The sequence below is a fragment of the Tetrao urogallus genome, assembly GCF_951394365.1.
Source record: "Tetrao urogallus genome assembly, chromosome: 12".
Classification (NCBI taxonomy): domain Eukaryota; kingdom Metazoa; phylum Chordata; class Aves; order Galliformes; family Phasianidae; genus Tetrao; species Tetrao urogallus.
In genome coordinates, this window is record NC_136825.1 from 17603604 (window position 1) to 17664551 (window position 60948).

Sequence of the window (60948 nt, forward strand, 5' to 3'; positions counted from 1 at the left end):
CAGTGTGCATCAGAACTGTTGTGGTCACAGAGTCAGCAGCCTTGCTGTTGTCAGATATGGTTTTATGGAGGGGGAAGGCAGCAGCAGAGGGGCCACTGCCAGGATCCAGGCACGAGGCCGGGCCAGCACCTCACCAGGCCACAACGTTCCCTTCCCAGTCCAGGTAGGACCCGCTGTCCTTCTCGGAGAGCTTGGAGAGCACCTTCAGCATCCCTCCTACGCTCGCGTCCACCGTCACGGGGGCCTGCAGGGCAGAGGGAGAAACGCAGGCGTGTGTGCCCAAGGGCTGCCCAGGCTGTGCCCTGGAGCCCGGCTGCGGGAAGGCAGCGGCCGGGCTGAGGGGGAAGCAGAGCCCTGGGAGGAGGGTGAGAGCTGGGAAGGCGGGCGGCGGGGCTGCCAGGAGCCGGGGCTGGCGCTGCGCAGGGGTCCCAGGGCAGGGAGAGCTGCCATGGTGCTGACGGAGCAGCCCCCTGAGGGGGTCTTGGTGCAGGGCTCCGGGAGACAGCAGCCTCCGTGGGAGACCAGCACAGGCTGTGGATGGACCCAACGTGGGGAAGCTCCTACCATTTGTCCGCCTGCATTCCCCATGTCTGTCTGCACCCAGCCAGGATGGAAAGCGACGCAGAGGATGCCGTGTTCGCGGTACCCCATGGACTGGCACCTGGTGAGCATGTTGAGAGCAGCCTGTGGGAGACAGCACAGGGATCAGGTGGGGATGAGAAGGTGCAGCATGGGGACACGTGCAGATCCCATGGCCAGGGTTTGCAGATCCGTCCCAGCATGGTCCTCTGCAGTGCGGCTTGGGACCAGTAACAGGAATGTGAAGTGAGAGGAGGCCAGTGACTGACTGAAGCTCTGTCACAGTGGACAGAGGTGCAAGAGACTGACAGAGATGACACTGGAGGGATTATGCAGTCATTTGCTGAGAAGTTTGGGCTCATATCCAACACATACCTTGCTGCACCGGTAAGACACGCAGTGAGCAATGTCCCATAAATACATTTCTTCGATGGAACCCGCAATGCTGGAAATGTTGACGATGGCTGCCTTGCTGCAGCTCATCCCCGAGCCCGTGCTGCCCTGGGCTGCCTTCTTCAGCAGAGGCAGGAACGCCTGTGGGGAAGGGAAGGAGCAGCATGCACAGAGGAGGCTCACTGGAAGAGCATATTTCCTTCCATATGTGGTGCATCAGAACCAGAGAATCAGAGAGCAGTTGTTATTGGCAGATATCTCTGTAGATCCCCTGGTGCAGCCACCCGCACTCAAGCAGAGCCACCCAGAGCCTATTGCCCAAGACCTTGTTCAGGGGCTTCTGGGGATCTCCAGTGAGGGACACCGGACAACCTCTGTGATCAGCCCATGCAACGCCCAGCCACCCTCCAGCGCTGAACAAAGTCAGAGAGCAAATTCTTGTTCTTCAGGCTCAAATCATGATACTTTGCTCTCTGGCATGGGCTCGCAGGCCTGGGCTGTTATCATTTTGCACTAAGTGGCCCTAGGCTCCAAAGTGCCAAGGTCTTCTGCTTGCTGCCTGGTCTCAGTCAAGTCTGAAAAACGTGGAAGCTCTGAGCACAGCCCTCAGACAGCAAGAGACCAGACTGAGACCTAAAGAACACTGGTCTGGACACAAAGGCAAGGACTCTGAAGGTGGAAAATAGAGGAGGGTCCAATCCCAATGGCCCCTTCTTTCCTCCGTGAAAGATCTCAGGGATGCAGTACAGGGATGTTCCTGGAGCTGTGGGTGAAAACTCACCTGGCTCAGCAATAGAGGTGCAGTGGTGTTGGTCATGTACACCTCAGCCATGTCCTTCAGTGTTTCATTGTCAAGCGTGTTTGGCCTTACGATCCCAGCGTTGTTGATGAGGAGGTTCAGCCCCGAGCCCTTGAGGCGCTCCCCGACGCTGGCTGCGGCCGCCTTGATGCTGGCGGGATCGGTGACTTCTGCAGAGGCGAGGTGGGGAGGTGAGCGCCCGCTGCCCTCGGTGTCTGCCAGCAGGCACAGTGCTGGGACAGAGCCCTGCACCAGGGATGGGGGAGGACGCCGTGCTGGCAGAGCAGGGAGCCCAGGGAGGCAGCCTTGTGCTCCAGCTGTGTCACCTACCGAGCGGGACAGTGACCACGTTGGGGTGCTTGGAGGCCAACTTCTGCAGCTCCTGTAGAAGACAGCTGATGTGAGCCTTGTGTCGCACTCTGAGCTGCTCGGCCATCACCAGCCCTTTGCCTGCAGCCCTGGGGCACACGGTGCCAGGCAGTGGCACCAGCTCCCTTCTTGATCCCAATGAGCTGTGGGCACACCGTTGCTTGCATCCCGCCCCAGTTCTTCTGTGCCTGAGGTCCAGGGCTGCAGCTCCCTGGTGGAGACCCTCCCACATCCCCACTCCTGCAGCAGCCCTGCTGTCCCCCTCCTCAGCTCCAGCCTCACCTGCGCTCGCTGTCCCTTGGGGTCCCGGCAGCCTGCAAAGACCCACTCAGGTGGGTTTGGCAATGCCAGCAGGTGCTGGACAAAGCCCAGGCCGATTCCCCGGTTGGCCCCAGTCACCAGAGCGGAGCAGACACTCAGCTTTCCCATGTTGCTTCTCCTGCTTCTGCTCCAGCTCACGTTGTTTGCTCAGTGCCCAAATGCTTCTTATAGCTTCCTGAACTTCCACCCCATGCACACAGAGCTTGCGCAAACCCTCGGATCACTGTTTAATCTCTGCAGCTCTTTGAAATGACAGGGACACAGCTCCTGGCTGGGAGCTAGCCTTACAAAGGGCAAAAATGGCTTTGCTTTTTAAGGCAAAGTGCTGGTTAGGAGTTTGGAAGGTGAGTTTGTATGTGGTGAAATAGCGCCTGGTCCAGGCCCTTTTTCCTGTCCCACACAGGATATGGAGAGAGAGAGGCAGCCATAAAGAATGTGCAAGAAACACAAACGTAAAATGTGGCCTTGAAACGTGCAGGGATGTGTTCATGTGAACCCAACTTAATTATGCAGATGGATGAAGGCACGTGAGAAGGCACGTGCATCGAGTGTGCTTCATGGAGCACCTTGATAATTGGAAACTAAGGCAAATGGGGAAGCCAGGAACACAAATACGCCATGGCACAGAATGGAGAAAGCAACCATACAGACCATGACATGAGACATGCCTTGCTGTGGCACTGCTTGGTGGGCCAGTGAGAAAGCAGGGGTGCCATTTTCACCAGGCTCTATTGCAGGGTCTGCAGTGCAAGGATCCTCGTGGTTCTCAGCAGGTGTGGCAATGACACTGCCGAATGTTGAAAGAGACTTTACATCTCTTGGGAGGACCTTGAGGTAATCAAGAATGCAAGTAGTGTTCACCTCTCTGCTCCTATTTGGCAGCTGGGACCTGGAAAGAAGGAGCAGAATGGGTCAGGTAAGTGACTGGCTGCGTGCATGGTGTCTCCATCATGGCTTTGGATTGTGTGATCCTCGAGAGGGCTTTGAGTCGTGGTATGTGGGCAGCAGGTGGAACAGAACTGAGAATGTTGCAGACAACATGGGCCACCCCGCTTAGGATCCAAATTATGGGCACTTATCATCAGGTAGGACCCCAGATTGGTAACGAAAATAATATTCTGCTCCCTGCCCCTGAGAATTTAGATCCTGGCACCCATAGAGTAAAATGGCCTTGGAAGGTGCAGGTAGGACCCAAGTGGTGTGGCCTACTTGCACCTTGGGGGAGACTGTTGGAGGTGGGAGGCTCAGCAGTCCCTCCAGTAACAGGTACATGGCCTACTGATACTGTGGTCAACACTTCTATTTTCATTGCTAAAGGGACCCCCATTGTGTCCCTGTGGCAGATCAGGACACCTCCTTTGGTGCCTTATATCAATATGCACCGCAGACATCCGGCCAGAAGGTGTGGTACAGGCGGCCAGGACGTGCCCAAGCACAAATGAAGTGTTGACCCAGGATAGGAATACGGCCTGTATCTCGCCCTGGAGAGCAGACCTTCCCCTCCTGGTACCTCTGAAACATCTGTATGACTCCCCGTGAGTCTGTGAGCCTTCAGGACCACCGGAAGGAACAAAATGCCATCAAGTGTTCCAGTGTTGCTGTCAGATCACGTACGACACCCAGTGATGGTCTGCGTGGGACTGATGGAACATAGGACAGACCTGCACCTCACGGCCGCATGCCTCCAGTCACATCATCGAGCACTGGCCCATAAAAGAATATCAACATTCACCGATCGTCACACATCTTGAATTTTACCAACATGCGTCACGATGCAAATTGTATAGGCGTCGCAGTATATCGGATCTCTGTATTAGGAAAACCTCACCCTTTAGTCAACCTGATCATCGGTTCACGCCGTGAAGAGGTGGAGTGTATGGGAACTGCTGAATCGTGGCCTGAACTTCTGACTGATCACCTGGGTGAGCCATGAGCCAGCCAGAGGAGCACAGCTGAAGGCAATTCTCCAGTGCTGCAGGAAGAGATGGAGCCTGGTTGCAGCCCTCCTAGACCTATTTAAGAGCTGGCTACGAGAGGGGAAGGAACTCTTCTGGAGATCTGCTCCACGTGAGATTCTTATGTGAGCCCATGGTATGGTGAGTGTCCTTTTCTGCTCTAGTATAATAATTACATAGGCCAAGCTCTGGAATATATCATATTGTCTGTATGTTCATTGACTGTACACATAGTATGTGGGCAGCAGGTAGAACAGGACTGAGCTGGTGGAGCTGAGGTGTTCTGGGAAGCAAGCTGTCTGGATGGATTGCCCCGTATTTAAACTGCTTTTCATGGGAGTAGGGGAGGGAGCTGTATGCAATGGGGAAGGCCCGGGAAATGCTGTCATTATAGAAAAATAATGGGGAAAAATCCTCAGATTCTTCTTACAGGATCTTGCGAGCGCTCTTCCTAGAAGGTAATGTCGCTAATAGCCTGTCTGAAGTGCCTTTACACCCCTAAAGCATGCGGCCTTGCTGATAAGCAGGAGAAGCTGGAAGCCATGGTGCAATTAGAAAAGTGCAACCCAGCTGTGGTCACAGATGAGGTATAATTCACGTGGCTGGAGCGCAGCCACTGAGGGCTACAAGTTTTTCAGAAGAGATGGGCAGGGAGAGACGGGTGGGGGAATTGGCCTCTGTGTTAGTGGGTTGGAAGCGTGTGAGGAGCAGCCACCATCAGGTTGTGAGCTGATGGGTGACAAACAGGGACCAGACAATAAAGGACAGCTAGCGGACAGGGTCTGCTACAAATTGACTGAGTGGGGTGATGTGGTGGAGGATTTCAAGCACCCAGACCTCTGCTGGGAAAGCAACAGGGCAGGATGCAAAAAATCCCAAAGAGGCCTGGAGTGTGTAGAGGGTGCCTTCCTGGCCTGGGTGTTTGGCAAAGCAGTCCTAAAAGAAGCCTTTTGGGACGTGGTTGTCACCAACACAGAGGAGGTCATTCAGGAGCTGAAGGTGGGAGGTGCTCTGGGCTGTGGTGGCCATGCTTCCTGGGAGAGTCTGTGATGTAGAGGAGGACGGGCCTCGCAGAAAGCAAAGTCAGGACCCCGAGCGTCATGAGAGCGAAGTTTGGGCTACGTAAAGAATTACTGGGTGAGATCCCTGGGATTATGACCTTACTGGCAAAGGAGCGGAGGAAAACCGGCCAGTCTTCAGGACCAGTTTGCAGAGAGCACAAGAGCTCTGTGTCCCCCGTGCAGGAAAACAAGCAGAGGAGGCAGGAAGCCAGCAGGATGGGGCAAGGACCTGCTGATCAGACTGAGAGAAAAGAAGGACGTGTATGGATCCACTGCAACACCTTGGAGATGGGTGGTGGCCCCAGTCACTTTCCCTCCTGCAGGGAACATTTCCAGCTATGAGAGCTGACTCTTATTGAGATACTTGAAAGTGACAGTGCTTGGGAGCAGAGGATAGTGATGCAGAAAGATGAGGAGTGGAACACCCCTGGGAAGTGGCTGCCCTCCATGGGCTCCAAGCATGGAGCAGAGGCTGTTGTAGATAGAGATGGAGACAAGAGCATTGCTGTTGTCAGACATGGGTTTATTGAAGGGGAAGCAGAGATCAGTCAGCAGCAGAGGGGCCACTGCCAGGATCCAGGCACGAGGCCAGGCCAGCACCTCACCAGGCCACAACGTTCCCTTCCCAGTCCAGGTAGGACCCGCTGTCCTTCTCGGAGAGCTTGGAGAGCACCTTCAGCATCCCTCCTACGCTCGCGTCCACCGTCACGGGGGGCTGCAGGGCAGAGGGAGAAACGCAGGCGTGTGTGCCCAAGGGCTGCCCAGGCTGTGCCCTGGAGCCCGGCTGCGGGAAGGCAGCGGCCGGGCTGAGGGGGAAGCAGAGCCCTGGGAGGAGGGTGAGAGCTGGGAAGGCGGGCGGCGGGGCTGCCAGGAGCCGGGGCTGGCGCTGCGCAGGGGTCCCAGGGCAGGGAGAGCTGCCATGGTGCTGACGGAGCAGCCCCCTGAGGGGGTCTTGGTGCAGGGCTCCGGGAGACAGCAGCCTCCGTGGGAGACCAGCACAGGCTGTGGATGGACCCAACGTGGGGAAGCTCTTACCATGGGTCCAGCTGCATTCCCCATGTCTGTTTGCACCCATCCGGGATGGAAAGAGACGCAGAGGATGCCGTGTTCGCGGTACCCCATGGACTGGCACCTGGTGAGCATGTTGAGAGCAGCCTGTGGGAGACAGCACAGGGATCAGGTGAGAACTGGGGTAATGTGCTGTGAGAGAGGTGTAGGGACTGTCAGGAGCTCAGCCACAGCAGAGAGATGCAGACACTTTCAGAGATGATATACTCAAGGGGTCCTGAGGTCATTAACTGAGAGGAAAATGATCATAAATGAACATACCTTGCTGCAGTGATAACTGACAGATTGTACAACTTCCATTGAAATGACTTGGTTGATTGAACCGGCACTGCTGGAAATGTTGACAATGGCTGCCTTGCTGCAGCTCATCCCTGAGCCTGGGCTCCGCTGGGCTGCCTTCTTCAGCAGTGGCCGGAATGCCTGTGGGGAGGGGAAGGAGAAACACAGAGGAGGCTCAGTGGGTGAGCACTCTTCCTTCCTTAGCAGGTTATATCAGAGCAACAGGAACATAGAACAGTTGTTGTTTGCAGATATATCTGTGGATCATTTGGTGCAACCTCCCGTACACAAGCAGAGTCACCAAGAGCCCATTGCCCAAGACCACGTCCAGGGACTTTTGAGCATCTCCAAGGAGGGACACTGGACAGTACCAGCAATCAGCCGGTGTCAGCAATCAGCCACCCATCAGTGCTCAGAAGAAAGGCAGAGTGCAAGTTCTTCTTCTCCTGGCTCAGATCATGATACTCTGCTCTCTGGCATGCCCTGTACCTCTGCACTCTTCTCTTATCTTGTGGCCCCAGGCTCCAGAGTGCCAAATGCTTCAGCCTGCCTCCTGGTCCCAACCGGAATGGGCATCTTGTGCTCAGCCCATTTTGCACTGATTTGAACACCTACTCCTGAGAGCAAGGGACCTGAGTGGGACCTGAAATGTGCAGGACCTGACACCAGGGCAGGAACTCAGCAGGGAGAGAGTAGAGGAGGGCTCTGTCCCACGGGCCCCATCCTTCCTGCATTGAGGACCTCAGGGATGCAGTACAGGGACTTTCCTGGCGCTGTGGGTGAGCACATTACCTGGCTGAGCAGCAGAGGTGCGATGGTGTTGGTCATGTACACCTCAGCCATGTCCTTCAGTGTTTCATTGTCAAGCGTGTTTCCCTTTAAGATCCCAGCGTTGTTGATGAGGAGGTTCAGCCCCGAGCCCTTGAGGCGCTCCCCGACGCTGGCTGCGGCCGCCTTGATGCTGGCGGGATCGGTGACTTCTGCAGAGGCGAGGTGGGGAGGTGAGCGCCCGCTGCCCTCGGTGTCTGCCAGCAGGCACAGTGCTGGGACAGAGCCCTGCACCAGGGATGGGGGAGGACGCCGTGCTGGCAGAGCAGGGAGCCCAGGGAGGCAGCCTTGTGCTCCAGCTGTGTCACCTACCGAGCGGGACGATGACCAGGTTGGGGTGCTTGGAGGCCAACTTCTGCAGCTCCTGTAGAAGACAGCTGATGTGAGCCTTGTGTCGCACTCTGAGCTGCTCAGCCAACGCAGCCCTTTGCCTGCAGCCCTGGGGCACACGGTGCCAGGCAGTGGCAGCAGCTCCCTTCTTGATCCCAGGGCACCCCATGCACACCTCATCCCATGGCCATCACACTCTGCCTCTCGTGTCCCTGGGGCCGGGGCTGCAGCTCCCTGGTGGAGACCCTCCCACATCCCCCCTCCTGCAGCAGCCCTGCTGTCCCCCACCTCCGCTCCAGCCTCACCTGCGCTCGCTGTCCCTTGGGGTCGCGACAAGTTGCAAAGACCCACTCAGGTGGGTTTGGCAATGCCAGCAGGTGCTGGACAAAGCCCAGGCCGATTCCCCGGTTGGCCCCAGTCACCAGAGCGGAGCGGACACGCAGCTCTCCCATGTTGCTTCTCCTGCTTCTGCTCCTGCTCACATTTGTTCAGCACCCTGATGCTTCTTATAGCATTCTGAACTTCCACCCCACCCACACAGGGCTTGCGCAAACTGTTGGCTGTGGGACAACTTATCACGTTCTTTGTACAGTCATGGATGAAGTTGCCAGCTGGGAGCCAGCCTATCCAAGTGACAAATGGCTCTTTGCATTTTAATTATAGTCTGGCTGTCTGGTGATGCCTGACCCCCTAAATCAGAAGCCAGCTGCAGCCCTGGCCAGGAGAAGCCTTGCTGTGTGCGGACAGTGGAAGCAGCAAGTGGGAAGGAGACACGATGCCCCGTGGGTCTGCAGGACTTCCACTGAGCTGCTGCACCTGCATCACAAGCCAGATGGGTGTAGCAGATCGCAGCCATGCATCAACCAGTCTGAGGTGATCTCTTCCCCTTTCCCTGTCTGTCGCAGTCAGATTGTTGCTCAGATGGCCACAAGTTGGTGTTTTCTGCTTTCCTTTCTTGCAAGCAAATGGCCCAGCACTGGTATTTGTGTTGGCGGACTCATGCTGTGTTGAGAGGGTTGTCAAACATTGGAATGGGCTGACCAGGAAAGCGGTGGATTCCCCATCACTGAGTTATGAAGGAGATGTGTGAATGGGACACTTGGGGACGCAGTTTAGTGATGGGATTTGGTAACTCAGGCTGGACTTGTGAACTTGAAGGTCAAAACCTTCCATACCCTGAGTCAAAACTCCGTCCTGGTTGGTCAACTCAGCTCTCTGCCCACCCTGGGCCACAGCGGTCATTCAGGTCCTTGTCCCGTTCAGCAGACACACGCGATGGTGGAGCAGAGCGTGCCGGACGTCGCTGTGGCTCTGGGCAGCCTGGTGAAGGAGACAGCCGTCCACAAGGGACCTCTGGCACGTTCCTCCACTGGGAAGGCAACTGCTTGCCCAGGGGACGCCAGCTGAGCCCCCATGTCACCAGCACCCACCCAGGGACATAGGCAGCACTCCGCAGTGTATGGGAATTGCTGAATCATGCCTGAACCTCTGATTGATCACCTGAGGCGAGCAATGAGTCACTGCTGGGAGCACAGGTGAAGGCATTCACCTGTGCTACTGGAAGGGGTGGAGCCTGGCTGCACCTCTCCCAGAGCCATTTAAGAGCTGACTACCAATGGGGAAGGTTTTCTTTCTGGAGATCCCTGCTTTGATGTTTTACAGTGAGCCCGGGACAAGGTGACGGACTCTATCTGTTTTTTCTTTTGTGTAATAACCTGCTTAGCCGAACTCTCTGATATTTCATACTTCTGACATCAGTACGTTCAATGATTGTACACCCATTCCCAGCCCCGGCATGCAGCACCTTGCACCCCAACTCTGCCTGCAGTGACTGCTCTCTGCTTTGTTTCCCTGACTGCCTGGGCCCTTATGAGGTGGCCGTGTTGGTCAGAGCCTGGCCCTTCCAGCCTGGGCTGCCCACGGCCTTGAAGACAGAGTCTGATGCCAATTCCATTCACTCCCTGAAGGGGCATTTCCAGCAGTGACATCTGTCACTTGTGGGGACACCTGGAAGTGGTTGTGACTGGGAGCAGAGGATAGTGATGCACAAAGATGAGGAATGGAACACAGCTGGGACGAGGCTGCTCTCCATGGAGTTCCACAGAGCCTGTTGTGTTCACAGACAGTCAGCAGCCTTGCTGTTGTCAGATATGGTTTTATTGAGGACTTAGCAGAGATCAGGCAGCAGCAGAGGGGCCACTGCCAGGATCCAGGCACGAGGCCGGGCCAGCACCTCACCAGGCCACAACGTTCCCTTCCCAGTCCAGGAAGGACCCGCTGTCCTTCTCGGAGAGCTTGGAGAGCACCTTCAGCATCCCTCCTACGCTCGCGTCCACCGTCACGGGGGGCTGCAGGGCAGAGGGAGAAACGCAGGCGTGTGTGCCCAAGGGCTGCCCAGGCTGTGCCCTGGAGCCCGGCTGCGGGAAGGCAGCGGCCGGGCTGAGGGGGAAGCAGAGCCCTGGGAGGAGGGTGAGAGCTGGGAAGGCGGGCGGCGGGGCTGCCAGGAGCCGGGGCTGGCGCTGCGCAGGGGTCCAGGGCAGCACAGCACAGGCTGTGGTTGGACCCAACGTGGGGAAGCTCCTACCGTGGCTCCAGCTTCACTCCCCATGTCTGTTTGCACCCATCCGGGATGGAGAGCAACGCAAAGGATGCCGTGTTCGCAGTACCCCATGGACTGGCACCTGGTGAGCATGTTCTGGGCAGCCTGTGGAGACAGCACGGGGATCAGGTGGGAACTGGGGCAATGTGCTGTGAGAGAGGGGTATGAAAAGTCAGCACCTCAGCAACAGCAGAGAGATGCAGACACTTTCAGAGATGATTTACTCGAGGGGTGCTGAAGTCATTAACAGAGAGGAAAATGATCATAGCACATACCTTGCTGCAGCGGTAACAGACACCTTGTATGGCTTCCCATAAATAGACTTCTTTGATTGAACCCCCAATGCTGGAAAGGTTGACAATGGCTGCCTTGCTGCAGCTCATCCCTGAGCCTGGGCTCTCCTGGGCTGCCTTCCTTAGCAGTGGCAGGAATGCCTGTGGGGAGGGGAAGAAGTATGCACTGAAGAGACTCATTGAGAGGGCACTTTTCCTTCCATAGCAGGTCATATCAGGGCAACTGAAACATAGAACAGTTATTTGCAGATATCTCTGTGGATCATTTGGTGCAACCTCCCGTACACAAGCAGTCACCAAGAGCCCATTGCCCAAGACCACGTCCAGGGACTTTTGAGCATCTCCAAGGAGGGACACTGGACAGTACCAGCAATCAGCCGGTGTCAGCAATCAGCCACCCATCAGTGCTCAGAAGAAAGGCAGAGTGCAAGTTCTTCTTCTCCTGGCTCAGATCATGATACTCTGCTCTCTGGCATGCCCTGTACCTCTGCACTCTTCTCTTATCTTGTGGCCCCAGGCTCCAGAGTGCCAAATGCTTCAGCCTGCCTCCTGGTCCCAACCGGAATGGGCATCTTGTGCTCAGCCCATTCTGCACTGATTTGAACACCTACTCCTGAGAGCAAGGGACCTGAGTGGGACCTGAAATGTGCAGGACCTGACACCAGGGCAGGAACTCAGCAGGGAGAGAGTAGAGGAGGGCTCTGTCCCACGGGCCCCATCCTTCCTGCATTGAGGACCTCAGGGATGCAGTACAGGGACGTTCCTGGCGCTGTGGGTGAGCACATTACCTGGCTGAGCAGCAGAGGTGCGATGGTGTTGGTCTTGTACACCTCAGCCATGTCCTTCAGTGTTTCATTGTCAAGCGTGTTTCCCTTTAAGATCCCAGCGTTGTTGATGAGGAGGTTCAGCCCCGAGCCCTTGAGGCGCTCCCCGACGCTGGCTGCGGCCGCCTTGATGCTGGCGGGATCGGTGACTTCTGCAGAGGCGAGGTGGGGAGGTGAGCGCCCGCTGCCCTCGGTGTCTGCCAGCAGGCACAGTGCTGGGACAGAGCCCTGCACCAGGGATGGGGGAGGACGCCGTGCTGGCAGAGCAGGGAGCCCAGGGAGGCAGCCTTGTGCTCCAGCTGTGTCACCTACCGAGCGGGACGATGACCAGGTTGGGGTGCTTGGAGGCCAACTTCTGCAGCTCCTGTAGAAGACAGCTGATGTGAGCCTTGTGTCGCACTCTGAGCTGCTCAGCCAACGCAGCCCTTTGCCTCCAGCCCTGGGGCACACGGTGCCAGGCAGTGGCAGCAGCTCCCTTCTTGATCCCAGGGCACCCCATGCACACCCCATCCCATGGCCATCACACTCTGCCTCTCATGTCCCTGGGGCCGGGGCTGCAGCTCCCTGGTGGAGACCCTCCCACATCCCCCCTCCTGCAGCAGCCCTGCTGTCCCCCACCTCCGCTCCAGCCTCACCTGCGCTCGCTGTCCCTTGGGGTCGCGACAAGTTGCAAAGACCCACTCAGGTGGGTTTGGCAATGCCAGCAGGTGCTGGACAAAGCCCAGGCCGATTCCCCGGTTGGCCCCAGTCACCAGAGCGGAGCGGACACGCAGCTCTCCCATGTTGCTTCTCCTGCTTCTGCTCCTGCTCACATTTGTTCAGCACCCTAATGCTTCTTATAGCATTCTGAACTTCCACCCCACCCACACAGGGCTTGCGCAAACTGTTGGCTGTGGGACAACTTATCACGTTCTTTGTACAGTCCAGGATGAAGTTGCCAGCTGGGAGCCAGCCTATCCAAGTGACAAATGGCTCTTTGCATTTTAATTATAGTCTGGCTGTCTGGTGATGCCTGACCCCCTAAATCAGAAGCCAGCTGCAGCCCTGGCCAGGAGAAGCCTTGCTGTGTGCGGACAGTGGAAGCAGCAAGTGGGAAGGAGACACGATGCCCCGTGGGTCTGCAGGACTTCCACTGAGCTGCTGCACCTGCATCACAAGCCAGATGGGTGTAGCAGATCGCAGCCATGCATCAACCAGTCTGAGGTGATCTCTTCCCCTTTCCCTGTCTGTCGCAGTCAGATTGTTGCTCAGATGGCCACAAGTTGGTGTTTTCTGCTTTCCTTTCTTGCAAGCAAATGGCCCAGCACTGGTATTTGTGTTGGCGGACTCATGCTGTGTTGAGAGGGTTGTCAAACATTGGAATGGGCTGACCAGGAAAGCGGTGGATTCCCCATCACTGAGTTATGAAGGAGATGTGTGAATGGGACACTTGGGGACGCAGTTTAGTGATGGGATTTGGTAACTCAGGCTGGACTTGTGAACTTGAAGGTCAAAACCTTCCATACCCTGAGTCAAAACTCCGTCCTGGTTGGTCAACTCAGCTCTCTGCCCACCCTGGGCCACAGCGGTCATTCAGGTCCTTGTCCCGTTCAGCAGACACACGCGATGGTGGAGCAGAGCGTGCCGGACGTCGCTGTGGCTCTGGGCAGCCTGGTGAAGGAGACAGCCGTCCACAAGGGACCTCTGGCACGTTCCTCCACTGGGAAGGCAACTGCTTGCCCAGGGGACGCCAGCTGAGCCCCCATGTCACCAGCACCCACCCAGGGACATAGGCAGCACTCCACAGTGTATGGGAATTGCTGAATCATGCCTGAACCTCTGATTGATCACCTGAGGCGAGCAATGAGTCACTGCTGGGAGCACAGGTGAAGGCATTCACCTGTGCTACTGGAAGGGGTGGAGCCTGGCTGCACCTCTCCCAGAGCCATTTAAGAGCTGACTACCAATGGGGAAGGTTTTCTTTCTGGAGATCCCTGCTTTGATGTTTTACAGTGAGCCCGGGACAAGGTGACGGACTCTATCTGTTTTTTCTTTTGTGTAATAACCTGCTTAGCCGAACTCTCTGATATTTCATACTTCTGACATCAGTACGTTCAATGATTGTACACCCATTCCCAGCCCCGGCATGCAGCACCTTGCACCCCAACTCTGCCTGCAGTGACTGCTCTCTGCTTTGTTTCCCTGACTGCCTGGGCCCTTATGAGGTGGCCGTGTTGGTCAGAGCCTGGCCCTTCCGGCCTGGGCTGCCCACGGCCTTGAAGACAGAGTCTGATGCCAATTCCATTCACTCCCTGAAGGGGCATTTCCAGCAGTGACATCTGTCACTTGTGGGGACACCTGGAAGTGGTTGTGACTGGGAGCAGAGGATAGTGATGCACAAAGATGAGGAATGGAACACAGCTGGGACGTGGCTGCTCTCCATGGAGTTCCACAGAGCCTGTTGTGTTCACAGACAGTCAGCAGCCTTGCTGTTGTCAGATATGGTTTTATTGAGGACTTAGCAGAGATCAGGCAGCAGCAGAGGGGCCACTGCCAGGATCCAGGCACGAGGCCGGGCCAGCACCTCACCAGGCCACAACGTTCCCTTCCCAGTCCAGGTAGGACCCGCTGTCCTTCTCGGAGAGCTTGGAGAGCACCTTCAGCATCCCTCCTACGCTCGCGTCCACCGTCACGGGGGGCTGCAGGGCAGAGGGAGAAACGCAGGCGTGTGTGCCCAAGGGCTGCCCAGGCTGTGCCCTGGAGCCCGGCTGCGGGAAGGCAGCGGCCGGGCTGAGGGGGAAGCAGAGCCCTGGGAGGAGGGTGAGAGCTGGGAAGGCGGGCGGCGGGGCTGCCAGGAGCCGGGGCTGGCGCTGCACAGGGGTCCAGGGCAGCACAGCACAGGCTGTGGTTGGACCCAACGTGGGGAAGCTCCTACCGTGGCTCCAGCTTCACTCCCCATGTCTGTTTGCACCCATCCGGGATGGAGAGCAACGCAAAGGATGCCGTGTTCGCAGTACCCCATGGACTGGCACCTGGTGAGCATGTTCTGGGCAGCCTGTGGAGACAGCACGGGGATCAGGTGGGAACTGGGGCAATGTGCTGTGAGAGAGGGGTATGAAAAGTCAGCACCTCAGCAACAGCAGAGAGATGCAGACACTTTCAGAGATGATTTACTCGAGGGGTGCTGAAGTCATTAACAGAGAGGAAAATGATCATAGCACATACCTTGCTGCAGCGGTAACAGACACCTTGTATGGCTTCCCATAAATAGACTTCTTTGATTGAACCCCCAATGCTGGAAAGGTTGACAATGGCTGCCTTGCTGCAGCTCATTCCTGAGCCTGGGCTCTCCTGGGCTGCCTTCCTTAGCAGTGGCAGGAATGCCTGTGGGGAGGGGAAGAAGTATGCACTGAAGAGACTCATTGAGAGGGCACTTTTCCTTCCATAGCAGGTCATATCAGGGCAACAGATACATAGAACAGTTATTTGCAGATATCTCTGTGGATCATTTGGTGCAACCTCCCGTACACAAGCAGAGTCACCAAGAGCCCATTGCCCACGACCACGTCCAGGGGACTTCTGAGCATCTCCAAGGAGGGACATTGGACAGTACCAGCAATCAGCCGGTGTCAGCAATCAGCCACCCATCAGTGCTCAGAAGAAAGGCAGAGTGCAAGTTCTTCTTCTCCTGGCTCAGATCATGATACTCTGCTCTCTGGCATGCCCTGTACCTCTGCACTCTTCTCTTATCTTGTGGCCCCAGGCTCCAGAGTGCCAAATGCTTCAGCCTGCCTCCTGGTCCCAACCGGAATGGGCATCTTGTGCTCAGCCCATTCTGCACTGATTTGAACACCTACTCCTGAGAGCAAGGGACCTGAGTGGGACCTGAAATGTGCAGGACCTGACACCAGGGCAGGAACTCAGCAGGGAGAGAGTAGAGGAGGGCTCTGTCCCACGGGCCCCATCCTTCCTGCATTGAGGACCTCAGGGATGCAGTACAGGGACGTTCCTGGCGCTGTGGGTGAGCACATTACCTGGCTGAGCAGCAGAGGTGCGATGGTGTTGGTCTTGTACACCTCAGCCATGTCCTTCAGTGTTTCATTGTCAAGCGTGTTTCCCTTTAAGATCCCAGCGTTGTTGATGAGGAGGTTCAGCCCCGAGCCCTTGAGGCGCTCCCCGACGCTGGCTGCGGCCGCCTTGATGCTGGCGGGATCGGTGACTTCTGCAGAGGCGAGGTGGGGAGGTGAGCGCCCGCTGCCCTCGGTGTCTGCCAGCAGGCACAGTGCTGGGACAGAGCCCTGCACCAGGGATGGGGGAGGACGCCGTGCTGGCAGAGCAGGGAGCCCAGGGAGGCAGCCTTGTGCTCCAGCTGTGTCACCTACCGAGCGGGACGATGACCAGGTTGGGGTGCTTGGAGGCCAACTTCTGCAGCTCCTGTAGAAGACAGCTGATGTGAGCCTTGTGTCGCACTCTGAGCTGCTCAGCCAACGCAGCCCTTTGCCTCCAGCCCTGGGGCACACGGTGCCAGGCAGTGGCAGCAGCTCCCTTCTTGATCCCAGGGCACCCCATGCACACCCCATCCCATGGCCATCACACTCTGCCTCTCGTGTCCCTGGGGCCGGGGCTGCAGCTCCCTGGTGGAGACCCTCCCTCATCCCCCCTCCTGCAGCAGCCCTGCTGTCCCCCTCCTCAGCTCCAGCCTCACCTGCGCTCACTGTCCCTTGGGGTCGCGACAAGTTGCAAAGACCCACTCAGGTGGGTTTGGCAATGCCAGCAGGTGCTGGACAAAGCCCAGGCCGATTCCCCGGTTGGCCCCAGTCACCAGAGCGGAGCGGACACGCAGCTCTCCCATGTTGCTTCTCCTGCTTCTGCTCCTGCTCACATTTGTTCAGCACCCTGATGCTTCTTATAGCATTCTGAACTTCCACCCCACCCACACAGGGCTTGCGCAAACTGTTGGCTGTGGGACAACTTATCACGTTCTTTGTACGGTCCAGGATGAAGTTGCCAGCTGGGAGCCAGCCTATCCAAGTGACAAATGGCTCTTTGCATTTTAATTATAGTTGGCTGTCTGGTGATGCCTGACCCCCTAAATCAGAAGCCAGCTGCAGCCCTGGCCAGGAGAAGCCTTGCTGTGTGCGGACAGTGGAAGCAGCAAGTGGGAAGGAGACACGATGCCCCGTGGGTCTGCAGGACTTCCACTGAGCTGCTGCACCTGCATCACAAGCCAGATGGGTGTAGCAGATCGCAGCCATGCATCAACCAGTCTGAGGTGATCTCTTCCCCTTTCCCTGTCTGTCGCAGTCAGATTGTTGCTCAGATGGCCACAAGTTGGTGTTTTCTGCTTTCCTTTCTTGCAAGCAAATGGCCCAGCACTGGTATTTGTGTTGGCGGACTCATGCTGTGTTGAGAGGGTTGTCAAACATTGGAATGGGCTGACCAGGAAAGCGGTGGATTCCCCATCACTGAGTTATGAAGGAGATGTGTGAATGGGACACTTGGGGACGCAGTTTAGTGATGGGATTTGGTAACTCAGGCTGGACTTGTGAACTTGAAGGTCAAAACCTTCCATACCCTGAGTCAAAACTCCGTCCTGGTTGGTCAACTCAGCTCTCTGCCCACCCTGGGCCACAGCGGTCATTCAGGTCCTTGTCCCGTTCAGCAGACACACGCGATGGTGGAGCAGAGCGTGCCGGACGTCGCTGTGGCTCTGGGCAGCCTGGTGAAGGAGACAGCCGTCCACAAGGGACCTCTGGCACGTTCCTCCACTGGGAAGGCAACTGCTTGCCCAGGGGACGCCAGCTGAGCCCCCATGTCACCAGCACCCACCCAGGGACATAGGCAGCACTCCACAGTGTATGGGAATTGCTGAATCATGCCTGAACCTCTGATTGATCACCTGAGGCGAGCAATGAGTCACTGCTGGGAGCACAGGTGAAGGCATTCACCTGTGCTACTGGAAGGGGTGGAGCCTGGCTGCACCTCTCCCAGAGCCATTTAAGAGCTGACTACCAATGGGGAAGGTTTTCTTTCTGGAGATCCCTGCTTTGATGTTTTACAGTGAGCCCGGGACAAGGTGACGGACTCTATCTGTTTTTTCTTTTGTGTAATAACCTGCTTAGCCGAACTCTCTGATATTTCATACTTCTGACATCAGTACGTTCAATGATTGTACACCCATTCCCAGCCCCGGCATGCAGCACCTTGCACCCCAACTCTGCCTGCAGTGACTGCTCTCTGCTTTGTTTCCCTGACTGCCTGGGCCCTTATGAGGTGGCCGTGTTGGTCAGAGCCTGGCCCTTCCGGCCTGGGCTGCCCACGGCCTTGAAGACAGAGTCTGATGCCAATTCCATTCACTCCCTGAAGGGGCATTTCCAGCAGTGACATCTGTCACTTGTGGGGACACCTGGAAGTGGTTGTGACTGGGAGCAGAGGATAGTGATGCACAAAGATGAGGAATGGAACACAGCTGGGACGTGGCTGCTCTCCATGGAGTTCCACAGAGCCTGTTGTGTTCACAGACAGTCAGCAGCCTTGCTGTTGTCAGATATGGTTTTATTGAGGACTTAGCAGAGATCAGGCAGCAGCAGAGGGGCCACTGCCAGGATCCAGGCACGAGGCCGGGCCAGCACCTCACCAGGCCACAACGTTCCCTTCCCAGTCCAGGTAGGACCCGCTGTCCTTCTCGGAGAGCTTGGAGAGCACCTTCAGCATCCCTCCTACGCTCGCGTCCACCGTCACGGGGGGCTGCAGGGCAGAGGGAGAAACGCAGGCGTGTGTGCCCAAGGGCTGCCCAGGCTGTGCCCTGGAGCCCGGCTGCGGGAAGGCAGCGGCCGGGCTGAGGGGGAAGCAGAGCCCTGGGAGGAGGGTGAGAGCTGGGAAGGCGGGCGGCGGGGCTGCCAGGAGCCGGGGCTGGCGCTGCACAGGGGTCCAGGGCAGCACAGCACAGGCTGTGGTTGGACCCAACGTGGGGAAGCTCCTACCGTGGCTCCAGCTTCACTCCCCATGTCTGTTTGCACCCATCCGGGATGGAGAGCAACGCAAAGGATGCCGTGTTCGCAGTACCCCATGGACTGGCACCTGGTGAGCATGTTCTGGGCAGCCTGTGGAGACAGCACGGGGATCAGGTGGGAACTGGGGCAATGTGCTGTGAGAGAGGGGTATGAAAAGTCAGCACCTCAGCAACAGCAGAGAGATGCAGACACTTTCAGAGATGATTTACTCGAGGGGTGCTGAAGTCATTAACAGAGAGGAAAATGATCATAGCACATACCTTGCTGCAGCGGTAACAGACACCTTGTATGGCTTCCCATAAATAGACTTCTTTGATTGAACCCCCAATGCTGGAAAGGTTGACAATGGCTGCCTTGCTGCAGCTCATTCCTGAGCCTGGGCTCTCCTGGGCTGCCTTCCTTAGCAGTGGCAGGAATGCCTGTGGGGAGGGGAAGAAGTATGCACTGAAGAGACTCATTGAGAGGGCACTTTTCCTTCCATAGCAGGTCATATCAGGGCAACAGATACATAGAACAGTTATTTGCAGATATCTCTGTGGATCATTTGGTGCAACCTCCCGTACACAAGCAGAGTCACCAAGAGCCCATTGCCCACGACCACGTCCAGGGGACTTCTGAGCATCTCCAAGGAGGGACATTGGACAGTACCAGCAATCAGCCGGTGTCAGCAATCAGCCACCCATCAGTGCTCAGAAGAAAGGCAGAGTGCAAGTTCTTCTTCTCCTGGCTCAGATCATGATACTCTGCTCTCTGGCATGCCCTGTACCTCTGCACTCTTCTCTTATCTTGTGGCCCCAGGCTCCAGAGTGCCAAATGCTTCAGCCTGCCTCCTGGTCCCAACCGGAATGGGCATCTTGTGCTCAGCCCATTCTGCACTGATTTGAACACCTACTCCTGAGAGCAAGGGACCTGAGTGGGACCTGAAATGTGCAGGACCTGACACCAGGGCAGGAACTCAGCAGGGAGAGAGTAGAGGAGGGCTCTGTCCCACGGGCCCCATCCTTCCTGCATTGAGGACCTCAGGGATGCAGTACAGGGACGTTCCTGGCGCTGTGGGTGAGCACATTACCTGGCTGAGCAGCAGAGGTGCGATGGTGTTGGTCTTGTACACCTCAGCCATGTCCTTCAGTGTTTCATTGTCAAGCGTGTTTCCCTTTAAGATCCCAGCGTTGTTGATGAGGAGGTTCAGCCCCGAGCCCTTGAGGCGCTCCCCGACGCTGGCTGCGGCCGCCTTGATGCTGGCGGGATCGGTGACTTCTGCAGAGGCGAGGTGGGGAGGTGAGCGCCCGCTGCCCTCGGTGTCTGCCAGCAGGCACAGTGCTGGGACAGAGCCCTGCACCAGGGATGGGGGAGGACGCCGTGCTGGCAGAGCAGGGAGCCCAGGGAGGCAGCCTTGTGCTCCAGCTGTGTCACCTACCGAGCGGGACGATGACCAGGTTGGGGTGCTTGGAGGCCAACTTCTGCAGCTCCTGTAGAAGACAGCTGATGTGAGCCTTGTGTCGCACTCTGAGCTGCTCAGCCAACGCAGCCCTTTGCCTCCAGCCCTGGGGCACACGGTGCCAGGCAGTGGCAGCAGCTCCCTTCTTGATCCCAGGGCACCGCATGCACACCTCATCCCATGGCCATCACACTCTGTCTCTCATGTCCCTTTGGCCGGGGCTGCAGCTCCCTGGTGGAGACCCTCCCTCATCCCCCCTCCTGCAGCAGCCCTGCTGTCCCCCTCCTCAGCTCCAGCCTCACCTGCGCTCGCTGTCCCTTGGGGTCCCGGCAGCCTGCAAAGACCCACTCAGGTGGGTTTGGCAATGCCAGCAGGTGCTGGACAAAGCCCAGGCCGATTCCCCGGTTGGCCCCAGTCACCAGGGCGGAGCGGACACGCAGCTCTCCCATGTTGCTTCTCCTGCTTCTGCTCAGCGCACGTTGTTTGCTCAGTGCCCAAATGCTTCTTATAGGTTGCTGAACTTCCACCCCACCCACACAGAGCTGCGCACACCTTCGGTTCTGTATTCAGTATCTCCAGCTCTTTGACCTGTCCAGGGAAAAGCTCCTGGCTGGGAGCCAGCCTTGCAACGGGCAGAAATGACTTTGCTTTTTATGGTAAACTGTTCTGATAAGGTATATGGAAGGTGTGTGCTCCTTCAGGGTGTCTGGTCGAGGCCTTTTTGCTGTGCCTCGTGGGATATATGAAGAAAGTGAGAAAGGCATCAAGACTGTGCAGGGACACATCTGACCTAAAAAGGGATAGGGATGTGTTTGTGCAAACCCATCCTGGACAATTATAGACCTGAGTGAGGAAATGTGAGAGTGAGATAGCTTGTTCCATCAAGTGTAGCTCATAGAGCATCGTCCTGATCTTGGAAGCAGGGAACGTTATGGAGCAGATCATCCTGAGTGCCATCATATGGCACACAGGGGACCATCAAATGATCAACAGTCTTCCAGTGTCTTTTTATGGGGTTGGGTCCTGCCTGACTGAACCCAGTCTTGTTCTGTGACAAGATAACCCGCTTAGTAGACAAAGGAAAGGCTGTGGATGGTGGTAGACTGGATTTTAGTAATTTTACACCTTCTCCAATTGCAAGACATTCCACAAGGATGGGTGCCACGTCTTGCACCTGGATCACAACAACCCCGTGCAGTGTTATGTGGTCGGGGAAGAGCGGCTGGAAGGTGCCTGGTAGAGGAGAACCTGGATGTGCTGGTTGACAGGTGGCTGAACATGAGGCAGAATGTGCTCAGATGGGCAAGAAGGCCAACGGCTTCCTGACCTGCACTGGAAATAGTCTGGCCAAGAGGACTAAGGAAGTGCCCGTCGCATTGCATGTGGCACTGGTGAGACTGCATCTCCAATGCTGGGCTCAGTTTTGGGCCCCTGACTGCCAGAAGGATCTTGAGTTGCCGGAGTGAGTGCAGAGAAGGGCAGTGCAGCAGATGCAGGAGTTGTGAGGAGACACCGAGGGCATGGGGCTTGTTTGGTTTGGAGAAGAGGAGACTGAGGTGAGACCTCATAGCTCCCTACGGCTCCCTGAAAGGGTGCAACAGGGAGGAGGTGTCGGTCTCTTTTGTGAGGTGCGGAGCAATAGCACATGAGTGGGAGCAGCTGCCAGTTGTGTCAGGAAGTTCCTGTTGGACGTTGGGAAGAATGTCTTCATGGAGAATTTTTGTCAAACAGTGCAACGGCCTGACCAGGAAAGCGGTGGATTCCCCATGCCTGAGATATTAAGGAGAGGTGTGGAGGTGGCTCTTGGGCACACAGTTTAGCGATGGGGTTCTGAAATCAGGTTGGACTTGTGAACTTGAAGGTCTTCTCCAACAACAGTGATTCCCATATCCCTTATCCTGAGTCCAACTTCCTCCTTGTCTCTGATTCCTAGGCAGTGAAGGACATAGGGACGCAGGGGCTGCGCTGTAGAAATCGATGTGACTGCCAAAGCGGCCTGCATTGGGTGGTGCCACGGGTGCTGGAAGCCCGCATACTGCCATACTGTGTCAGCAAGGTGAGGGGGCAGGGGATGATTTGCTGATGTTTGCCCATGGAGGGTGGATCAGGGGACCCTCCACCTGCCCTAGGACACCCATCTCGTTCACGGTACTTGAAGTGCAAGCACTCAGATGGCCAGCTCTTGCTTTCTGCAGAGCAAAGCCCCATTTCCCACCTCCACAGCCCTTCTTACTGGAAAATATCTCCCTCTTGCCCAGAAGCACCCAGCAGCCCCTGCCCGCCCATGGCTACGGGCAGCATCTTCTTCCTGTTTCCCAGCCTATGCGTGGTGACGCACAGCCCTTCACTCCATCTCTGCCTTACTCCGTGTCCCCAACCACCTGTTCCCTCATGGGGAGCCCTTCCTGGACGCATCCTGTGCTCCCACTGCACTCGTGCTTCCCCAGCCCTGGGCAGCCCACCTCATGAAGATGGACAGTGGCCCAAAGCCCTTGACTCCAGGGACGGACATTTCCAGCAGTGACAGCTGTCACTGGAGGGGACATCTGTCAGCGGCTGTGGCTGGGAGCAGTCTGTTCTGATGCTCATGGGTGAGAAGTGGGAGCGTGTGGGAAGGGGCTGCCCTGTATGGGCTGTCAGTGTGCATCAGAACTGTTGTGGTCACAGACAGTCAGCAGCCTTGCTGTTGTCAGATATGGTTTTATTGAGGGGGAAGGCAGCAGCAGAGGGGCCACTGCCAGGATCCAGGCACGAGGCCGGGCCAGCACCTCACCAGGCCACAACGTTCCCTTCCCAGTCCAGGAAGGACCCGCTGTCCTTCTCGGAGAGCTTGGAGAGCACCTTCAGCATCCCTCCTACGCTCGCGTCCACCGTCACGGGGGGCTGCAGGGCAGAGGGAGAAACGCAGGCGTGTGTGCCCAAGGGCTGCCCAGGCTGTGCCCTGGAGCCCGGCTGCGGGAAGGCAGCGGCCGGGCTGAGGGGGAAGCAGAGCCCTGGGAGGAGGGTGAGAGCTGGGAAGGCGGGCGGCGGGGCTGCCAGGAGCCGGGGCTGGCGCTGCGCAGGGGTCCCAGGGCAGGGAGAGCTGCCATGGTGCTGACGGAGCAGCCCCCTGAGGGGGTCTTGGTGCAGGGCTCCGGGAGACAGCAGCCTCCGTGGGAGACCAGCACAGGCTGTGGATGGACCCAACGTGGGGAAGCTCCTACCGTGTGTCCAGCTGAGCTCCCCATGTCTGTCTGCACCCAGCCAGGATGGAAAGCGATGCAGAGGATGCCGTGTTCCCGGTACCCCATGGACTGGCACCTGGTGAGCATGTTGAGAGCAGCCTGTGGAGACAGCACAGGGATCAGGTGGGGATGAGAAGGTGCAGCATGGGGACACGTGCAGATCCCATGGCCAGGGTTTGCAGATCCGTCCCAGCATGGTCCTCTGCAGTGCGGCTTGGGACCAGTAACAGGAATGTGAAGTGAGAGGAGGCCAGTGACTGACTGAAGCTCTGTCACAGTGGACAGAGGTGCAAGAGACTGACAGAGATGACACTGGAGGGATTATGCAGTCATTTGCTGAGAAGTTTGGGCTCATATCCAACACATACCTTGCTGCACCGGTAAGACACGCAGTTTGTAATGTCCCATGAAAACATTTCTTTGATGGAACCCCCAATGCTGGAAATGTTGACGATGGCTGCCTTGCTGCAGCTCATCCCCGAGCCCGTGCTGCCCTGGGCTGCCTTCTTCAGCAGAGGCAGGAACGCCTGTGGGGAAGGGAAGGAGCAGCATGCACAGAGGAGGCTCACTGGAAGAGCATATTTCCTTCCATATGTGGTGCATCAGAACCAGAGAATCAGAGAGCAGTTGTTATTGGCAGATATCTCTGTAGATCCCCTGGTGCAGCCACCCGCACTCAAGCAGAGCCACCCAGAGCCTATTGCCCAAGACCTTGTTCAGGGGCTTCTGGGGATCTCCAGTGAGGGACACCGGACAACCTCTGTGATCAGCCCATGCAACGCCCAGCCACCCTCCAGCGCTGAACAAAGTCAGAGAGCAAATTCTTGTTCTTCAGGCTCAAATCATGATACTTTGCTCTCTGGCATGGGCTCGCAGGCCTGGGCTGTTATCATTTTGCACTAAGTGGCCCTAGGCTCCAAAGTGCCAAGGTCTTCTGCTTGCTGCCTGGTCTCAGTCAAGTCTGAAAAACGTGGAAGCTCTGAGCACAGCCTTCAGACAGCAAGAGACCAGACTGAGACCTAAAGAACACTGGTCTGGACACAAAGGTGAAGTGAAGGTGGAAAATAGAGGAGGGTCCAATCCCAATGGCCCCTTCTTTCCTCCGTGAAAGATCTCAGGGATGCAGTACAGGGACGTTCCTGGCGCTGTGGGTGAGCACATTACCTGGCTGAGCAGCAGAGGTGCAATGGTGTTGGTGGTGTACACCTCAGCCATGTCCTTCAGTGTTTCACTGTCAATTGAATGTATCTTTGCAATCCCAGCGTTGTTGATGAGGAGGTTCAGCCCCGAGCCCTTGAGGCGCTCCCCGACGCTGGCTGCGGCCGCCTTGATGCTGGCGGGATCGGTGACTTCTGCAGAGGCGAGGTGGGGAGGTGAGCGCCCGCTGCCCTCGGTGTCTGCCAGCAGGCACAGTGCTGGGACAGAGCCCTGCACCAGGGATGGGGGAGGACGCCGTGCTGGCAGAGCAGGGAGCCCAGGGAGGCAGCCTTGTGCTCCAGCTGTGTCACCTACCGAGCGGGACGATGACCAGGTTGGGGTGCTTGGAGGCCAACTTCTGCAGCTCCTGTAGAAGACAGCTGATGTGAGCCTTGTGTCGCACTCTGAGCTGCTCAGCCAACGCAGCCCTTTGCCTCCAGCCCTGGGGCACACGGTGCCAGGCAGTGGCAGCAGCTCCCTTCTTGATCCCAGGGCACCCCATGCACACCTCATCCCATGGCCATCACACTCTGCCTCTCGTGTCCCTGGGGCCGGGGCTGCAGCTCCCTGGTGGAGACCCTCCCTCATCCCCACTCCTGCAGCAGCCCTGCTGTCCCCCACCTCCGCTCCAGCCTCACCTGCGCTCGCTGTCCCTTGGGGTCCCGGCAGCCTGCAAAGACCCACTCAGGTGGGTTTGGCAATGCCAGCAGGTGCTGGACAAAGCCCAGGCCGATTCCCCGGTTGGCCCCAGTCACCAGAACGGAGCGGACACGCAGCTCTCCCATGTTGCTTCTCCTGCTCCTGCTCAGCGCACGTTGTTTGCTCAGTGCCCAAATGCTTCTTATAGCTTGCTGGATTTACACCCCACCCACTCAGAGCTTGCACAAACCCTCAGCTCTGGGTATAATCTCACCTGGTCTGAACTGTCCAGGGAAAAGCTCCTGGCTGGGAACCAGCCTTACTAAAGGACAAAAGTCTGTTTGTTTTTTAAGGACAATTTGGCTGTCTGGTGATTCCTGACCCCCTAAATCAGAAGCCAGCAGCAGCCCTGGCCAGGAGAAGCCTTGCTGTGTGCGGACAGTGGAAGCAGCAAGTGGGAAGGAGACACGATGCCCCGTGGGTCTGCAGGACTTCCACTGAGCTGCTGCACCTGCATCTCAAGCCAGATGGGTGTAGCAGATCGCAGCCATGCATCAACCAGTCTGAGGTGATCTCTTCCCCTTTCCCTGTCTGTCGCAGTCAGATTGTTGCTCAGATGGCCACAAGTTGGTGTTCTCTGCTCTCCTTTCTTCCAAGCAAATGCCCCATGTCCAGTGTTTCCGTTGGCAGAGTTGTTCTTTGGAGCACTGAGTCCAAAGGCGGGGGCACAGGCTGACGGGCTGATGAGCAGTGCTGTAGTCACTGAACAGTGCAGGTATATTGGCTTCTCCCATTGCGTTGTCTTGGCGGTAGAGTCCAGCAGAGCATGTTCCCCCCATCCAGGCTGCCAGAACTGCTCCAAAGCCTTGCTGTGCCCAGGAGTGTGCAAAAGAATGCACTGCGCTTTCGCAGAATTGTCTTCCATGGTTTTCCACAGTGTGATAGAAAAGTTCAGCGTGCCTCAGAACCAGATAAAGCCAAAACCAGCTCTTTTATCTCTCCTGTTTCTGCTGTGTCATGTTGGTTTTGAACCTTTCCATTGTTTTGGAGCTGTAATGGTACACTGTTGACTTTGCTCAGGGGCCTCACACTGGATTATAAAATCCTAAACAAGCATTCTTTTAGCAGGGGTCATAGTCCAGCCTGGCATGAACACACCTAGAAGAGAACAGTCAGCCTTGCTGGGGTGGCAGTGGAGTCTTGTCACAAGCTGCTGTCCCCAAGGCTCCGCTGTAGAGGGGTGGAACGTTCTTGCACGGTCTGAGCTTTAAGATGAACAGAAGGAGTATTTTTCAGTGTGGTGAAAGGCCATTGGTGTATCCTGTCCCACAGGCCCTCTGACAGCCGTATGTCACATAGAGAAACTTTCTGTCAGGAGTTGGGGCATGATTGCACCTTCCAAACTCTCTGTGGCTGAAAGCTCAGTGTTCACACCCATCTACATACGTGCACAAAGGGCAATTGCAAAGTCACTACAGAAACCTTGGGAAATATCCCTTTGTTTGTCAGGCTGAGGAGCAGGGGCATGGCACAGTCATCTCCATTATGTTCACTCTGCTGTGAAAGCAGTAGTAAAGGTGCTGCTTTTCATCAAGGCTATTGGCTTTACGATGCCAATCTGTGTCCAGCTCCAGCTCTTCTGTGCCTGGGGCCCAGATGGGGAGGATGCTGACGTGCTTCGTGCCTTTTCTGCTTCAGTCTCTATTAGAAAGACCAGTTGTTCTGAGGGTACCCAGACCCCTGAGTTGTAAGGGGGCGACAGGGAGTGAGACGCAGCCCTTGGGCTCAGTGGGAAACTGGAAGTGACCTCAAACTTGTTTTGAAGATTCGTAAGTCTGTGTGGCCTATGAGATACAGCCAACAGAGACGGTGCAAGTGCTCACCAAGGCAGTCTGCAATTTGCCAGCAGCACTGCATAACTGGGGAGGTGCCAGCTGAGTGCAGGTTAGCACCTGTGACGAAGCCACCCCAGGAGGGGACAGTGAGGAACAAGGACAACCCAGAAGGAAGATCAAATAAGATAATAATGATATTATAATCTCTATCAGTGGCTGAGGACAGTGCAGACTGATAAGATTGCCCCAGGGGAGACTGAGACCCCCCCAGGTAGGGACACAGTCTAAGCGGACCAAGTCACCAGACGTCCAGCTCCCTGCTCTCACCTTGGGCTGCCCCAGCAGGTTCAGGAGCTCAGCTCCACCAGTGCCCTGAGTTGTTCTCCAGCCTTGATGGTGGTGCGGAGTCCCGCCAGTTCCAACCCACGGACATGCGTCCAGGGAGCCAGCCCTTTTCCAGTCAGACTCCTGGGACGTCTGCGGTGTGCTGAGCTCCGTTCTGGCTAAGGACGGAAGCGAGCAGGTCCTGCAGAGAAGTCCTGTTTTGGCAGGATGTTTGAGCAGAGGCGAGTCGTTGGTGAAGAGCTGCAGAGATGCAGAGAGGGGGCAGCAGGAGGCTTCTCAGCGTCTGCCACGAGCTCCTCCTCTGTAGAGCGCCCGAGAGGGAAAACAGTCAGCAGGCAGCGCGTGGGCCAGGCTGCGCCCTGCGTTGCGCAGGGTAGCGTTGCTCCGGCTGCCCTCCGTCGCGCTTAAAGGATAAAAGCTTCGCCTGAACAGGGGCTTGAACCCTGGACCCTCAGATTAAAAGTCTGATGCTCTCCCAACTGAGCTATCCAGGCTCACGTTTGGGCCTTTGGGAGATGCTCAAGACGGCCCACTGAGGCCCCACATCGCCTCCACCACAGGGGCAACCAGGGGGGTGCTGCGAACTCACAGCTGCAGCCCTGCCCTCAGCTGTCGGAACACGGGGAGAACACAACCCAAGCAGGGGGCCGGCAGCGATCACAGCGGGCTCAGTGCTCTGCGCTGTGGATGCGGCAACCTCCCTTCTGACCCAAGGCACGGCCGTGGTTTTGCAGGGAGCCTGCTGTGTCCGCCACCAGCATCACCTGCTGCAGGCATGCTGTGCTCACTGACCAAAGACATCAATGGCTTTGGCCACCCGTGGGCAGATCTCTGAGGGTACAAAGTGTCTCCGGCCACCGCAGCGTTCACAGGGGATGGCACATTTGCAAGGCCGGGCCTTTGTCCCTCCCAGTCCCTCCTCCCCATCCCGGCCAGCCCCTTGCAGCTCAGCCTGTTCCGATGTTTGGCAAAACTTCTCCATGAAGACATTATAACTAACGTCCAACAGAAACCTCTTGAACACAACTGGCAGCTGCTCCCACTCATGTGCTATTGCTCCACACCTGACAAAAGAGACCGACACCTCCTCCCTGTTGCACCCTTTCAGGGAGCCGTAGGGAGCTAGGAGGTCTCACCTCAGTCTCCTCTTCTCCAAACCAAACAAGCCCCATGCCCTCGGTGTCTCCTCACAACTCCTGCATCTGCTGCACTGCCCTTCTCTGCACTCACTCCGGCAACTCAAGATCCTTCTGGCAGTCAGGGGCCCAAAACTGAGCCCAGCATTGGAGATGCAGTCTCACCAGTGCCACATGCAATGCGACGGGCACTTCCTTAGTCCTCTTGGCCAGACTATTTCCAGTGCAGGTCAGGAAGCCGTTGGCCTTCTTGCCCATCTGAGCACATTCTGCCTCATGTTCAGCCACCTGTCAACCAGCACATCCAGGTTCTCCTCTACCAGGCACCTTCCAGCCGCTCTTCCCCAGCCACATAACACTGCACGGGGTTGTTGTGATCCAGGTGCAAGACGTGGCACCCATCCCTGTGGAATGTCATGGAATTGGACTTGGTCTATTGATCCAGACTATCCAGATCCCTCTGCAGAGCCTTCCTACCCTCAAGTGTTTTGACACTGCCACCTAACTTGGTGTTGTCTTTTCACCTTCCTCAGGATCTTTCCATTCCCTCATCCATATCACTGGCACAACTGTGAAACAAAACTGGCTCCAGACTGAGCCATGGGGAACACCACCAGTGCCTGGCAGCCAGCTGGGTCAAACCCCATTCATTAGCCCCTATTCAGTCTAGCCAGCCTGGCTGCTTTTTCATCACCTGATGGTCCCCTCTGTGCCACATGCTGGCACTCAGGATGATCTGCTCCATGACATTCCCTGCTTCCAAGATCAGGATGGCAACTTGAAACAGTCTGGGCCATCTTTCCCCTCCTTCTCCCACCCTTTCCTACCCCACTGTTTGGTTTTCAACCTGAACATGCATTAGTTGTTATTCTTCATTGTTCTTCAGATGGGCTTAATAGACTTATTCCCAGAACCGACTTTCTGGGGAGGGGGAGAAAAGAGGGATGATGAAATTGTCTTTTTCCCTTTCTGTGTCTCAGCTGTGTAAAAGTGGGATGGGTCAGCCTCTTTTCCCAGGTAACAGGGATAGGACAAGAGGTCATGGCCTCCACTTGCACCAGGGCAGGTTCAGGTTGGATATTCCTAAGGCAAACGAGCCATTTTGCCCTCAATTTCCATATCCAGCCCCTTCCCTTCTGACCGTACGATCTCAGATGAGAAGGAAGAACCTGGGCAGCAGCCCACCACGGAAATCCATCCCCTCCCACAGCCATGGCACAGCTCTTGGCCCAGGGCAGAACCCCTCGCCCACGTTCTACTCCTCATTCTGTTCTCTTTCTGAAGTGGATAAGGGATGAAGAAAAATATCAGCCTGCAGCCAAAAGCCTCCCTCTTCCCTTCCCGTGCACTTGTGGCTCCTTCACCAGCTGAGCCTTGAGTGACTCCCCAGCGGGACCTGTGAGACACCTTGCATTTCTTTCCTGAAAGCTGCTGTGAGCTCTGCACAGCTGTCAGAAGAGGGCACTAAGACGAAGGAAACCGCGTTTCAATGGGCTGCAGGCTTGTGCAGAGCAAAAAGCCCTTCCTCCAAGTGGAGGCCCTCTGGTGCAGCGCAGAGCTCTCCGTGTGCCTTCGGGAATGTGGGAAAAGGCTGATGGAAGGGGTCTGCAAAGGCACTGGCAGAAGATGTCTGTGCTAGCATGGGATCCTCTCTGACCATTAGACCCATGAGCAAGAAACATCCTTGTAAAGCACGGCCAGATTCTTTGAAGTGCAGAGCGGCACCAAATAGCCAGAGACATCCTGAGGCAGCCTCAATAAGGGGAAGGCCAAAACACTAGTGGTCATCCAGAGAGGTGAAGAAATGGACTGGAAAAGGAAAGGCAGCTTTAGAAAGCAGGAACTGGCAGCTGCTATCGGCTGTTCCAACAAGAGGAACGGACAGATGAACAGGAAAAATGAAAAATGGTCAGAGAGAATAGAAAATGCCCTTGTCTCCTGGCTGTCCCAAGGGAAAAAGAGAAATTAGTAACAGCCACTGTCTGCTCCCAATGGTGGTGTCATGCACCGCTGATGTCCGCAGTACAAAAACGACTTGCTTTCTTCCCAAAATGCAGCCCCTCTCTCCAAGGAATCCCTGTGCACAAATGTTTCCACAAGGTCTTCTGACAGGACCTGAATCCCTCATTGGGTAAGAGGCAGCCTGAGCCTGGATCCTGTCATGTAGGCCTCAAAGCATTGGTGAAGACTGTGAAAATTGTACTTGAAACAAGAGCAAGAGAGCGGCTCACATACTGCACATACACTGCAATCATTGTTTACAGTCACAAGTTCATTAGCACACTGCCACAAGTCAATGTAGCAACAAAGAGATCACTGTCAAAATCCAAGGCCTGGCCAGCATCTCACCAGGCCAATGGGCAAGAAGGCCAACGGCTTCCTGACCTGCACTGGAAATAGTCTGGCCAAGAGGACTAAGGAAGTGACCGTCACATTGCATGTGGCACTGGTGAGACTGCATCTCCAATGCTGGGCTCAGTTTTGGGCCCCTGACTGCCAGAAGGATCTTGAGTTGCCGGAGTGAGTGCAGAGAAGGGCAGTGCAGCAGATGCAGGAGTTGTGAGGAGACACCGAGGGCATGGGGCTTGTTTGGTTTGGAGAAGAGGAGACTGAGGTGAGACCTCATAGCTCCCTACGGCTCCCTGAAAGGGTGCAACAGGGAGGAGGTGTCGGTCTCTTTTGTGAGGTGCGGAGCAATAGCACATGAGTGGGAGCAGCTGCTAGTTGTGTCAGGAAGTTCCTGTTGGACGTTGGGAAGAATGTCTTCATGGAGAATTTTTGTCAAACAGTGCAACGGCCTGACCAGGAAAGCGGTGGATTCCCCTGCCCACCCATGGCTACGGGCAGCATCTTCTTCCTGTTTCCCAGCCTATGCGTGGTGACGCACAGCCCTTCACTCCATCTCTGCCTTACTCCGTGTCCCCAACCACCTGTTCCCTCATGGGGAGCCCTTCCTGGACGCATCCTGTGCTCCCACTGCACTCGTGCTTCCCCAGCCCTGGGCAGCCCACCTCATGAAGATGGACAGTGGCCCAAAGCCCTTGACTCCAGGGACGGACATTTCCAGCAGTGACAGCTGTCACTGGAGGGGACATCTGTCAGCGGCTGTGGCTGGGAGCAGTCTGTTCTGATGCTCATGGGTGAGAAGTGGGAGCGTGTGGGAAGGGGCTGCCCTGCATGGGCTGTCAGTGTGCATCAGAACTGTTGTGGTCACAGAGTCAGCAGCCTTGCTGTTGTCAGATATGGTTTTATTGAGGGGGAAGGCAGCAGCAGAGGGGCCACTGCCAGGATCCAGGCACGAGGCCGGGCCAGCACCTCACCAGGCCACAACGTTCCCTTCCCAGTCCAGGAAGGACCCGCTGTCATTCTCGGAGAGCTTGGAGAGCACCTTCAGCATCCCTCCTACGCTCGCGTCCACCGTCACGGGGGGCTGCAGGGCAGAGGGAGAAACGCAGGCGTGTGTGCCCAAGGGCTGCCCAGGCTGTGCCCTGGAGCCCGGCTGCGGGAAGGCAGCGGCCGGGCTGAGGGGGAAGCAGAGCCCTGGGAGGAGGGTGAGAGCTGGGAAGGCGGGCGGCGGGGCTGCCAGGAGCCGGGGCTGGCGCTGCGCAGGGGTCCCAGGGCAGCACAGCACAGGCTGTGGATGGACCCAAGGTGGGGAAGCTCCTACCGTGTGTCCGGCTGTTACCCCCATGTCTGTCTGCACCCAGCCAGGATGGAAAGCGACGCAGAGGATGCCGTGTTCGCGGTACCCCATGGACTGGCACCTGGTGAGCATGTTGAGAGCAGCCTGTGGAGACAGCACAGGGATCAGGTGGGAACTGGGGCAATGTGCAGCGAGTGAGATGTGGGGACTGTGAGGAGCTGATACTGGAAGACTGATTACATCATTGGCCAAGAGGAGAAGGTTGGCTCAGGCTCATCATGGCACATACCTTGCTGCAGCGATAATTGACAGCTTGTATGCCTTCCCATAAATACATTTCTTTGATAGATCCTGCAACGCTGGAAATGTTGACGATGGCTGCCTTGCTGCAGCCCATCCCTGAGCCTGGGCTCCCCTGGGCTGCCTTCTTCAGCAGTGGCAGGAACGCCTGTGGGGAGAAAGGAGAAGCACAGAGGAGACTCACTGGAAGAGTACATTTCTTTCTGTGCTGGGTCCTATCAGAGGAGCAGAATCAGAGAACACTTGTTTGTGGATATCTCTGGAGATCATCTGGTCCAATCACTCCTACTGCATGGAACTGCTGAATCAGGGCCTGAAACTCTGATTGATCACCTGAGGGGAGCAATGAGTCAGCCCTGGGATCAGAGGTGGTGGTAATTCACCTGTGCTGCTAAAAGGGATGGGGCCCGGATGCACCTCTCCTAGACTCATTTAAGAGTTTAATACCAATGGGAATGGATTTCATCTGGAGATTCCTCCTTTGGAGTTTTACATTGAGCCAGGATACAGGTAAGCACTCTATCTATTCTCTTTTTGTATAATGACCTGCTTAGCCAAACTCCCTGGTATATTTCTTAATTATACCATCTGTGTATCCACTGATTATATACCGACCCATGCAGAGTCACCAAGAGCCCATTGCCCAAGACCACGTCCAGGTGACTTTTGAGCATCTCCAAGGAGGGACATTGGACAGTACCAGCAATCAGCCGGTGTCAGCAATCAGCCACCCATCAGTGCTCAGAAGAAAGGCAGAGTGCAAGTTCTTGTTCTCCTGGCTCAGATCATGATACTCTGCTCTCTGGCATGCCCTGTACCTCTGCACTCTTCTCTTATCTTGTGGCCCCAGGCTCCAGAGTGCCAAATGCTTCAGCCTGCCTCCTGGTCCCAACCGGAATGGGCATCTTGTGCTCAGCCCATTCTGCACTGATTTGAACACCTACTCCTGAGAGCAAGGGACCTGAGTGGGACCTGAAATGTGCAGGACCTGACACCAGGGCAGGAACTCAGCAGGGAGAGAGTAGAGGAGGGCTCTGTCCCACGGGCCCCATCCTTCCTGCATTGAGGACCTCAGGGATGCAGTACAGGGACGTTCCTGGCGCTGTGGGTGAGCACATTACCTGGCTGAGCAGCAGAGGTGCGATGGTGTTGGTCATGTACACCTCAGCCATGTCCTTCAGTGTTTCATTGTCAAGCTTGTTTGCCCTTACGATCCCAGCGTTGTTGATGAGGAGGTTCAGCCCCGAGCCCTTGAGGCGCTCCCCGACGCTGGCTGCGGCCGCCTTGATGCTGGCGGGATCGGTGACTTCTGCAGAGGCGAGGTGGGGAGGTGAGCGCCCGCTGCCCTCGGTGTCTGCCAGCAGGCACAGTGCTGGGACAGAGCCCTGCACCAGGGATGGGGGAGGACGCCGTGCTGGCAGAGCAGGGAGCCCAGGGAGGCAGCCTTGTGCTCCAGCTGTGTCACCTACCGAGCGGGACGATGACCAGGTTGGGGTGCTTGGAGGCCAACTTCTGCAGCTCCTGTAGAAGACAGCTGATGTGAGCCTTGTGTCGCACTCTGAGCTGCTCAGCCAACGCAGCCCTTTGCCTGCAGCCCTGGGGCACACGGTGCCAGGCAGTGGCAGCAGCTCCCTTCTTGATCCCAGGGCACCCCATGCACACCCCATCCCATGGCCATCACACTCTGCCTCTCGTGTCCCTGGGGCCGGGGCTGCAGCTCCCTGGTGGAGACCCTCCCACATCCCCCCTCCTGCAGCAGCCCTGCTGTCCCCCTCCTCAGCTCCAGCTCCAGCCTCACCTGCGCTTGCTGTCCCTTGGGGTCCCGGCAGCCTGCAAAGACCCACTCAGGTGGGTTTGGCAATGCCAGCAGGTGCTGGACAAAGCCCAGGCCGATTCCCCGGTTGGCCCCAGTCACCAGAGCGGAGCAGACACGCAGCTCTCCCATGTTGCTTCTCCTGCTTCTCCTATTCCATATGTTGTTTGTTCAGCACCCTAATGCTTCTTATAGCTTGCTGGACTTACACCCCACCCACATTGGGCTTGTACAAACCTGTTCGTCTCTGTTTAATCTCTGCAGCTCTGTGAAATGACAGGGACACAGCTCCTGGCTGGGAGCTAGCCTTACAAAGGGCAAAAATGGCTTTGCTTTTTAAGGCAAAGTGCTGGTTAGGAGTTTGGAAGGTGAGTTTGTATGTGGTGAAATAGCGCCTGGTCCAGGCCCTTTTTCCTGTCCCACACAGGATATGGAGAGAGAGAGGCAGCCATAAAGAATGTGCAAGAAACACAAACGTAAAATGTGGCCTTGAAACGTGCAGGGATGTGTTCATGTGAACCCAACTTAATTATGCAGATGGGTGAAGGCACGTGAGAAGGCACGTGCATCGAGTGTGCTTCATGGAGCACCTTGATAGTTGGAAACTAAGGCAAATGGGGAAGCCAGGAACACAAATACGCCATGGCACAGAATGCAGAAAGCAACCATACAGACCATGACATGAGACATGCCTTGCTGTGGCACTGCTTGGTGGGCCAGTGAGAAAGCAGGGGTGCCATTTTCACCAGGCTCTATTGCAGGGTCTGCAGTGCAAGGATCCTCGTGGTTCTCAGCAGGTGTGGCAATGACACTGCCAAATGTTGAAAGAGACTTTACATCTCTTGGGAGGACCTTGAGGTAATCAAGAATGCAAGTAGTGTTCACCTCTCTGCTCCTATTTGGCAGCTGGGACCTGGAAAGAAGGAGCAGAATGGGTCAGGTAAGTGACTGGCTGCGTGCATGGTGTCTCCATCATGGCTTTGGATTGTGTGATCCTCGAGAGGGCTTTGAGTCGTGGTATGTGGGCAGCAGGTGGAACAGAACTGAGCAGGAGGAGCTGAGGTGTTCTGGGAAGCAAGCTGTCTGGATGGATTGCCCCGTATTTAAACTGCATTTGATGGGGGTAGGGAAGGGAGTTGCATGCAATGGAGAAGGCCCAGGAAATGCTGTCATTATAGGAGAAGCAGGGAAAAATCCTCAGATTCTTCTTACAGGATCTTGCGAGCGCTCTTCCTAGAAGGTAATGTCGCTAATAGCTTGTCTGAAGTGCCTTTACACCCCTAAAGCATGCGGCCTTGGTGATAAGCAGGTGAAGCTGGAAGCCATGGTGCAATTAGAAAAGTGCAACCCAGCTGTGGTCACAGATGAGGTATAATTCACGTGGCTGGAGCGCAGCCACTGAGGGCTACAAGTTTTTCAGAAGAGATGGGCAGGGAGAGACGGGTGGGGGAATTGGCCTCTGTGTTAGTGGGTTGGAAGCGTGTGAAGAGCTGCCTCTGAGGAGCAGCCACCATCAGGTTGTGAGCTGGTGGGTGACAAACAGGGACCAGACAATAAAGGACAGCTAGCGGTCAGGGTCTGCTACAAATTGACTGAGTGGGGTGATGTGGTGGAGGATTTCAAGCACCCAGACCTCTGCTGGGAAAGCAACAGGGCAGGATGCAAAAAATCCCAAAGAGGCCTGGAGTGTGTAGAGGGTGCCTTCCTGGCCTGGGTGTTTGGCAAAGCAGTCCTAAAAGAAGCCTTTTGGGACGTGGTTGTCACCAACACAGAGGAGGTCATTCAGGAGCTGAAGGTGGGAGGTGCTCTGGGCTGTGGTGGCCATGCTTCCTGGGAGAGTCTGTGATGTAGAGGAGGACGGGCCTCGCAGAAAGCAAAGTCAGGACCCCGAGCGTCATGAGAGCGAAGTTTGGGCTACGTAAAGAATTACTGGGTGAGATCCCTGGGATTATGACCTTACTGGCAAAGGAGCGGAGGAAAACCGGCCAGTCTTCAGGACCAGTTTGCAGAGAGCACAAGAGCTCTGTGTCCCCCGTGCAGGAAAACAAGCAGAGGAGGCAGGAAGCCAGCAGGATGGGGCAAGGACCTGCTGATCAGACTGAGAGAAAAGAAGGACATGCATGGACCACTGAAACGGGTCATGTTGCCTGAGAAAAATACAGGGATGCTGTCTGGACATGCAGTGTTGAGCACTCAGAATGCAAGTGAGGGAGATGCCCTTGTTTTCTTTACACCTTTTTTCCACCCACTGCCCACTTCCACAGGCTTTCTGGCTGAAGAACGTTCCCCTTTGGGCCACATGCACCCAGCAGCGCGCAGGGCTTTTTGGTGGCGTTGGGCAGCCTGTCACAGGAGACCTCTGATGCCACCGTGAACTGGGAAAGGAGCTGAGTGCCCAGGTGATGCCAGCTCAGCCGCCTCTTGTTACCTCTGTCTGCCAATGGACTGAGCAGCAGCGTCTTGCCATTGTCTGCTTCATTTGTGGCTGTGCAGTGCCCTGTATACCAACTCCATCTCACTCTATGACCCCAAACCGCTGGCTGCATGGGGAAAACGTCATGGAGAGATTCTGCACACCCAATTCACCCTTGATATTCCCAGCCCCAGGCACTGCAACACCTCGGAGATGGGTGGTGGCCCCAGTCACTTTCCCTCCTGCAGGCGACATTTCCAGCTATGAGAGCTGACTCTTATTGAGATACTTGAAAGTGACAGTGCTTGGGAGCAGAGGATAGTGATGCAGAAAGATGAGGAGTGGAACACCCCTGGGAAGTGGCTGCCCTCCATGGGCTCCAAGCATGGAGCAGAGGCTGTTGTAGATAGAGATGGAGACAAGAGCATTGCTGTTCACAGGTATGGGTTTATTGAAGGGGAAGCAGAGATCAGTCAGCAGCAGAGGGGCCACTGCCAGGATCCAGGCACGAGGCCGGGCCAGCACCTCACCAGGCCACAACGTTCCCTTCCCAGTCCAGGAAGGACCCGCTGTCCTTCTCGGAGAGCTTGGAGAGCACCTTCAGTATCCCTGCTGCGCTCGCGTCCACCGTCACGGGGGGCTGCAGGGCAGAGGGAGAAACGCAGGCGTGTGTGCCCAAGGGCTGCCCAGGCTGTGCCCTGGAGCCCGGCTGCGGGAAGGCAGCGGCCGGGCTGAGGGGGAAGCAGAGCCCTGGGAGGAGGGTGAGAGCTGGGAAGGCGGGCGGCGGGGCTGCCAGGAGCCGGGGCTGGCGCTGCGCAGGGGTCCCAGGGCAGGGAGAGCTGCCATGGTGCTGACGGAGCAGCCCCCTGAGGGGGTCTTGGTGCAGGGCTCCGGGAGACAGCAGCCTCCGTGGGAGACCAGCACAGGCTGTGGATGGACCCAATGTGGGGAAGCTCGTACCTCATCTCCTCCTTCTTTTCCCATGTCTGTTTGCACCCAGCCAGGATTGAAACAGACACAGAGGATGCCGTGTTCGTGGTACCCCATGGACTGGCACCTGGTGAGCATGTTGAGAGCAGCCTGTGGGAGACAGCACAGGGATCAGGTGAGAACTGGGGTAATGTGCTGTGAGAGAGGTGTAGGGGACTGTCAGGAGCTCAGCCACAGCAGAGAGATGCAGACACTTTCAGAGATGATATACTCAAGGGGTCCTGAGGTCATTAACAGAGGGAAAATGATCATAGCATATACCTTGCTGCAGCGGTAACAGACAGCTTGCACACCTTCCCATAAGTAGACTTCTTTGATTGAACCCGATCTGCTGGAAATGTTGGCAATGGCTGCTTTGCTGCAGCTCATCCCTGAGCCTGGGCTCCCCTGGGCTGCCTTCTTCAGCAGTGGCAGAAGCGCCTGTGGGGAGGGGAAGGAGAAGCATGCACAGACGAGGCTCAGTGGGTGGGCCTGTTCCCTTCGATAGTAGATCATATCAGAGTAACAGGAACATAGAACAGTTGTTGTTTGCAGATATCTTTGTAGATCATCTGTGCAACCTCCACTACCCAAGCAGAGTCACCAAGAGCCCATTGCCCAAGACCATGTCCAGGTGACTTCTGAGCATCTCCAAGGGAGGGACATTGGACAGTACCAGCAATCAGCCGGTGTCAGCAATCAGCCAGCCATCAGTGCTCAGAAGAAAGGCAGAGTGCAAGTTCTTCTTCTCCTGGCTCAGATCATAATACTCTGCCCCTCTCTGGCATGCCCTGTACCTCTGCACTCTTCTCTTATCTTGTGGCCCCAGGCTCCAGAGTGCCCAAATGCTTCAGCCTGCCTCCTGGTCCCAACCGAATGGGCATCTTGTGCTCAGCCCATTCTGCACTGATTTGAACACCTACTCCTGAGAGCAAGGGACCTGGAGTGGGACCTGAAATGTGCAGGACCTGACACCAGGGCAGGAACTCAGCAGGGAGAGAGTAGAGGAGGGCTCTGTCCCACGGGCCCCATCCATCCTGCATTGAGGACCTCAGGGATGCAGTACAGGGACTTTCCTGGCGCTGTGGGTGAGCACATTACCTGGCTGAGCAGCAGAGGTGCAATGGTGTTGGTCATGTACACCTCAGCCATGTCCTTCAGTGTTTCATTGTCAAGCGTGTTTCCCTTTAAGATCCCAGCGTTGTTGATGAGGAGGTTCAGCCCCGAGCCCTTGAGGCGCTCCCCGACGCTGGCTGCGGCCGCCTTGATGCTGGCGGGATCGGTGACTTCTGCAGAGGCGAGGTGGGGAGGTGAGCGCCCGCTGCCTCGGTGTCTGCCAGCAGGCACAGTGCTGGGACAGAGCCCTGCACCAGGGATGGGGGAGGACGCCGTGCTGGCAGAGCAGGGAGCCCAGGGAGGCAGCCTTGTGCTCCAGCTGTGTCACCTACCGAGCGGGACGATGACCAGGTTGGGGTGCTTGGAGGCCAACTTCTGCAGCTCCTGTAGAAGACAGCTGATGTGAGCCTTGTGTCGCACTCTGAGCTGCTCAGCCAACGCAGCCCTTTGCCTGCAGCCCTGGGGCACACGGTGCCAGGCAGTGGCAGCAGCTCCCTTCTTGAGCTCTGGGCACGCCGTTGCTTGCATCCCACCCCAGTTCTCCTGTGCCTGAGGTCCAGGGCTGCAGCTTCCCTGGTGGAGACCCTCCCACATCCCCACTCCTGCAGCAGCCCTGCTGTCCCCCACCTCAGCTCCAGCCCAGCCTCACCTGCGCTCGCTGTCCCTTGGGGTCACGACAAGTTGCAAAGACCCACTCAGGTGGGTTTGGCAATGCCAGCAGTGCCGGACAAGCCCGAGGGCCGATTCCCCGGTTGGGCCCCAGTCACCAGAACAGAGCGGACACGCAGCTCTCCCATATTGCTTCTCCTGCTTCTGCTCCTGCTCACATTTGTTCAGCACCCTAATGCTTCTTATAGCTTTTGAACTTCCACCCCACCCACACAGGGCTTGCGCAAACCATTAGCCATCGGTGCAATTTATCACGTTCTTTGAACAGTTCAGGATGAAGCTGCCAGCTGTGAGCCAGCCTATCCAAGTGACAAATGGCTCTTTGCATTTTAATTATAGTCTGGCTGTCTGGTGATGCCTGACCCCCTAAATCAGAAGCCAGCTGCAGCCCTGGCCAGGAGAAGCCTTGCTGTGTGCGGACAGTGGAAGCAGCAAGTGGGAAGGAGACACGATGCCCCGTGGGTCTGCAGGACTTCCACTGAGCTGCTGCACCTGCATCTCAAGCCAGATGGGTGTAGCAGATCGCAGCCATGCATCAACCAGTCTGAGGTGATCTCTTCCCCTTTCCCTGTCTGTTGCAGTCAGATTGTTGCTCAGATGGCCACAAGTTGGTGTTTTCTGCTTTCCTTTCTTGCAAGCAAATGGCCCAGCACTGGTATTTGTGTTGGCGGACTCATGCTGTGTTGAGAGGGTTGTCAAACATTGGAATGGGCTGACCAGGAAAGCGGTGGATTCCCCATCACTGAGTTATGAAGGAGTTGTGTGAATGGGACACTTGGGGACGCAGTTTAGTGATGGGGATTTGGTAACTCAGGCTGGACTTGTGAACTTGAAGGTCAAAACCTTCCATACCCTGAGTCAAAACTCCGTCCTGGTTGGTCAACTCAGCTCTCTGCCCACCCTGGGCCACAGCGGTCATTCAGGTCCTGTCCCGTTCAGCAGACACACGCGATGGTGGAGCAGAGCGTGCAGGACGTCGCTGTGGCTCTGGCAGCCTGGTGAGGAGACAGCCGTCCACAAGGGACCTCTGGCACGTTCCTCCACTGGGAAGGCAACTGCTTGCCCAGGGGACCGCCAGCTGAGCCCCCATGTCACCAGCACCCACCCAGGGACATAGGCAGCACTCCACAGTGTATGGGAATTGCTGAATCATGCCTGAACCTCTGATTGATCACCTGAGCGAGCAATGAGTCACTGCTGGGAGCACAGGTGAAGGCATTCACCTGTGCTACTGGAAGGGGTGGAGCCTGGCTGCACCTCTCCCAGAGCCATTTAAGAGCTGACTACCAATGGGAAGGTTTTCTTTCTGGAGATCCCTGCTTTGATGTTTTACAGTGAGCCCGGGACAAGGTGACGGACTCTATCTATTCTTTCTTTTGTGTATTAACCTGCTTAGCCGAACTCTCTGATATTACATACTTCTGACATCAGTACGTTCAATGATTGTACACCCATTCCCAGCCCCGGCATGCAGCACCTTGCACCCCAACTCTGCCTGCAGTGACTGCTCTCTGCTTTGTTTCCCTGACTGCCTGGGCCCTTATGAGGTGGCCATGTTGGTCAGAGCCTGGCCCTTCCAGCCTGGGCTGCCCACGGCCTTGAAGACAGAGTCTGATGCAATTCCATTCACTCCCTGAAGGGCATTTCCAGCAGTGACATCTGTCACTTGTGGGGACACCTGGAAGTGGTTGTGACTGGGAGCAGAGGATAGTGATGCACAAAGATGAGGAATGGAACACAGCTGGACGTGGCTGCTCTCCATGGAGTTCCACAGAGCCTGTTGTGTTCACAGTCAGCAGCCTTGCTGTTGTCAGATATGGTTTTATTGAGGACTTAGCAGAGATCAGGCAGCAGCAGAGGGGCCACTGCCAGGATCCAGGCACGAGGCCGGGCCAGCACCTCACCAGGCCACAACGTTCCCTTCCCAGTCCAGGAAGGACCCCGCTGTCCTTCTCGGAGAGCTTGGAGAGCACCTTCAGCATCCCTCCTACGCTCGCGTCCACCGTCACGGGGGCTGCAGGGCAGAGGGAGAAACGCAGGCGTGTGTGCCCAAGGGCTGCCCAGGCTGTGCCCTGGAGCCCGGCTGCGGGAAGGCAGCGGCCGGGCTGAGGGGGAAGCAGAGCCCTGGGAGGAGGGTGAGAGCTGGGAAGGCGGGCGGCGGGGCTGCCAGGAGCCGGGGCTGGCGCTGCGCAGGGGTCCCAGGGCAGCACAGCACAGGCTGTGGTTGGACCCAACGTGGGGAAGCTCCTACCTCAGCTCCCCCTTCACATCCCAAGTCCGTTTGCACCCAGCCAGGATGGAAAGCAACAGTGAAGATGCCGTGTTCGCGGTACCCCATGGACTGGCACCTGGTGAGCATGTTCAGGGCAGCCTGTGGAGACAGCACGGGGATCAGGTGGGGAACTGGGGCAATGTGCTGCGAGTGAGGTGTAGGGACTGTCAGGAGCTCAGCCACAGCAAAGAGATTCAGAGTCTGTCAAAGATGACACTGGAGAGCACATGAAGTCCCTGGCAGATAGAAGAAGGTTGACTCACGCTCAACGTGGCACATACCTTGCTGCAGCGATAATTGACAGCTTGTATGCCTTCCCATAAGTAGACTTCTTTGATTGAACCCCCATTACTGGAAATGTTGACGATGGCTGCCTTGCTGCAGCCCATCCCTGAGCCTGGGCTCCCCTGGGCTGCCTTCTTCAGCAGTGGCAGAAGCGCCTGTGGGGAGGGGAAGGAGAAGCATGCACAGACGAGGCTCATTGGATGGGCCTGTTCCCTTCGATAGTAGATCATATCAGAGTAACAGGAACATAGAACAGTTGTTGTTTGCAGATATCTCTGTGGATCATCTGGTGCAACCTCCACTACCCAAGCAGAGTCACCGAGAGCCCATTGCCCAAGACCACGTCCAGGTGACTTCTGAGCATCTCCAAGGAGGGACACCAGACAGCATCAGCAAGCAGCTACAGAAAGCACTCAGCCACCCATCAGGGCTCAGAAGAAAGGCAGAGTGCAAATTGTTGTTCTCCTGGCTCAGATCACAATACTCAGCTCTCTGGCATGGCCTGTACCTCTGCACTGTTACCATCTCACAGTGAGTGGACTCAGACTCCAAGGTGCCATATTCTTTAATCCACTGACACGTCCCAACCAGGAAAGAGCATCATGTACTCAGCCTTTCCAGGGCTGGTTTGAGCACCTACTTCTGACAGGAAGAGACCTTGGAGCGTGAAGGACCTGACACCAGGGCAGGAACTCAGCAGGGAGAGAGTAGAAGAGGGCCCTGTCCCACGGGCCCCATCCTTCCTGCATTGAGGACCTCAGGGTTGCAGTACAGGGACGTTCCTGGCGCTGTGGGTGAGCACATTACCTGGCTGAGCAGCAGAGGTGCAGTGGTGTTGGTCATGTACACCTCAGCCATGTCCTTCAGTGTTTCATTGTCAAGCGTGTTTGGCCTTACGATCCCAGCGTTGTTGATGAGGAGGTTCAGCCCCGAGCCCTTGAGGCGCTCCCCGACGCTGGCTGCGGCCGCCTTGATGCTGGCGGGATCGTGACTTCTGCAGAGGCGAGGTGGGGAGGTGAGCGCCGCTGCCCTCGGTGTCTGCCAGCAGGCACAGTGCTGGGACAGAGCCCTGCACCAGGGATGGGGGAGGACGCCGTGCTGGCAGAGCAGGGAGCCCAGGGAGGCAGCCTTGTGCTCCAGCTGTGTCACCTACCGAGCGGGACGATGACCAGGTTGGGGTGCTTGGAGGCCAACTTCTGCAGCTCCTGTAGAAGACAGCTGATGTGAGCCTTGTGTCGCACTCTGAGCTGCTCAGCCAATGCAGCCCTTTGCCTGCAGCCCTGGGGCACACGGTGCCAGGCAGTGGCAGCAGCTCCCTTCTTGATCCCAGGGCACCCCATGCACACCTCATCCCATGGCCATCACACTCTGCCTCTCGTGTCCTGGGGGCCGGGGTCTGCAGCTCCCTGGTGGAGACCCTCCCACATCCCCCTCCTGCAGCAGCCCTGCTGTCCCCCTCCTCAGCTCCAGCTCCAGCCTCACCTGCGCTTGCTGTCCCTTGGGGTCCCGGCAGCCTGCAAAAGACCCACTCAGGTGGGTTTGGCAATGCCAGCAGGTGCTGGACAAAGCCCAGGCCGATTCCCCGGTTGGCCCCAGTCACCCAGAAGCGAGCGGACACGGCAGCTCTCCCATGTTGCTTCTCCTGCTTCTGCTCCCGTGCGCATTGTTTGTTCAGTGTGCAAATGCTTATAGCATGCTGAGCGGACAGCCCCCTCCCCCCCACAAGGGCTTGCACAAACCCTTGTCTCTGTTTGCAGTCTCTCAGATGCTCTGAACTGTCTGGGACACAGCTCCTGTCTGAGAGCTATCATTGCAAAGGGCAAAAACCAGTTTGATTTTTTAAGGCAAATTCTGCTTTAAGTTGTGTGGAAGGTAAGTATGTGCTCCTTCAGAGGTTCGTGGTCAAGGCTTTTTTCCAGTGCCACATAATTATGAAGCAATTGAAGTAGCCATAAACAATGTGCAGGGACACAAAGTGGACTTAAAAAGGAGAAGGGTTCATGTGAACTCAACCTGGTCTTATACTCCTGATTGAGGATATGCGCGAGTGAGATAGCTTGTTCCATCAAGTGTACCTCATATAGCTGCCCAATAATATGACATTGAGGCCAAATTAAGAAGCCAGAAGCCCAAAAGTGTCAAGACACAGATTGGAGAAAGCAACCATGGAGACCATGACATGAGATGGATCTCCCTGCGTCACTGCTTGATGGGGGAGTGAGAAAGCAGAGGTGCCACTTTCTGCAGCCAATTTAGCAGGGTCTGTTGTGATAGCACAACGGGGAAATGGTTTCAAACAAAAACAGAGGAGTTTTAGGCTGGGCTGGTGAAGCACTGGCACAGGCTGCCCACAGAGATGATGGCAGCCAATGTCCCTGCAGATATCCCAGGTCAGGCTGGACGGTTCCGAGCACCTGATGCAGCTGTGGGTGTCCCTGATTGTCAGAGGACAGTTGGACAGGATGACATTTAAGTGTTCCTTCCAAGTCAAATGTTTCTAGGCTCTGCTCTATTTCCACCAAACTGTCTGATCTTCTAATTTCTCTAGTTAATCTCTTATTTACTCTCTCTGTATATGTATACTCTCTCTCATGTGTCTATGTCTGTTGCAACTCTGTGGTCTCACAGCTGTGACAGAGACTGCTGTGCTCAAAGTCAGAGCCAAGAGCATTGCTGTTGTCAGACATGGTTTATTGAGAGTGAAACACAGGTTGGGCAGCAGCAGAGGGGCCACTGCCAGGATCCAGGCACGAGGCCGGGCCAGCACCTCACCAGGCCACAACGTTCCCTTCCCAGTCCAGGAAGGACCCGCTGTCCTTCTCGGAGAGCTTGGAGAGCACCTTCAGCATCCCTCCTACGCTCGCGTCCACCGTCACGGGGGGCTGCAGGGCAGAGGGAGAAACGCAGGCGTGTGTGCCCAAGGGCTGCCCAGGCTGTGCCCTGGAGCCCGGCTGCGGGAAGGCAGCGGCCGGGCTGAGGGGGAAGCAGAGCCCTGGGAGGAGGGTGAGAGCTGGGAAGGCGGGCGGCGGGGCTGCCAGGAGCCGGGGCTGGCGCTGCGCAGGGGTCCCAGGGCAGGGAGAGCTGCCATGGTGCTGACGGAGCAGCCCCCTGAGGGGGTCTTGGTGCAGGGCTCCGGGAGACAGCAGCCTCCGTGGGAGACCAGCACAGGCTGTGGATGGACCCAACATGGGGAAGCTCCTACCTCAGCTCCCCCTTCACGTCCCAAGTCCGTTTGCACCCAGCCAGGATGGAAAGCAACAGTGAAGATGCCGTGTTCGCGGTACCCCATGGACTGGCACCTGGTGAGCATGTTCAGGGCAGCCTGTGGAGACAGCACGGGGATCAGGTGGGGAACTGGGGCATCGTGCTGCGAGTGAGGTGTAGGGACTGTCAGGAGCTCAGCCACAGCGGAGAGATTCAGAGTCTGTCAAAGATGACACTGGAGAGCACATGAAGTCCCTGGCAGATAGAAGAAGGTTGACTCACGCTCAACGTGGCACATACCTTGCTGCAGCGATAATTGACAGCTTGTATGCCTTCCCATAAGTAGACTTCTTTGATTGAACCCCCATTACTGGAAATGTTGACGATGGCTGCCTTGCTGCAGCCCATCCCTGAGCCTGGGCTCCCCTGGGCTGCCTTCTTCAGCAGTGGCAGAAGCGCCTGTGGGGAGGGGAAGGAGAAGCATGCACAGACGAGGCTCATTGGGTGGGCCTGTTCCCTTCGATAGTAGATCATATCAGAGTAACAGGAACATAGAACAGTTGTTGTTTGCAGATATCTCTGTGGATCATCTGGTGCAACCTCCACTACCCAAGCAGAGTCACCGAGAGCCCATTGCCCAAGACCACGTCCAGGTGACTTCTGAGCATCTCCAAGGAGGGACACCAGACAGCATCAGCAAGCAGCTACAGAAAGCACTCAGCCACCCATCAGGGCTCAGAAGAAAGGCAGAGTGCAAATTGTTGTTCTCCTGGCTCAGATCACAATACTCAGCTCTCTGGCATGGCCTGTACCTCTGCACTGTTACCATCTCACAGTGAGTGGACTCAGACTCCAAGGTGCCATATTCTTCAATCCACTGACACGTCCCAACCAGGAAAGAGCATCATGTACTCAGCCTTTCCAGGGCTGGTTTGAGCACCTACTTCTGACAGGAAGAGACCTTGGAGCGTGAAGGACCTGACACCAGGGCAGGAACTCAGCAGGGAGAGAGTAGAAGAGGGCCCTGTCCCACGGGCCCCATCCTTCCTGCATTGAGGACCTCAGGGTTGCAGTACAGGGACGTTCCTGGCGCTGTGGGTGAGCACATTACCTGGCTGAGCAGCAGAGGTGCAGTGGTGTTGGTCATGTACACCTCAGCCATGTCCTTCAGTGTTTCATTGTCAAGCTTGTTTGCCCTTACGATCCCAGCGTTGTTGATGAGGAGGTTCAGCCCCGAGCCCTTGAGGCGCTCCCCGACGCTGGCTGCGGCCGCCTTGATGCTGGCGGGATCGGTGACTTCTGCAGAGGCGAGGTGGGGAGGTGAGCGCCCGCTGCCCTCGGTGTCTGCCAGCAGGCACAGTGCTGGGACAGAGCCCTGCACCAGGGATGGGGGAGGACGCCGTGCTGGCAGAGCAGGGAGCCCAGGGAGGCAGCCTTGTGCTCCAGCTGTGTCACCTACCGAGCGGGACGATGACCAGGTTGGGGTGCTTGGAGGCCAACTTCTGCAGCTCCTGTAGAAGACAGCTGATGTGAGCCTTGTGTCGCACTCTGAGCTGCTCAGCCAACGCAGCCCTTTGCCTGCAGCCCTGTGGCACACGGTGCCAGGCAGTGGCAGCAGCTCCCTTCTTGATCCCAGGGCACCCCATGCACACCCCATCCCATGGCCATCACACTCTGCCTCTCGTGTCCCTGGGGCCGGGGCTGCAGCTCCCTGGTGGAGACCCTCCCACATCCCCCCTCCTGCAGCAGCCCTGCTGTCCCCCTCCTCAGCTCCAGCCTCACCTGCGCTCGCTGTCCCTTGGGGTCCCGGCAGCCTGCAAAGACCCACTCAGGTGGGTTTGGCAATGCCAGCAGGTGCTGGACAAAGCCCAGGCCGATTCCCCGGTTGGCCCCAGTCACCAGAGCGGAGCGGACACGCAGCTCTCCCATGTTGCTTCTCCTGCTCCTGCTCAGCGCACGTTGTTTGCTCAGTGTCCAAATGCTTCTTATAGCTTGCTAAACTTCCACCCCACCCACACAGAGCTGCACAAACCCTCGGTTCTGGGTACAATCCAACCTGCTCAGAACTTTCCAGGAAAATGCTCTTGGCTGGGATCCAGCCTTACTAAGGGGCCAAAGTCTGTTTGTTGTTTAAGGACAATTTGGCTGTCTGGTGATTCCTGACCTCCTAAACCAGAAGCCAGCAGCAGCCCTGGCCAGGAGAAGCCTTGCTGTGTGCGGACAGTGGAAGCAGCAAGTGGGAAGGAGACACGATGCCCCGTGGGTCTGCAGGACTTCCACTGAGCTGCTGCACCTGCATCTCAAGCCAGATGGGTGTAGCAGATCGCAGCCATGCATCAACCAGTCTGAGGTGATCTCTTCCCCTTTCCCTGTCTGTCGCAGTCAGATTGTTGCTCAGATGGCCACAAGTTGGTGTTTTCTGCTTTCCTTTCTTCCAAGCAAATGCCCCATGTCCAGTGTTTTCCGCTGGCAGAGTTGTTCTTTGGAGCACTGAGTCCAAAGGCAGGGGCACAGGCTGACGGGCTGATGAGCATTGCTGTAGTCACTGAACAGTGCAGGTATATTGGCTTCTCCCATTGCGTTGTCTTGGCGGTAGAGTCCAGCAGAGCATGTTCCCCCCATCCAGGCTGCCAGAACTGCTCCAAAGCCCTGCTGTGCCCAGCCATACACCCTGCTGACCCCTCTGCATGTCTGGCCAGTCTTAAGATCACTGCGGAGCCACCAGAGCAGGTAGTCCTGCCTGCCTCACTCCTCTCCCACCCGCCGTCTGCCAATGCCCACATTTGGGCACTGACCTGAGGCATGATGGCCCAGCTCCATGAAAAACTGTCTTCTGCTCCATGCCTGCTGTCACCAGGCTCTCCCCATGCCCTGCCTTTTGCTATCACAGTACTTCTTCATCCAGAACAGGACAGATCAGTGCGTTTTGTCATATCAACATGCTCCTCATCTAGATGTGGATCCCACTGCTGATAAATATGTCACTGGTGGCGATCAGTTTGTTGCCAGGACTGTTAGAAAGAATTTTACACAAAACATTTTAAAGCTTCTGCTGTCATGGCTTTGAAACAACATTTCCATGCACGCGCCTGTGAGAGAGCTGAATTTGGCACACACCCTACCACCACATCTCAGCAGGAGACACAGCCCAGCTCAGATGTCAGAACACAAATCTGCCTCCTGTCCGGCACAGAAATGGCATGCAATGTTTGCCATCAGGCCATACCCAATGGTTCTGCTTCTGGGCCTGGGGGGAAAATTTCCCTGCTAACTTATTAGTTAAGTTCTGCTGCTGCTCTTCACCAGACTCTGCAGGTACAATATCATCACGTTAAGCATTCCCATTTCATGTACTTGTGAAGACGTTGTGACCTAGGCAACACATTTCCCCTTTCCTTTCTGCTGTCTGTTGCTTTTATTTCATGACACGTCCTCCTTGTGGCCCCATACAACTTTCTGCACCATCGTGCTATGATCTGTTCCTGCTGTGCTAGCCCACCAAGGCCCTACTTTCAGCTTCTTGGTGCAACATTGCCCTGTCTCAGCACCGCTTTGAACCTCTGAGCCTTCCAGCTGCCTCTCCCCATGAGTTCTGTCTGAGGCTGGTCTCTCATTGAGTGCTGTTCATTCTCTCTGCCTCAGCACACCTCCCAAAGTGCAGGACTGGCTTTCTAGCCCCCATAGCTCTTTTCCTTGGCCTTTTCTCTGTATTTTCACTATCTTTTCATGGCCACAGACCACCACTCTATCAGCTGATACATGCCATTTGTAGAAGACAACGACCCTCCTTGCTGTGCTGGCCATGGAGCCTTGTCAAAAGCGTTGCCCTCCCCAAGTCTCACGCGGGCAATTTCTGCCTAATCATGCTGCATGCATTCAGGACATGACCTCACCTTCCACGCTATCAGTGGCTGAAAGCTCGATTCTGTTCACACCCATGCAGTTGTTTGCACAAAGGGCAATTACGAAGTTGTTTGTTAGGCTGAGAAACGGGCATAGCACAGTTATATTTACTCTGTTTAATCCACCGTGTAAGCAGCAGTAAAAGTGCTGCCTTTTATCAAGATTCATGACTTTACAATGTCTTCAAGGCTAACCAGGCTCATGTCTTCACCTGTTAATCATTTACTAAAGAACAAAAGGGCAGCAATGAATGAACAGCTTATCAAGGGGTTGCTTGGGGCTTACTCCTGCCACTGCCTGAATGCTGAAGCTGGGCAAGTCCTGTCAGCCTTCTGTGACTCATTTCCTTGTTTGGCTGAAAAGTGCTACTGACTCCACTGTGCGAAGGGTCTGTGCAGGGATCCAGAGTGAGACTAAGGACATGCCTCTTTCTGGACCTCATGGTGATTTTCTGGTTCAGACCAGACTTCCTGAGCCAAGAGCTTCTTGTAAGCAAAGCATTTCTGAAGGCCTCAAAATGTCTGATTGCAAAAAGCAGACACGGAAGTTTCGATGGAGACACGCTGGATGCTGATGGGAGCTGACCACAAGGCCAAGCAAGGTCCAAAAGGCAGAGAGTGCTTGCACCCAAGCCAGAATGAGGAAATGGAGGGGGAGCAGCATCAGGTAACTCTTTTGGCTTCTATGGGAAGGAGCACAGAGGAGGCAGACTTCTTTCAGTGCTGCTGAATTTTAGTATAGCAAAGAGGCACAACCACCTTCTGGTTGAAGCTTGAGTAGGTGGCAGGGAGAAGAGAAGTGCTTGGGCTCCTGGAATACAACATGGAAGATGTGGTTGTGTACCCAAGACAGACCTTAGGACATAGAATCACAGGACATCCTTAGCTGGAAGGAATTCATGTTTAATTAGCTGACAACACTGGAACACTTTGTGGTAGATCTGCAAGACTCCTCCATGCAGGGAGGCCATGGAAAGACAGAAGGTAAAATTCTTGCTTGGCCATTGGGAGGTCTGGGGAAGGGGAAAGGCAGCCCGAGAGATGTGCTTTCACATCAGTACAGTAACAATATAACATAATGATGGTGCAGATGATGTAACTGCTACGCCATGCTCTCTGCCATTTCAGATCAGAAAAAGTCTGTGGGCTCCAAAGATCCTGATACGACTCCCATTGCTTTATTTGCAGCAATCATCTCTGATTACTTTGCAAGCCTTCCCACAAAACCTTGAACGTGCCAGGAGCTGTAATCATACCTGCTATCACCACATGCACACTCACAACACTTATCTCATAAAGGGTAAAAGTTACAGATAAAAGCACAGCATTTGAAAATGTACTCCTATTTCTACACTCAAGCACCCTGAAGTTTGGCAGTAGAACAATGTTTTAACAGGCTGCAGGACATTAACAAAGCTTTTCTTTTCTTTTCTTTTCTTTTCTTTTCTTTTCTTTTCTTTTCTTTTCTTTTCTTTTCTTTTCTTTTCTTTTCTCTTCTCTTCTCTTCTCTTCTCTTCTCTTCTCTTCTCTTCTCTTCTCTTCTCTTCTCTTCTCTTCTCTTCTCTTCTCTTCTCTTCTCTTCTCTTCTCTTCTCTTCTCTTCTCTTCTCCTCTCCTCTCCTCTCCTCTCCTCTCCTCTCCTCTCCTCTCCTCTCCTCTCCTCTCCTCTCCTCTCCTCTCCTCTCCTCTCCTCTCCTCTCCTCTCCTCTCCTCTCCTCTCCTCTCCTCTCCTCTCCTCTCCTCTCCTCTCCTCTCCTCTCCTCTCCTCTCCTCTCCTCTCCTCTCCTCTCCTCTCCTCTCCTCTCCTCTCCTCTCCTCTCCTCTCCTCTCCTCTCCCCTCCCTCCCTCTCTCTCTTTCTTTCTTTCTTTCCCTCTTTCTTTCTTCTTCATTTCTTTCTTCCTCTTTTTCCTTTCTCCTTCTCTTTTCTTCCTTTATTCTTCCTTTTCTCTTTTTTCTTTTCCGCATTTCCTTTCTCTTTGCAATCTCACGCAACGCTCACAACATTTAGCTAACAGAATTCCCGTTCCAAAGCCCAGAACGGAGCAAGCAACACACAGCCTGCAGAGCACCCAACGAGAGCTGCTCGGGGTGACGCTTTTCTCAGGGCTCTTTTTACTACTCACGATCGATTTACTGCTCTATTTACTTGCGCCGGTGGTGTTTTAGTTCTGTGTTTGTGTAAAAAAGGAACATAAACCAGCACCACAACGACACCCACCGTGCACGCAGGGCCAAAGCGTTGCGTTGGGCCCTAGGAGGGAGGTGCCAGGCTGGGCCCTCCCCGGGCAGCGGGCAATCAGGGGGCATGGCGGCTCTGCGGGCCCAGTGTGTGCTGCTCACCGGCTCCAACCGCGGCATCGGGCTGGAGTTGGTCAGGCAGCTGCTCGGGGGTCCTCACCCACCCACCCACATCTTTGCGACCTGCCGGGACCCAGAGGGACCGCGGGGGAAGGTCAGCGTGCGGGTGGGGGACGGGGCGGGCGGGCTGCGGGGCGGCAGCCGCGGAGGTGAGGGCGGCGGGATGGTGATGAGGGTATGGGGCTGCCGAGCAGCGCTGCGGGCAGGGCTGGAGGCCACTGGTGTCCGAATGCGGCCGTTGTACCACCCTCGTTCGGCTGTGGAGCAGACACAGGGGAGGGAGCACCTCGGTGCTGTCACTCCTCATCGCCCTTTGGATGTTGGGGTTGAGAGGCGGCTGGGCAGCAGGCGGGGGGAGGAATGCACGCTGCCATCACAAGCTGCTGAGAAGCGTCTGCCAGCATTGCCTGTGCGCAGGGGTGACGTGGGGACACGCAGCCTGATGGTGACAGCCAGGGTCAGTGTTTACCCTCCGCCGCGGTGGCGGGAGGTGCTGGTGGTAATGGCCTTAAATTGCACCAGAAGAGGTTTGGGTTGGGTACTGGGAGCAGTTTCTTCCCTGTAGCATTCTCTGTGGGCCTCTTCGTGAGAGCTTGTAATCAATTTGGGCACACTGAATGCGGTCTTGTTGTCTACAACTCGCTAGAGATAAGGAAAGCTCAGAGCAGAGGGATCCATTTCAGCTGGGCAGGTGAGATGTAGCGCCTGGAGCATCCAGAACTTGTGACTGTGCTGTTTGCATTCAGATAAGTCTTCCCCAGCCTTCAGAATGGATGACCATGGGCACCCTGGCGTTGCTCTTGGCATCACAGCCACCTCCTGCTGACTGTTTCTGTGTTTCTCTTCGCAGGATCTGAGAGATCTGGCATCTAAACACCCAAACCTGATGCTGGTGAAGCTGGGTAGGTGTGCCCTGGCTGTCGGCTGATACCTTCGTGCCACCAACCACGCTGGCCCCATTTCTCCTCCCGACCCTGGCCGCAGGCTCTGCGTTTGACTCCACATCCCAGCATCTGCCTTCAAGTGCTGCTACCACCCGAAGCCCAATTCCTCCAATCCCTGCCTCATCCCACACCTCCCACAGCCGCAGCATCCCACTCCCTGTGGCCACAGGACGGGGAGCTTCTGGAGACCAACCATGGGCTGTCTCTCTGGGGGCTGCCCCCCCCAGGAACGCTGCAGCAGCACTTTCCCACCGTGAGGTTGTCTGCAGGGCACCCCGCGCGATGCAGAGATTTTGGTGCCTGGGTGCTGTGGGCCGGTTGCGCAGCACCCTCTGGTGCCTATAAGGGGAACAGACGGCGCAGTTTGAGACGCCCGACTGCTCTCGGGAGCTCAACCCGTACCTTCCCCCCGAGCCCCTCGGGTGGACTCCAGCCCCAGGGATTACGAGGGTGTTCAGCGTTCAGGAACAAATCTAAGCACCCTTCTGCGCTGGGGAAAATGGGACCGAAGCCCATTCTGTGCCTCTTGCAGATGTTGCAGATCCCTCAGCGATTGTCAACGCGGCAAAGATTGTGGAGGGGAAGCTGAACGGCGCAGGGCTGAACCTGCTGATAAACAATGCTGGCATCTTTACCCCGGTGTCACTGGAGACGGTGGACTCTGAAGAGATGATACGGGCATACAAGACCAATGCGGTGGGACCGCTGCTGATGGCCCAGGTAACTCTGCCTTCTGTTCCTTTTGGCTGCAGCCGTGCGCCTCTCTGGTCACTATGAAGGTCCCATAAGGCTTTCTGAAGTTTCCTGAGGCTGTGGGAAGGAGAGGATGGTGCTAGCTGGTGCTCACACCCTCTCTCTTGGCTTCCTGCCCTCGCCGGGCAGCAGCAGCTGGGCCAGCTTGAGGCATGGGCACCCACCAGGCTGCTCGTCCCCAGGCGTTCCTGCCCCTCTTGAAGAAGGCTGCCCAGGACAGCAAGGAAAAAAGACTGAGTTGCAACAAGGCAGCCATCATCAACATCTCCTCCTTCTTGGGGTCCATCGAGAGAACTCCTGAGTCCTACTTCAAGCCAGTCATCTCCTACCGCTGCAGCAAGGTAAGGAGATGGGGGCTCAGGAGCTGGCTGGGAGTCAGAGCTGGCCCTTGCCAAGCCTGCTCTTAGGGCAGCAGCTGAGTTTATGAGATGGAGGAACGTAAATGTGTTGGTCACCATCTAAGTTCTCTGGGCACCTGCATGCCCGTTCCCTGCCTACCTAGGGGACACTTGCACCGTTCACCGTCTCCTGAAGATCTGGCATTGTTTTTTCTCCCTCACCTTGAGGCACAGATGGGGTTGGAGGTTGGTGCACGGCACATTCTAATGCTTTCTTCCTCCCCCAGGCTGCCCTCAACATGCTCACCAGGTGCCAGGCTCTGACCTATGGTGAGGCTGGGATCCTGTGCGTGGCACTTCACCCCGGCTGGGTGAAAACTGACATGGGCACCCAGGAGGTGGGTGCAGGCTGAGCTTCTGCAGGACGTGGGCCTCTCTGCATGGTGCACTTGGGAAGTGGCATCGGTACATGTCCTATGCCAGAGCCTTCATCTGAGGCTGGAGGAGGCTGGTTCAGGGGGACAAGGCTTTGGGCCATCCCATACATGTGCAGTGATGAGACCTCCATCTTGTAGGACTCATCCTGTAAGGGGTTGTTCACACTGCAGGATCCCTGTTTTGGGGGAGGGAGTGGGGTCCCTGTAACCACGGGGCATGGATAAACCTGCACGTAGCATCCCACTTGCAGCAGAACTTTCTATGTGGCTCAGCTCTGTGTGCCTGGTTCCTGGAGCTGCCCCCGAACCTGCAGCTGGCTTCTTAGCCCAAGCCACCTCCATCCAAACCATGCAGATACCCAAATGTTCTCCCACATGAGCGATCCATCCCGTCTCCTGTGGATCTCCCCAGCATGGGGGCAGGGTGCTTTGCTGGGATGGGTGTGAGCCGGGATGTGTGCTGGTGGGGCTCAGCCCTGCTCCTCACCGATGCCCTTTGCAGGCTGACCTGACGGTGGACACGAGTGTGCGGGGGCTGCTGTCAGTGCTGCCCATCCTCTCTGAGAAGCACAGCGGGATGCTGCTCAACTGGGAAGGCAAAGCAATTCCATGGTGAGCCCTTTGAGGGACCACGCAGTGCCAGGGGTACCCTGAGTCCCCAGGATGATCAACACGGTGTGGCATGCAAGTAACCTACCCAGGACTCTGCCACTGGCTGTGCAGGGCAGGCCGTGATCCCTGCATCTGAATGGCTAATAAACGCAATGGTCAATTAATGCTTTTCCCTGTGCTCTCACTGAGACTGTTCCTGCCCTGGCCCAAAGCTGCTCTCTGTACAAAATAACCTGCCGTTCGAGCAGTGTGTCTGAACAGAAGGCTCGTCCCACTGGGTGACTCAGCAGCCCAAAGCCCTGCTCAGTGTGCCTGCTCTCTGCCATTCTTCTGCTCAACGCCTGGCTCCAGCGGAGTCTCTCTGCTACAAATCTCTTGGTGGACTTTGTGCTGGATGCAGTGTCTGCGTGAGCAGCCTTGGGGCTGAGATGTCCGGCAGTGCCACAGCCCATTTGGTGATCCCAGGCAGCTGGCCATTCCCAATTTTGAGCTGTAAGTGAGCACAATACCCTTGGGTATGGGAAATCCAATCCCAAAGGGAGCACAGCATGGGAACGGCACTTCTGCACGGAGAGGCTGAGAACAGCAATAACTGGGCTTCTGCAGCAGGCAGGGCTTCTTAATTGGGTTGAGCAGCTCTGGACTGCGTGATTTTGTTCTGGAGGTGGTAGCAGCCCCAGAGGTGGGTTTTCCCAGTTTTAAAAAGTTTTCCACCCGTACTTGCCCCTTCTGAATGGATCTTCCTCTTGGGGGACTATAGGGAAAAGCAGCCAGATGCTCCTTCGAGATCAGGAGATCAGAGCAACCCGACTTGTAGGAGATGAAATCCCACAGCTTTCCCCTGAGCCCCTCACTTCCCAACCAATCTCCCTTGCTCAGGCTCCCTTCTGCAATCTGTCTGAGCACTGGGACAGATGGCCTTGCTGGGACCATGGCTTGGCCCTGCCGTGCCTTAGAGATCTCCAGCAAGCCCTGGCCCCAGCCTGCTCTGCCCCGCAGCCCACTGAGTCCCAGCAGTGAGTATTTTCAGCTCTGGGCGCTCCCAAGCCAGTGACATTTAGCAGCCCGGACTTTGGAGAGGATGGGAAAAGGGACAGCAGGGAGCACCTGCAGCTGTGTCCCAGCCTGGGCCAGCTTCCCATGGCCGTGGATGGGAGAGCTGCCAGAGCTTGTGAGCTTATCCCTCCTTCCTGGGGTTCCCAGGCAGGCTGAGAAGAGAAGCAAGCTGCCCCTACAAAGCTGAGGGGTGCTGGGAGTATTGCTGGGTGGAGATGGGGTCCATCTGTACCGTACTCTCAGGAAGGCTGGATGAGGGGTGAGGTCTCCCCGCTCCAGCGCTTTTGCTAAGCGGTGTGGGCTCTTCCTTTGCACAGGTTCCGGGTGTTTGTGCTCATGCAGCTGATTATCTCCACACTTCCTCTCCAGCCCGATGTTTCCTGCCTTGCTCACTCCCTTTCGCTGGCTTTGCCCTTTGTGTCAGCCTTATCTCCCAGCTCTGGGCAGTGTCAGAGCCCTGCGCTCCCCCTGCTCGCCGTGTCAGAGCCGGGTCGCGCCCACTGCCTCTCTGCTCACCAGGGAACAGATTGCTGGCTCTCTTTGATTTCTTCGTTCTTCCAGCATTCTCCTCCTTCCATGCCTGTCCTTTCCTGCTGCTGCTGTCCGTTGGGACACTGCCACAGAGGCTGTGGGAGATGGGTAGGCAGCAGGGAGAGCACTTTCCCCTAGGCTCAGCAGGGGATGCCAACCCCACCTGGCTCTGTGGGAGTGCAGCAAGCTGGGACAGAGCATGGAGGATTTAGGATCCAACTGCATTCAGCAGCTTAAATGGGATCTCCCAGTTTCATCTTTAGCCACAGGACAGGTGCAAACTTGACTGGGCTGAGCATTGCCCATCTTGCAAGATGCACATCTGCAAGATGATGTGGCCCCAGAGAAATTAAGGAGTTTGCCCTCCAAGGCGGTCACTTCTCAGGGTCTCCCACCTGGTCTGACAAAGGCATGTTGCACTAGGAGCTGCAGTGGGACACCTCCAGGTGTCAGGACAGGGTGAGAAGGACACAGGGAGTCCCGGTGGGATGGGGACCTAGGGGCAGGTTCTGCACCAGGTGGGCCAAGAGCCCCATGGACGGCAACGCTGCTCCAGGAGGAGAGGAGCGAAAGAGGAGAGTGGGGATGGCGTGGGGCTGCTCCACTGTTTGACCTGCTGGTCTCAGCGCTGGGAGGTGGAGCAGCAGCAGGAGGCAGGTCAAAAACCAGCTGGTGAGGACACAGACCGGCAGCACGGCCGGTGTTGGAGCTCCAGAGCATCGCTGGAGCAGAATAAGCAAGAAGTGCGGGGACCTCAGCCGGGACCTGAGTGAGTCTGCATCTCCTTCATCTCCCACATTTCCCATGGGACAGAGAGCTGGGGCAGCAGGGTGGTCACATCCATGACACTGCGGTGCCAGTGACTGCTGTCAGCCCTGTCACCAGGGGATCTGCTGCAGAGGAGGGTGCTGGCTGTGGGAGAAACACAGCCGGGCAGGAAGCACACCCTGGCCCAGGCAGCGCTGGGGCCAGCAGATAATGCACCAAGGCTTCCTCCTGCGCACCGCAGCCATGGGGCTGGGGCGACTGTTTGCTATCTGGCCCCCCAGCCCCACCAGCATCCCTTCCTTTGTGTTATTGTTAGCTCCCCAAGCCCCACTGCTGCCTGCTCTGCTGCTCCCTGCCCTGGCAGCCTGGGCAAGTGGCTCCATGGCTGCTGTGTGCTGGGAGCTCAGTGCTGCCTTTGTGCTCCTGGAGACCAGCATCTTCCCCAGCCATTTTGTGTCCCAAGGGCTCCTTCCTGGCCCTTTCCTATAGTGACAGAGGATGCTGGGGTTGTTGTGCTTTGGAGGTTCCACGGTTCCCTCCTTGCTGTCTCTGCTCACCGTAAGCTGGACTGATCCTGCCCGGTGCTTCCTCTCAACCCACCCCACCGTGCCCACTGACCACATCCCTCAGTGCCACATCTTCATGGTCCTCAGACATCTCCAGGGATGGGGACTCCCCTGTTTCCCTGGGAAGCAGTCTCCCCAGGGTGCTGGGCAGGGTGGGACCCTTTGGTGCCTGCAGGAGAAACTTGGGCAGGTCCCATTGGCTTTATGGGGAACACGCTTGGGCTTGGGCACGTGGCAGGTTAGATCTTCCAACTGGAGGTCTCCCATCCATGCACTGGGAGCCACGGAGATGGTGGAGGAGGTCCAGTCACCCAGAGCTGGGGCATGCTGTGCTCAGCCCTGCAGCAGGAGGGGCCATGCTGGAGGGGTCATTCCCGCTGAGCATCCCCTGCCGCATCCTTGGCCCCACCAGCAGCACACTTTGGCAGCTCAGATTGGCTTTCTCTTCGCTGTCCTCCTCCTTGGAGCCAAGGAAGCGGTGCTGGGGAGGAGCTTGGCTCCTCTTGTTTGTTATTACAGGATAAAGTTACTCTTTAAAGCAGAGCCAGCGCTGTCGGGGCCGCATGCCATGCAGGAACATCGCTTGTTCCCAGCAGCTCCGACGTGCTGGCTGGTGTTGTGTCCCAGCCCCAGGCACGGTGAGGAGGGCTCAGATGGGGGGACCCAAGAAGGTGCTTGGAGTCTTCTCCTCCTGCTTGGGGAGGTGGAGAGCGAGGGGACAAAGGCTTCTTCCAAACAGGAGGGGGATACATAGGGGTGAAGATACTAGAGCAAAAGCTGGGGGCAGTGGGAGGGCAGAACATGCCTGCAGGCTCCAACCTCTGTCTCCACCGCTGCCAAACCCAGAGGTGTCCCTTGCTGGGACCTGGCAGGACTGAGCAGTGCCCACAGCTCTGCTCTCAGCACTCGGTGGTGACGTGTGTGTGGGTGGAGGGGAAGGAAGCGGAGCTGGGGGGGCTTCCTGGAGAGCTCCTGCACCTTCTGTGTCCCCAGGCCAGGTGCAGGGCAGGGACCCCATGCAACTCCATTGACATGCTGGGTCCCCAAGCCACAAGTCATGCTGTCCCCCTGCTCATGGCACTGGGGAAGCAAAGCCACCAAGGTTAGGGATGTCTCGCACATACAGGAGCCATTCCACCTTGGTGTGCCAAGGTGAGGTGGCCCGCTCTGCCCTGACCCCAGCAGAAGGAACCGGTGTCCTCCCCACCATCACCCCACCCGATGTCTGTCCCCACTGCATGCTGGGGTCCCTAAGAAACCTCCTTGCTCCACGGCATGCTCTCATGCACATCAAAACCATGCAAAACAGCATTTTTATGTGCCTTGCTGTGGGTGGAGCACCAGTCCAGCAGGGACAGGAGATGGTTACAGCCGCTTCCTATTGCCCCGCTCACCCCTTCTCATTTCCTTGACCCACGTCCCTGAGCTTTTGCTGTTATTCTATCTGGAGGGCGGCGAATATTTGCTGAAGGGGGGAGCTTTGACCCATCCCTGGGGGCCACCTTGGCCGTGCCCGAGGTCTGCTCGATGCCATGGGTCGAACCCATCGGTGCCAACTCTGCGCTGAGCCGCGTGCAGCTCGGCCATGACCTCAGCCTTCCTGCCGCGTGGGACAGGCCCGCAGGGGCTGCAGGAATCCTGTGAATCACAAATACTTTTGGAGTGATTACTCTGGGGCGTGAGATGCTTCCTACGGCGCAGGGTTGACAACACAGACCCGGTGCATTTCCAGCATGTCATCCATACCCTTAATCCAGGCAAGGGTTGGGGATGCTTCTTGCCATCCTCATGGGGCAGAGGAGAGGACTGGCAGAGGGGAGCACAGCTCTGCTGCAGAGCCGTGCCCTGGGTGCCAGCTTGCAGTCTGGCTGAGCTGGCCAGGTTTCCAGCAGAGCTTAGAGCTGTGAGTCAACCTCCGTCCTCTGTTAACTCCTTCCCTGGTCCTTCTCCTCTGCTTTGTAACTGGGGGACCCAGGAAAGCTGCAGCAGTGCTGAAGGGCACAGAGGGTGAAATCGTGGCCGTGAGGTTTTGGGGGCCAGAGGCTCCGTCCTGCACTGCTCCAGCACAGAGCAGGAATGCCGAGCATGCAGTGCTGCAGGGTGTACACGGAGGGAGGCATGGAGCCAAGCCCTGGCCTCGTGCCCTCTGCTGAGAGGGGAGAGGACGTGGCTCAAGACCTGACATCCAGGGTGTCCAGAGAAGGGAATGGAGCTGTGAAGGGTCTGAGCACAGCGCTGTGGGAGCAGCTGAGGGAATGGGGTGGGTCCGTTTGGAGAAGAGGAGCTCAGCGGAGAGCTCATGGCTCTGCAGCCCATGACAGGAGGCTGTGGGCAGGGAGGTTGGCCTCTGCTCCCAGGAACAGCGATAGGGCGAGAGTGATGGCTTTGAGTTGCCCCAGAGGAGGCTCAGGTTGGGTACCGGAAATAATTTCTTCTCCAGAAGAGCAGCGAGGCAGTGGCACAGCTGCCCAGGGAAGTGAGGGAGTCACCATCCCTGGAGTTGTCCAAGAGCCGTGGAGATGTGGCACCAAGGGATGTGATCAGCAGGCATGGTGGGGTTGGACTTGGGAATCTCCTGCACTGGGGTGAGCTGTGCTGTTTGTTGGCCAGCCTTGGGCCAATTGCTGCTCCACAACCTAGGGACATGGAGACAGATGGTTGCACCCACACAGACCATCCATCCATCCATCCATCCATCCATCCATCCATCCATCCATCCATCCATCCATCCCACTGGCCATCCACACACTCACTGACCATCCATCCATCCATCCCACCATCGGGTGCCCATGATTAACACACTGAGCAGGTCAGCAGAAGACAATTCCTGCCTTCTCCCAAGTAGCCTCGCTCCACTGAGCACCTGGCTGCCATGTGAGAGCTGTCAGAGGTGGGCAGGGTGGTGACACACAAAGTGTGGGTGAAATGCAGCCCCTAAGGATTAACCCATTAAGGATGCTGTCACACCTGTGATCTGATGACAGCATCTGGCATGGTGGCCATCCAAGTAGGATGGAGGCCACAGTTTTCCCTGGGCTAATTGATTCCCGTGCTTCTGTCCAGTTCTCTCCATGTCTGCCCATTGGTTTGCCTTCTCCCTGCTACCCGAGGGACCTGCTGTCCTCTCCGTCATGTTCGCTCCACCACTGCTTCCAGACAACAGGGCCAGTCATAGTACTGGGACACCTGGCTCCTCGCAGGGTGTCCTTGGTGCAGCAGTTTCTTTGTCACCGATATTGCCCTGCTCTGCTTAGCTGCAAGGTGTGGCAATCAGCTAATTAGGGTTTTTTACATCGCTGGAGCTCTGTGCCGTCTCGTCCTTGCAGCAGGGTGTCTCTCCGGGACCAGAAAGCCATCAGACCCACTTAAAACTGGGTCAGTTCAGTGTGATCTAGGACAGGGAGGAGAGCGATGGGATTTGGGTGAAAAAGTCAGGGTTAGGGTTGGGGTTTAGGGTTATGATTATTTAGGGTTGGTTAGGGTTAATGTTAGGGT

At 56.4% G+C, this 60948-nt stretch overlaps 9 protein-coding genes across 11 annotated transcripts; 1 reads left to right on the forward strand and 8 right to left on the reverse strand.

The window, feature by feature from the left end:
- Positions 1-130: 130 nt before the first annotated feature.
- On the reverse strand, positions 131-8434 carry LOC306951139 (C-signal-like; the record flags this gene model as incomplete). 3 transcript variants are annotated; one of them, XM_079541569.1, is made up of 6 exons in its annotated part: positions 131-244; positions 565-684; positions 955-1113; positions 1754-1941; positions 2102-2153; positions 2423-2569. In XM_079541569.1, 6 exons carry the CDS (start codon positions 2567-2569, stop codon positions 131-133), a joined length of 780 nt encoding a protein of 259 aa, XP_079397695.1. The 3 variants fall into 3 exon arrangements, with proteins under 3 accessions (XP_079397695.1, XP_079397697.1, XP_079397696.1); XM_079541570.1 differs by lacking the exons at positions 131-244; positions 565-684; positions 955-1113; ... (1 more) ...; positions 2102-2153; positions 2423-2569 and adding exons at positions 6079-6192; positions 6513-6632; positions 6807-6965; ... (1 more) ...; positions 7965-8016; positions 8288-8434; XM_079541571.1 differs by lacking the exons at positions 1754-1941; positions 2102-2153; positions 2423-2569 and adding an exon at positions 7617-7667.
- A 1782-nt stretch (positions 8435-10216) lies between these two features.
- On the reverse strand, positions 10217-12480 carry LOC306951135 (C-signal-like; the record flags this gene model as incomplete). Its single annotated transcript, XM_079541565.1, has 6 exons — positions 10217-10330; positions 10567-10686; positions 10857-11015; positions 11663-11850; positions 12011-12062; positions 12334-12480. The coding sequence occupies 6 exons, from the start codon at positions 12478-12480 to the stop codon at positions 10217-10219; spliced, it is 780 nt and encodes a 259-aa protein (XP_079397691.1).
- Positions 12481-14262: 1782 nt separating this feature from the next.
- On the reverse strand, positions 14263-16529 carry LOC306951143 (C-signal-like; the record flags this gene model as incomplete). The annotated part of the gene is given in 7 exon segments (XM_079541575.1): positions 14263-14376; positions 14613-14732; positions 14903-15061; positions 15712-15899; positions 16060-16111; positions 16383-16388; positions 16392-16529. Coding segments are annotated over 7 exon segments (777 nt in total).
- Positions 16530-18310: 1781 nt separating this feature from the next.
- LOC306951137 (C-signal-like) lies at positions 18311-20577 on the reverse strand (the record flags this gene model as incomplete). Its single annotated transcript, XM_079541567.1, has 6 exons — positions 18311-18424; positions 18661-18780; positions 18951-19109; positions 19760-19947; positions 20108-20159; positions 20431-20577. The coding sequence occupies 6 exons, from the start codon at positions 20575-20577 to the stop codon at positions 18311-18313; spliced, it is 780 nt and encodes a 259-aa protein (XP_079397693.1).
- Positions 20578-22897: 2320 nt separating this feature from the next.
- On the reverse strand, positions 22898-25334 carry LOC306951134 (C-signal-like; the record flags this gene model as incomplete). The annotated part of the gene is made up of 6 exons (XM_079541564.1): positions 22898-23011; positions 23332-23451; positions 23721-23879; positions 24517-24704; positions 24865-24916; positions 25188-25334. 6 exons carry the CDS (start codon positions 25332-25334, stop codon positions 22898-22900), a joined length of 780 nt encoding a protein of 259 aa, XP_079397690.1.
- A 6486-nt stretch (positions 25335-31820) lies between these two features.
- Positions 31821-39555, reverse strand: LOC306950941 (uncharacterized protein; the record flags this gene model as incomplete). The annotated part of the gene is given in 13 exon segments (XM_079541335.1): positions 31821-31934; positions 32172-32291; positions 32437-32595; positions 33569-33756; positions 33917-33968; positions 34246-34411; positions 37204-37313; positions 37634-37753; positions 37925-38083; positions 38744-38931; positions 39091-39142; positions 39408-39512; positions 39514-39555. Coding segments are annotated over 13 exon segments (1575 nt in total).
- A 1772-nt stretch (positions 39556-41327) lies between these two features.
- LOC306951145 (C-signal-like) lies at positions 41328-43616 on the reverse strand (the record flags this gene model as incomplete). Its single annotated transcript, XM_079541577.1, is given in 10 exon segments — positions 41328-41369; positions 41371-41441; positions 41696-41798; positions 41981-42139; positions 42792-42975; positions 43134-43189; positions 43467-43505; positions 43507-43584; positions 43586-43603; positions 43605-43616. Coding segments are annotated over 10 exon segments (762 nt in total).
- A 1136-nt stretch (positions 43617-44752) lies between these two features.
- Positions 44753-47117, reverse strand: LOC306951140 (C-signal-like; the record flags this gene model as incomplete). Its single annotated transcript, XM_079541572.1, has 6 exons — positions 44753-44866; positions 45187-45306; positions 45489-45647; positions 46300-46487; positions 46648-46699; positions 46971-47117. The coding sequence occupies 6 exons, from the start codon at positions 47115-47117 to the stop codon at positions 44753-44755; spliced, it is 780 nt and encodes a 259-aa protein (XP_079397698.1).
- Positions 47118-51395: 4278 nt separating this feature from the next.
- Positions 51396-54536, forward strand: LOC306951144 (C-signal-like; the record flags this gene model as incomplete). Its single annotated transcript, XM_079541576.1, has 6 exons — positions 51396-51542; positions 52299-52350; positions 52925-53112; positions 53328-53486; positions 53771-53881; positions 54423-54536. 6 exons carry the CDS (start codon positions 51396-51398, stop codon positions 54534-54536), a joined length of 771 nt encoding a protein of 256 aa, XP_079397702.1.
- Between the last annotated feature and the right edge of the window lie 6412 nt (positions 54537-60948).